Source organism: Erpetoichthys calabaricus, chromosome 13 (genome assembly GCF_900747795.2).
Source record: "Erpetoichthys calabaricus chromosome 13, fErpCal1.3, whole genome shotgun sequence".
NCBI classification, from domain to species: Eukaryota; Metazoa; Chordata; class Cladistia; order Polypteriformes; family Polypteridae; genus Erpetoichthys; species Erpetoichthys calabaricus.
The window spans coordinates 61,275,218-61,347,306 of record NC_041406.2 but is presented as its reverse complement, the minus strand read 5'-3'; the positions used below and the strand labels follow the sequence as shown (position 1 = coordinate 61,347,306).

General features: G+C 36.2%; 1 protein-coding gene and 1 long non-coding RNA gene across 2 annotated transcripts; one reads left to right on the top strand and one right to left on the bottom strand.

Annotated features, from left to right (window-relative positions):
* Positions 1-16,083: 16,083 nt before the first annotated feature.
* Positions 16,084-63,883, bottom strand: LOC114663367 (uncharacterized). Its single transcript, XR_003718121.2, has 2 exons — positions 63,392-63,883; positions 16,084-16,247 (listed from the first exon to the last, which is right to left on the bottom strand). It is a non-coding gene; the product is annotated as an uncharacterized LOC114663367 (long non-coding RNA).
* Positions 63,884-64,174: 291 nt separating this feature from the next.
* dlx6a (distal-less homeobox 6a) lies at positions 64,175-69,444 on the top strand. Its single transcript, XM_028817051.2, has 3 exons — positions 64,175-65,406; positions 66,232-66,425; positions 68,504-69,444. The coding sequence occupies exons 1-3, from the start codon at positions 65,094-65,096 to the stop codon at positions 68,753-68,755; spliced, it is 759 nt and encodes a 252-aa protein (XP_028672884.1). The 5' UTR covers positions 64,175-65,093; the 3' UTR covers positions 68,756-69,444.
* Positions 69,445-72,089: the final 2,645 nt, after the last annotated feature.

Below are 72,089 nucleotides of genomic sequence, written 5' to 3'. Positions count from 1 at the left end.
ATATTTATAGTCTGAGGTGTATTAAGTGAAGTTCAGAATGTCCCATAGTACCACAATCTACTATACTACTTGATAACTTATTCTATGTTCCTAGAGTTCTCTGTGTTAACATAATGTTCTAACATTCTAATATATTACTTAACATTTGTGGTTCCTTGTCTGTTTGGTGCATTTTGCTACTAGCACTAGTCTGTGGGAGAAATGTGAGCAGGTGTGGACTGGCCATTAGGGCATTTGGGCAATGCCTGGTGGGCCACGGACTCTGGTCTGGTCATGTACCGGCCGTTTCATGAAATAAATTTTATGTACTGGTTACTGTTTGACATTTGTGGGATATGGCCGGCCATTCATCCCGGACAATGCCCCCAGGCCGCTCGATGGAGCCCTCCTTGCAACGTGGAGATGCCCCGAATTCCAGCAGGGCATCATAGACTATGGAGTTTTAATACACAGCCCTGTTGGATAATGTCGGTGCTGCCAGAGGCCACTGCAGGGAGACACAGAGACGTTTATTTTCCATACAGCCCAGAAGTAAATTCCAGTCACATGGTTGGAAGAAATAAAGTACTTGATGAAGAAGAGGACTTTTGATCTCACCCAGAAGTGATAGGAGGTCTCGTGGACTGAAAGATCGGAAACACTTCCGGGTCAGGAAATATAAAAGGACTGTGGGAGATCCCAGTCATTGAGCTGAGCTGGGTGGAAGGGTGGGAACGTGTCTGGGAGAGTGGAGGATTGTTTGATTATTGATGATTGTAATATTGTGTATTTATATGAGTATTGTGGAGAGGAGGGTGCTTTGTGCACTGTATAGTTCAAATAAATATCATATTTGGACTTTTATCTGGTGTCTGGCTTATGATCCGAGGGTTCAAGGGAGCGAGAGCGCACCCTATCTGTCACAGTTGGCGTAGTCGGCAGGATTCTCTGGCCGTCGGTTTGGCAGAGGACCTGTATTTAAAAATTTACTGTGGACAGAACCTTAAAAAGGCAGCGTCACGACACGGGCGAAAAAATCGCCAAAAACCCAAATTACCGAGTCAGTCATGGGCAAAAAGAAGGCCAAGCAAAACTGCAGTACCAGCGGAAGTCCAGCACCTAATATTGTCGGCGCTCAAGACGAGCTATGGAGCGGCTATGCGCTTCGGGAGAAGCATCTGGAAGAGGACGATTGCAATGAGGTATGTGCCGGGAGCGAACTTATTTAAAATGACGCATTTTGTCCCATGCACATACCTTCCAGGGGTCCATCCGGAGGTTCTGCGGGAGGCAGGAGAGAATCCCGAAGACGGTGGTGCATTCACAACCATGGAGCTGACGAGCGAGAAAGACTTCCGTATGTTGGGTGCCGGCGATGGACACGTGACCCACCCCAAAGGATTGTGGGAAGAAGAAGGTCCATGTCCAGCTGTTTGTGGCTTTATCCAGGAAAAGACGGACTTGGTTTTTCCGAAGGGGGAGGCGAGCGAAGCACCACTCTCCCTATAAAAAGGTAAGGAGGTCCGGGAAATGACTGATCAGTCCGTCGATAAATTGAGACAAACGGATCGCAGTCAGCCAAAAGCGGCACCGCAGACCTCCGAAAAGAACTCCAAATCCCAGGCTCCCTTGCGGAACCTGTCAGAGCACGTGCCAGGAGCGGGCGTGCTCATTGGCTCCCAGCCGGAGGGTAAGGCTAGTGATCTACTAAGCATACCTCCGGCTGAATTAAATAACTTTTTGGACGTGCGCGAGCTGGAGAAGTTGCTTCAGCCCGTGCACAGTTTCTTGCAGATTGTGGCAACAATAAAGAAGATTGTTGGAGAGCTGGGAGCAGCGGCTGAAGCGCCATTAAGAAAGGTAGACGAGTACCTATGGCGATTTGGTCGGGAGCCTCCCGTCATGATAAATGTGGTGGTACAGGTAAGTGAGACCCATTCCGTATATCATAGAGGGACGCAGTGTGAACCGGGCCCGCGATTAATTAGTAGCGGGTGCCAAATCACCCTACAAGGGAGTTGCAAACCATGACCGAGTGGGCGGGGGAAGAACCGATCAAGCCGGAGCAGCTAGATAGTGCTGTCTCCCGGAGCAATGCGGATCTAAAGATGCCGCCACCGGTCAATTATAAATCGAAGGGGATGCAGTACAGTAAAAGGGCTCTCTTGTTCCCACAGAGAGACCCAAACTGTGGACAAGCCCCAGATTAAACAGGAGATCCCAAAAATAAAGTGGGGGTCTCCTGACAAAATAGAAAAGGGCGTTAAAACTACAGAGGCGGCTGTGGAACCCTCCTCAGCGAGAAAAGGGACGGAGCCTGAGTTCCCCGAATGTTTCCAGCATCGCAGAGGGAGAATTCTGGGAGGACAGAGGCGGTGTTATGGATGCCGACGGCCGGGCCACATTTGGCGAAACTGTCCCCGGAGAGCAGGGGATAAAGTGGATCACTGTTATGATATTCCCCCTAGGTTCTCCAGGGAATACTTCAACAGGAACAGCCAAGGTCCAACCAGCAGTCCCTCCTGGAGGAAGACATCCCTCGCGGGGCTGGCTGCTCCGAATCATAATTCTTCACTGGGGGGGGGAGTACTGTGAGATATGGCCGGCCATTCATCCTGGCCAACACCCCTAGGCCGCCAGATGGAGCCCTCCTTGCAGCATGGAGATGCCCCGAATGCCAGCAGGGAATTATAGACAGTGGACTTCTAGTGCACAGCCCTGCTGGATACCATGGGGGCCACCAGGAGTCGCTGCAGGGAGGCCCAGGGACTATTATGTGCCCTATAACCCGGAAGTGCATCTTAGTCACAGCAACAGGGGAATGACGTACTTCCAGGATGAAAAAGAAGAGTTTTTGATCTGACCCGGAGGTGCTAGGAAGTCACATGGACTGAGGGTTCAGAAGCATTTCCGGGTCAAGGACTATAAAGGACTCTGGGAAATCCCAGACGGACGAGCTGAGTTGGGAGGCAGGGTGGCTAAGCATCTGGGAGTGGAGGATTATTGATTGTGTATTGTTTATTGGAGATTTGTGGAGTAGTGGTGCTTTGTGCACATTTATTATTATTAATAAAGTCATTTTGGACTTTTATCTGGTGTCTGACGAATGGTCTGAGGGATCAAGGGGATGACAGTGCCCCAAACTGTCACACATTAAAATGAATTTTCTAAACTACTAAACATTATCTGTCCGGTACTGCGATTTATATTGTCCTATATAAAATTACGTCATCAATTTGTTTTAGTTGTCAGTACACAACATTGCAGCAAAAAATTTGGTCAAAACTGCCTTTTGCCGATTTCTGTTTCGATACTGCTACAGTACTAATAATTAGTTTAGATTACGTATTATGCATTTTATTCTTTTCTGGTCATCGGTGTGAATGATAATTAGTTGTTTTCAGCTGCGATTATTAGTATGATGAAATAAAGTTATAAAGCACATGATAGGAATTTTTCATATTAAGACGGAACATTTATAGTTTATCGTTAAGTTAATGGAACATTTCAATCATATGAGGTTTTCATTTTAACCTTGGTTATAATTTATTCCATTGTAAATGAGCAGCTACTAGCCTACTAGGGTACTGGCACTTGGACATGACATTGACATTTGACATGTACTCTAATAACGTGTAAGCCGTGTTACTAAATTTTTATTTTTCATTAAATTTTATTTCTAAGCATGTCGTCAAATTTTAAGTTGTGTCTAAACAACAGTGTACAGATTAAGTATGGCAACAGTTTAGATAGAGTTCATATCATAGGCTCATATCAAGTAGCGAGCCGCGTTCTCATCACAAATTTTAAGAAAATTACAATGAAAAATGGGCTGAGTGGGTCGACCTCGTCACCTCACTTGATGAAGGATGCCCGGGCCGGTTTTAAGGCCCAGTCTGCTCCTGAATGTGAGTATGAGTGTCATTGTATTATGTATTTGAGAAAAAAGCTTGACTTGATAAAGAGGATAATAATGTCAATATGTTTCATTTATTAACCTGTATTAATTCATACAGTATAAGAAGTGACTTGTAAATACTGTATTTTTGACGATGAAGATCATACTTTATGGAAACTGATATACAGACTGAAAACAAAGTGCTTGCATTGGGTCAAATCAAGCATGTACACAGCTGCACCAAATGTTTAAGCTCTGTCCCAAAGAACACAATATGCAGCTCAGAAGAGACTAGTCGTTTGACCCCATCTTTAAAACTCAGACTATCCATGTTCAAAATGAAGCCGATTATCCAGTTCAGAGAGATGGGAAAGTTGGGAGAGTACTGACAGTACCAAGACCTCTGACTGGTGGATTGCTATGGCCATTGACCAACTGGGGTATACCTGAAGCAGTCTGGTGACCACTTTCTTACTCTGCACAGAAGAGTATAGTGAAGTAAGACAGCAGGTGCTGAACGGTTAGCATTCCCCACATGATTTGAAGTCTGCATTTAAATATTGGTTTTGCCAGTTTACATATGTAAGGTGACCAGATTCATATTTTATGATTCCCTCTTACAGTTTTTGTTATTTTAATTTTGGAGCATTCACACTTATCTTTCATGCACTTTGCCATTACTCCCAGTTTTTTTAGCCCTGTACAATTTTGCAGATTTCTTTTTCACATTGGAAATGTATTGGTTTCTTGCATTATTGAGTTAAGATTAATTTTCTTTTTTTCTCTTAGGTTGGTGTCAGGAAACCCATAAATGCCCGGTTGGATGCCCTTGCATTCCAGTTGCATTCCAAGTCTTCATACCTTGAAGGTGGCAGTAATTCTACATTTTCCTATTTCACATGATATCTCCTTTCTGTCAGGTTCACCAAGCTCAGGTAGACACCAGTCAAGCTCCATAGACACCAATCTGTTTTCCCAGCATAACCACCAGTTTTGCTACAGAGTCCGTTTGTAAAAAGAGCAAGGCTGTGCTCCATTTTAATTAGAGGCTAGTTAAATAAATAAGTTATTACAAAGTAATGAACTAATCAACAAAGAAAAGGTTGGCAAGTTAATCAGACTGAAACAAATTAAACAAAACAAATTAAAAGTCTAAAGCAAAAATGGAAGACAAACCTCAAAGCTATGACCTGTTGCATTTAGTCAAGACTATAGTTTAGTCTCATACTTATGGTGTAGTTCTGTTTGCATTATTGATGTTATTACTATTTTATTGGCTTTACTATTATGTTATTGTTATTTTATTGTGAGCTGTCAGTAAAACTCCTTGACATCACTTATTGTATTATATCTATTATATTCTCTGTTTCACAACATGTGTGATGTTTTAATTCTATTAAGAACTGTGTTCCCTGCCACTGTGTACAGCCTGCGGGCAATTCCCTTCACATTGTTTAACTTGCTGTCATCTGGTAGTTTCCTTTAGCGACTCCTCATATGATATTGGTGTCTAATATATTCCCTTTCTTTAGACAAGCAGTCAGTACTTGTCTCCATAATATGCAATAAATTATGATTTAATGTTAGTTGTAAAGTGTGTGATTAATTTTCCAGACCACAGAATTATGACTAAACCCACCAGGAAGTTAAACAGGCCCATCCACTTTGCAGTCTTCAGCCGTGCCTGTGATTTGTTTCCCAATCAGTTGTACTACAGTTTATAAAAGCAGAATTTAGAATTGTTCTTTAATGCTGGATACTGGTCATTTTCTGTTTTAGGGCTGTATTGTTCACTTGAAGTGATTTTTTACAAGGAGCAAATATGACTGAAGCAAATTATCGGAACATCAAGTGTGAGTTTTTCAATCATAGATTTCACTTGTGATTAAATATAGTGCACCATTTTACCCACAAGGCCTTGTGTGCAAATCATAGTTCTATATTTGTTTTCTTTACTTCATTAAAAAATGATTTGTATATTAAAAACAAAACACATAAAGACATATATGAAATAAATCAAGACATCTAAATTAGAGCTCATTGAAAGGACTGTCCCATTGTTCTGTATATACTGTATTGAGACTGACAGCAAGACTTGGAGGTATAATGTAGGGGTTTATTCCTCCTTCCAGGTGTTGGTACTACCTTGTCCCGGAAAAGAGGCATCATAGACTGTGCCTTCCAGGTGGATGGCCACTGCCCTGTAAGTTATTCAGGCTCATTCTTTATCAGAGATTCTTGGAACCCTCAGCCAGATGAGCTTGTAGTCAGGAGAAAAGGAGTATTTCGAGGTCTGGAGTGAGGAAAGTGGCAGGAAGGCGATTCGTTGCATAGGTCACCCCATGAGGGGCATAGTTTTGTGGTTTTTGTTTGTATAATTTGTGTTGTTTAGTATATACCCTGTGTTTACACTCTATCCTCAATGAAACTCTCAACTATTAATAAATCGCTATTTTAGGATTGTATTTTATTGTGTGAGGGCAGCTCGAGCCTACATATATATATATATATACTGTATATATATATATACTAGGACGCATGCCCCCTGCTCGCTTCACTCACCAACCCCCTTGGCCTGTGCTACGCGCCAGCCTCTTCGCGTCTCTGCCACTAGTGTTGTGAAGGGGGGGCTGAATGCACCCTAAGGAGATGCGGTCGCTCCTCCAAAACCCCCTCTTAAATGGTGATACATTGGGAAACAAATACAGTTTTTTCTTACCTTCTATTTGCTCGATCAGCTGCTGGCTTGCTGCTGCTGCCATGCCACGTGATCTGCATCTCATGTGGCGCTTCGAACATTTAATATTCTGTACAGCAACTGTCTTTGTCATCTACTCTTTGTCTTTTATTTCCAGCCCTGGGTATGGTTAAATCTGTTGGAACAAAGTCTCGTCTTGCAGGACATGAGTTCTTGATATTTTAGTTTATAATATAAAAATAGATTAAGAATCTGAAAATCTAACAAACATCACATTAAAGTTCGATAAATTCTGAAAAGAATGATACCAAACATATATATGTAGGTTTTAAAATAATCCAAATTTAAATCGTGAGAACAAACATGACATAAAAACGTCACCTAAAATCGTTGCACTTTTAGGCTTAGGATTTTATACAGTCATATAAAAACGTTTGGGAACCCCTCTCAGCCTGCATAATAATTTACTCTACTTTCAACAAAAAAGATAACAGTGATATGTCTTTCATTTCCTAGGAACATTTGAGTATTGGGGTGTTTTTCGAACAAAAATTTTTAGTGAAGCAGTATTTAGTTGTATGAAATTAAATCAAATGTGAAAAACTGGCTGTGCAAAAATGTGGGTCCCCTTGTAATTTTGATGATCAATACTGATTACTTGCAACACCAAATTGGTTGGATTAGCTTGTTAAGCCTTGAACTTCATAGACAGGTGTGTCCAATCATGAGAAAAGGTATTTAAGGTGGTCAATTGCAAGTTGTGCTTCCCTTTGACTCTCCTCTGAAGAGTGACAGAGTGGGACCCTCAAAGCAACTCTCAAAGATCTGAAAACAAAGTTTGTTCGGTATCATGGCTTTAGGGAAGGCTACAAAAAGCTATCTCAGAGGTTTAAACTGTCAGTTTCAACTGTAAGGAATGTAATCAGGAAATGGAAGGCCACAGGCACAGTTGCTGTTAAACCCAGATCTGGCAGGCCAAGAAAAATACAGGAGTGGCATATGCGCAGGATTGTGAGAATGTTTACAGACAACCCACAGATCACCTCCAAAGACCTGCAAGAACATCTTGCTGCAGATGGTGTATCTGTACATCATTCTACAATTCAGGCCAATTTGCACAAAGAACATCTGTATGGCAGTGTGATGAGAAAGAAGCCCTTTCTGCACTCATGCCACAAACAGAGACGCTTGTTGTATGCAAATGCTCATTTAGACAAGCCAGATTAATTTTGGAACAAAGTGCTTTGGACTGATGAGACAAAAATTTTAGTTATTTGGTAACAAAAACCGCTTTGCATGGTGAAAGAAGAACACCGCATTCCAAGAAAAACACCTGCTACCTACTGTCAAATTTGGAGGAGGTTCCATCATGAGGTGGGGCTGTGTGGCTAGTTCAGGGACTTGGCCCTTGTTAAAGTCGAGTGTCGGATGAATTCAACCCAATATCAATAAATTCTTCAGGATAATGTTCAAGCATCAGTCACAAAGTTGAAGTTACACAGGGGTTGGATATTCTAACAAGACAATGACCCAAAACACAGTTCGAAATCTACAAAGGCATTCATGAAGAGGGAGAAGTACAATGTTCTGGAATGGCCATCACAGTCATATCATCGGAAATCTATGGGATGATTTGAAGCAGGCTGTCCATGCTCAGCAGACATCAAATTTAACTGAACTGGAGAGATTTTGTATGGAAGAATGGTCAAAAATACCTCCATCCAGAATCCAGACACTCATCAAAGGCTATAGGAGATGTCTAGAGGCTGTTATATTTGCAAAAGGAGACTCAACTAAGTATTGATGTAATATCTCTGTTGGGGTGTCCAAATTTATGCACCTGTCTAATTTTGTTATGATGTATATTGCATATTTTCTGTTAATCCAATAAACTTAATGTCACTGCTGAAATACTACTGTTTCCATAAGGCATGTCATATATTAAAAGGAAGTTGCGACTTTGAAAGCTCAGCTAATGATAAACAAAAATCCAAAGAATTAAGAAGGGTTCCCAAACTTTTTCATATGACTGTATATATAGAGTAGATATATTGTCATGGACGGTCAGTTCCCTTGCCCGGCCAGGATGCCTCCACGACAGAAGGACCAGGGTAGAACATTACATCCCCCAGAGCGCTACCTGGTAACTGCCCTGGCTGACAGAGGTTCCTTAGACTCCCACAGGTCTCCATGGGAGTTGGAGTTTGATACTGCCAGGGGCCAGCAGACACTACTCACGGAGCCAGAGTCGGGAGAAGGAGGACAATGCCTGAGAAGGAGTGGAGGTGGATGGACTGGCAGCAAGAAGGAACTCTATGGTACTGTGTGGTGATTTGTGCACTGTCTGTGAAACTGTACATAAACCATGTGCTGGGTGCAAAACATGTCTCTCTGCCTGTCTGTGTCGGGTTTAGGGCGGCTGTATGCGCCCTGGCTCCACATTATATATGTCAAATACAATTTATATATTGTAAGAAAGAAAGCAAGCACAGAAAACCCCATATAATGAAGGTAAATGAAAGCAAAATGATATTTTTACGTTGTTACAATAACAATAACAACATTTATTTATATAACACATTTTCATAGAAACAATATAGTTCAAAGTGCTTTACACGAAGTTAAAGAGAAAGTTACATAAAAACAATTAAGATTAGGCCATAATATTAAAAAGTAAGTAACAAAAGAATAAGGTAAAGTCAGATGGCTGGAAGGACAGCAAAACAAAAAAAAAAACTCCATTTAAGCTAGAGAAAAAATAAAATCTGCAGCATTTCCGAGGCTAAAGGACTGCACAGCTCCCACAGGGCATTCTACCTAACATAAACATTCTCAAATCAATACTCTTTGTTTTCAGGTATCACATGATAGGATTTGATGAAGTTGGTCTCGTGGACAGCTGACACACCTGCCTTCATTCCTTCATCTCAGGGGGCTGCAGAATGCCTTAATCAGGTGGTGGTGGTGCAGATCACCACCAGAGAAAACCAGAAAAGACAGCAGAGGACAGTAGAGTTTAGTAAAAAATTGAGGATCCCTGAAGAATTTGATAATTCCATGGCCACAAAGTCTGCTAGGAATACTACTAAAATGTAGCTGTGAAAAAGCCAAATAAAAATAATGGGCTTTAAGCATTTTTTTAAATGTCCTACAACATTAGCCTGGCAAATTTCTATAGGTAAAGTATTCCATATTTTAGGTACATAACAGCAAAAGCCCATTTCACCACTTCTCTTAAGCTTGCTCTTCGAATTATAAGCAAACCTTCATTTGAAGATCTAAGCTTTGACTTGGAATGTAGGGGGACAGGCATTCAAAAATATAGGAAGGGGCAAGATCGTTTAAGGCTTTATAAACCATTAGTAGCATTTTGAAGTCTATTCTTAATGACACACGTAACCAATGTAATGATGCTAAAACTGGTGAGATGTGCTCAAATTTTTTTATTCTTGTTAAGATTCTGGCTGCTGCATTCTGCACTAATTGCAAGCGATTGATTTCTTTCTTAGGTAGTCATGTTAGGAGTACATTATAGTAATTTAGTCAAATAAAAAGAAGCGTGAATTAATTTTTCAGCAACTTGTAAATTTATAAGAGCGCTAACATTTGCTATATTCCTTAAGTAAAAAAATGCAGTCCTAGTATCTGATTAATATGTGATTTAAAGTTTAGGCTAGAATCAATGATTACACCAAAATTCCTTATGTTTTAAATGTAAGGAATCAAGTTTACTTCTAATACCCTTGCTATTTCCATGTTTGCCAATCACTAAGATTTCTGTTTTTGCCTTATTTAAGTTGATAAAGTTTCTACTCATCCAATCGGAAATACTGCTAAGACATTGGATTAGAGAGCCAAGAGCATCAGGGTCATCAGTCGCTATAGATAAATACAGTTGTGTATCGTGCTTTGAGATAATCTGACCTAATGGAAACATGTAGATTGAAAAAGGCAGCAGACACAGAATAGATCATATACAATACCACGGTTCTCCGAAGTATAATCCCCACAACTAACAAAGTATTTTCCACCTGTTAAGTAAGACTGAAACCAATCTAACACACTGCCGGAGAAGCCAATCCATTGTCTAAAGCGATTTATAAGAATACTGTGGTCTATGGTATCAAATGCTGCACTCAAGTCTAAGAGAGCTAGAATAGTTATATGGCCTCTGTCTGCATTAACCTGCAAATCATTTACTACTTTAACCAGTGCAGTTTCTGTACTATACTTTGTTCTTAAACCTGACTGAAACTTGTCAAGAATAAAATGGTTATTTATTAAATCATTTAGCTGCTTAAAAACTGCCTTTTCTAGAATTTTACTTAAGAAAGGCAGGTTACAAATTGGTCTACAGTTATTGAAGACAGACGGTCAATATTATTTTTCTTGAGTAGGGGTTAAACACCTGCAGTCTTTAGACAGTCAGGGAAGACCCCAGTATCCAATGATGAGTTCACTATGTCAAGTACACTATCAATTAGGACACCATAGACTTCTTTGAAAAAGCCTGTTGGTACTGGGTCAAGAACACAGGTGGAGGCTTTGAGCTGAGAAACAATTCTCTTTAGTTTGGGTGGATCTATTCCAGTGAAAAACATTTAACTCATTTAAATGGTTATGCTGGGGTTCAATGGGATTAACTTTGGGTGGATGTACTATATTAGTTCTGATACAGAACTGACAAAAATATGACCGTACTTCTGGTCATATGTGCTCCAAACAGGAAGGGGTGGGTCTAAGAGGGCGGACAACGGAGTTTTCACTTGAGCTCCATCCATCAGATCACTTTGATCATAAGAGCCAGGTTTCTAGTGAACAAAATGACCTTACTAGGTAGTTTCTTGGTGTTGCAGGGAGAGAAGGAGAAAAAAAATGTTAGCAACAGCACCCCCTATCTCACAGGCGGGCTATCACATACATCAATCAAGCCATTGAGGAGATCCTCTGACGGGCATGCATGACAATATATATAGAGCAAATAGAGTAGTAGCCAGCATTGTCACTCTAGAGATGGGTGGATTCTGGACAGATGTTTGACAGCAGGGTATTCACAGGTGTGTAGAGCTCTGCGTTCCAGGAACCCCTGGAACTTTTTCATTATACCTTTCAAGTCTGACAAGGCTCGGGAAAGCAGATGGAGACTCCCATGAGATTATAAATAGAGCTTTGCAGATGATAAAGGGAGTAACTAGGAAAAGAGACACAACACAAAACACTGGACAACGATCAGGAATACTGCGAGAGTGGAACAGACTGCCTAGTGAAATGACAGTTATTTTTACAGGGTGTTTGTGAGTTTGTTTCTGATAGGAGACTGCTGTAAATTATCAAAATCTTTGGGCATAACTTCACTCGATGTATGTCTTGGTGTTTACATCTCTGTGTTCGTTACAGTATATACAATTTATGATGTGTTAGTTGGTGTCAAGTCTCAGCAGCAGCATTTATAAAAAGCTACAATTTAGTTGTCTAAAAAGGCAGGTTTGAAATGTCTAGTACTTTCTCTTAGGATAGGCCTAAAGCAAATTCAGAAAACCTTTAATTAAAAAGTTAGTGGCATTGTTCTCATAGTGAGAACGCTAAAGATTTGAGGACCGACACAGTTAAGACAAGCAGTGTGCTTGGCCATAGTTAAGGTACATTCGGGTAATTGAGCTAGCACTATATTTATTCAAACAAAAAATGTTATTTTAATTTCAAACACTGTTGCAAAAGAGTGATAACATTCAGAACAGGGTGTAAGCAAATGACATTTAAGATGAAATCATGGCCTTACCTGCCCCTTCTCCTCTTGTCTGAATTACGAATAAAAATGCCTGAGGAAAACTCACATTTATCCCAATTGTTCTCCTCCTCTACTGTGCTCTACTTTAGCTGGCAAAGTAGATTTGTACTTTTAAAGATCACCACTTATAATATTTAAGAAAGAACAGTTTACTTTCTTTGATGTTTTTGTATATATGTATACAATATATATATACATAATCTCTTCATAAAGAAAGTGATGGCAATATGAATGGAGGATACTATTTCACTGTTAATAGATGACAATAAGATGCCTGGAATACACAGGAGTGGAGAACATACATATTTTTAAGACATTATTTGGGAACTCTGCCATACACAATTCAGTTAATTTCTTGCCAAGAATTTATTATGGGGATGTGTTAAAACAGAGCCTACTGCTTGAGTGTTGTGCAGCAACTCACTGTCTGAAACAAAGCTATCTCTGTGTAACTTCAAAAGCAACTTTTAACATAGATAGATAGATAGATAGATAGATAGATAGATAGATAGATAGATAGATAGATAGATAGATAGATAGATAGATAGATAGATAGATAGATAGATAGATAGATAGATAGATAGATAGATAGATAGGGTAGGTTATTCCATTTTGATTGCTTCTGCAGAATATGCAAGTTTTACGTTACTCATCTATAACCTTGATCAGGATATCAACATTAGAAATAAGTTAAAGGATTGTGTCTATCTGGGTTTCATTTAAATTCACAGCTTGCTAAACCTCTTTAGAATATTTTACTAAGAGTACGGAAAATTTCAAGATTGATTTCTAAGTACATTAAACAGATGAAGGCAAATATTTTTTTAGCCATCCAGTAATCCAATTTTAAGATTACACTGAGACCAAAGATTTAAGGCAGAAAATAACCCTGAAAGGATAACAAGTCTAATGAAGTGTGATCAGTTTTATATGTTTAAATGTAGGAAAAAAAGTCCTGTGGACATGGAAAAAAATGTAAATTGCAGAAAGATACTGTCCTAGTTGGGATTAAAATACAGTCTCCTGTTGCATGGCGGGACAGTGGATTTAGAAAGCATTCAGACCTTTTCACTTTCTTTATTGTGTTGCAGATTAAATTTTAAATGGATAAATTTGACTCTGTTGCCCATCAGTCTATACTCAGTAGGCCAGAATGGCAAAGTAAAAGCATTTTTTCTATAACACTTGCAAATTTATTAAAAATCAAAAACTGAAATCACTCATTCATATATTGTAAGTATTCAGACTGTTAATTCAGTACTTTGTAGAAGCCCCTTTGGCAGCCATTACAGCTTTAAATCTTCTTAGGTAAGTCTCTACAAGTTTTACACACCAAGATTTGGGCAGTTATTCTATTCTTCCTGGCAGATCCTCTCAAGCTCCATTAGACTAGATAAGAAGCAACAACACTAGCCACTCTGCACCATGCTGCCTTGTGTTCAGTTAATATTTTAGCATCAGATTTCTGTTTGCAAACCTAGAATGCTTTACATATTGAGAGATATACTGGAGTTCCTGTAAATCTCCAAAAATACCACATCAAGGACAAAACACTATGACTGCAGTTTGTGGTGAGTTGCATTCTGTTTGCCTTAATTGTTCTTGAGATGTGCCTAGAACTTGATTGGTGTCCACCTGTGGCAAACTGACATGATTGGACATTGTTTAAAAAAGCTAACACCTGTGTATCTATGTAAGGTCCCATAATCCACACTGCATATCAGGATACCCAACCCATGAAATCAAAGAAACTCTCAGTAGATCACCGCAAGGGCATTTCTATGGCATTCCCAGGAGGTCAGTGGCCTCAATGATTGTGAAATAAAAGAGGTTTGGAAACACCTGGATTTCTTCTGGACTTGGCCAGCTGGCCAGACTTTGTAACTGGACAAGAAAGGCCTTGATGAGGGAGGTGACCAAGAACCCAATGGTCACTCTAATAGAGCTTTAGAAGTCCTTTACTGAGGTGGGTGAACCCATTGGAAGGATGACCATCTCAGCAGCACTCTTCAGTAAAAGAAACAAGGACAACCTGTTTGGAGTATGCCAGATGGTATTTAAAGGACTCGGAGAGCATGAAGAAAATATTTGCTGGTCTGATGAGGCAAAAATTAACTACCTAGGGAAGAACTTGATTATGCCAAATACTATCCCTTATGGTGGAGCATGGTGGTGGCAGCATCATGACATGGAGGTATCTCTCAGTGACAGGGAGGCTGGTCAGAATTAAGGAAAGGATGAATGCAGCCAAGTACGGAGAGGTCCTCAAAGAAAATATACCCCAGAGTGCATGTGATCTCAGACTAGGGCAGCAGTTCACCTTTCAGGACTACAATGACCCAAGGCATACAGTCAAGACAACGCTAGAGTCGCTTCCTAACTCTCCTATAGTGGCCCAGTGGATAGGCTAAAACTCAAAACTTTCCTCTGTTTGGGAGGAAAAGCAGAGTAGCTAGAAGAAGACCCACAAAGACACGTGGAAAATATTGAGTCTCCATGTACACAACAACTATAGTAGGTATGGCATTTGAACCTAGGATGCTACATTTGTTAGGCTATCCCTATATTTGCTTTTTGCTTTTTATAATTTAGCATGTTAAGAATGAAAACTAAGCTGCATCCTAATCACTTCATGAAATACTATGGGGAATTACAAAATAAAAGTAGAGCAGCGACTTTGCATTTCAATGTTTCAGTTAAGAGAGAGCTAGGACTAATTTACATAGACTATTTTATCCAATCTTTATGGAGTCAGAGGGTCAAGTGATGGTTTAATAGTTCATATGAATAATAGTCATATATTGTTAATAAATGATAATTGCCCATTTTTTATGATTTAGGAAAGACTTAACAAACCTATCAGCTGTAGTTGAAAAAGGTATAATATAAATAGAGTGGGCTGCAATTACAGCGTAAATGAGCACAATACCTGCAACGGCATTTGTCTGCTACATTGAAATCATTACTGACAAAAAATCATGTTTTGATGGCAAGCCAGAAGTTATATTAAAAGAAAAAGAATTCACAAGCAGTGCTCCACATGTATGCTGATCCCAGCTTTTTTTTTACTGCAAGTGTTTCATCACAATAGAACACTTTGAGAGGGGCTTTCTATGACCTAAAGGTTTGTCTTTATCCTCAAATTAGAACATGTATACATACCAAAAATATAATTAATTTAACAAAAAAATGTTTATTTATTTATAGTGCAAATTGATTGATTCCTGCAAAAATATTCCACACCTTACTATATATGGTACAGTAGGCCAATCAGCCATCTAATTAATGCAAGTCTTCTGGGGTTGGTTTGACTTGGATCTCCTACTTGATTTTATATAAAACCATTTAAAACAATTGCATTCTTGATTTATCACACAAGCTTGGATCAAGTTACTCCAGCAGTGTAATAATCTTTTTTTTGGTGAGGGATACTCATGTCATTCAAATCTGGTAAACTATTTCAGAAATACAACACACAGTTCCTGTGAAGGTCATCTCTAGCCATGTACAGTTAACTAGTATATAATCTTCTCTTTCCTTTGAAAACTTACTTTGAAATCTTTTTAAATGCAACAAAATTTTGTCTTTGCCTGCAAGCCTTTTCCATACACCATTGTCATGATCTCAAAAGTTTGAGTCATTCTGCCTTCAAAGAGAATTGTTATGAGTAAATTATTCTGTAACATCTGATAGCACAGAAATGACCAGGCTCACATCACGTCATGTCCATTTGTTTATTTTTGTAAAATTATCACATGATGAGAATTCCAACAAAGTTCACTGTAGTGCTCATTGCTTTAAGATAAGTTGTCATTTTCTTTTGTCTTGATTATTTCCTTTTGTTTTATTGCAGTGACTCTCCTGTTTCTTTGAAACGTTGGTTCCTAAAAAAAAAAAGAAACATTTAAATCTTACGTTATATATTATATTATATTACTGCTACATGCACACTACTACATACCATTTGTCTGATGTAAATTAAGTGCTAAAATGCTAACAGTTCTCTTCAACAAAATATAATTGAAATTTTTATTATAGTTATTTTCTAAATTGTGACTTCAGAATTCTTAAGATTGCAACTATGCATAGTAGTTAGTTAAAACAGTCCAATAATGTCTTATAGTTCTTCAAATTCAAGATAAAGATTTAATTTCCATTTTGCAGTCATCTAATCATACGTTCTGTCTATGAAATAACTTCAGGGCTTGTCATTTTGTAATTCCACCCCGAACTAGAGGTGGGCACTGTCTTACAATGCTTCTCCTCAACATCCCTCTTCCAATCCAGAAACCAACAAATCACCAGCATATGACATCACTTCCGGTTTCCTGGACTCACCCCTTCCACCTCACCAACTTAATTACCAGAACCGCCATCTTTCTCCAGTCTGATTGGAGGCTCTGTCGGGACAGAAGTGTCACACACGACATGTTAACTTGAAATTATTATTTTGGCGTTGTAATATATGAATTTGTGAATTTCCCCTTGGGATTAATAAAGTATCTATCTATCTATCTATCTATCTATCTATCTATCTATCTATCTATCTATCTATCTATCTATCTATCTATCTATCTATCTATCTATCTATCTATTTATATGGGGTTTGCCTGAGGGTGCCCCAATGATTTATCTGTGTTTCTGTGCTTTATTTATATTAATTTTCTGAACTGTTCCATTTCAAAGCACTAAAGCCACCCCTGAACAGTAAGCAGTATATCGCAGAGTACACCTGCATGCATTCTTACACTATCTCATAAGCTTTTATAAGTTTCTATAACTGAATACAAGTCACATCTTATATTTTTTATGCATAATTTTGGTGAAGTGCATTAGGGGTCTATGGTAGTGCAAGGTTTTTAGTAAAAACAATAGAAGCTGTGCGGCCATGGGGTGTATGGTGGAGAAATAGGCTACCGTATATACTCGCGTATAAGTCAGGTCTTGAAACCTGAAAAATCGATCATAAAATCAGACCCCGACTTATACACTCGTTCAAAAATACAACACTTTTTTTATATCTTCTTGCCTCCTCCAATCTCACACTAGTTTCTCAGACACATCGAATTTTGTTGCAGCAGCACAGTTACCAATTTCATTCACCACTGCAACTACTTTTAATTTAAAACCAGCTTCATATTTTCTTCTGATCGAACACTCCATTGTAGATAAGGGATGCTCTTACGATAAAGGTGTATGAGGGTGTGATATACAAAAAACACAAAACAGTGCAAACGTCGGAATAGTTCGGGTATTACTGTGTGGTCACGTAGGCACAACACACAGAAAAAAAGGCAATGTGCTCCATGGTTACTCTCTCAGGTGGGCGTTAGCATATCATAATCTCTTGGACCAATAGCATGAGTTTTCCGCACTCGACTTATATAACTGACATTATAAAATACCAGAAATTATACAGTAAAATCAAGCCCCGATATATCTGCGGGAGAACTTAAATGTGATTATATACGGTAATAGCTTGTAAATGTGCAAATGCGAATTGCTCAGCTGTTTTTTTGATTGACACTTAGTCATCAAGTAAAGCACCTGCATCCACAAACATATAGAGATTCTGAGTAGCACAGAAGGAGGTCAGGAATGTAATCGAATGAAAGCAAGAAAGATTTAATTGAAAAGGACAAAGAGTAAGATTGAGAGTGAAAACCTGTGCAATAGACAGGAGGCAAAGTGGACAGGAGGCTCTGCGGTGAGCGAGAGGATCCTGATTGGCTTCATTGATCATCTTAAGGATTCCTGAGATGGTGGTAGGATGATGGAGCCAGGTTTTGTATGTCCCATTAGTGATTGGCTGAGGTAGCTGGGATGAAAGCCATTTGATGGATGACCACACTTGCCAGTGTCTCAGCCCCACTGGAAGACCTAATGGATGAGTGGCTGGATGCAAGGAGAATAGAGGAAAGCTACACAATTTTACTCTCTGTGTCTTAATGTTTGATCTTATTGATTACTTGAATTTATTTATTGAATGATTTTAACTCACACTTAAAATACTGACTTTATTGAATACTTATTATATTATTTATTTATTGAAGACCAACAAGGCACTTTTTCAATTAATTTTGATTTGTTTGTAATAAAAGCGCACTATGCACTTTTTTGAACCATTCTTGTTATTTTTTATCCTCACTGCACTAGTCAATCCTTGGTGCATGACTACCAATGGCTTAGGAAATGGGTAATACCAAGACTCATCATAATATTGTCAAATACCACACTTTGATGTTATGACACTTTCTCAACATTAACTCTGTCAGTAGTGGTAGCTGGTTAACACAGGACAACAATAGGTTATAACACTGAAAAGGGAGAGGGAAAAGGGCCAGAGTCATGATAATTCCTTTTCAAATGGAGCAGGCTACCTGGAAGATGGATCAATATGGATTCCTGCAGATCTCAGGGGATGCCAGAAACCACTTTGGATGGGATACTAAAAAATAATCCAGACAAGAGGTGAGCAAAATGATTTCCACTAAATTGAATTTGCTACGAAACCCAGTGTTTCATGTCTCAAAAAAATTTGCAAAATAAGGTTTTGCTTCCAACACAAGAAAAAGGGCATATGGTTCCTGTTTGGAAGCATTTTCCATGTATTAGTACTGCATACATCTGCATGTTATTTAGTATTTAAATTAAGATTCATAGTGAAAAAAAAATCATTGTAAATGTGCATATCCTTAGCTAGGATAAGGCGATTGCCAAGTAAGTGGAGTGTTGGTCAGCAGCGACTTTCTGTTTAAGGATTTAGCATATGAGAAAAATACAGTAACATACACAGTGGTGTTTTATAGTGTTTTATTTGTGGAAAATACACAGCTTGTCACTGCACTCCTCCATGGCAATATGAACGAGAGGCATAAATATACTTGATTTTATCTGTATTGTATGGATTACATACTTTACACAGCAGCAGAAAAGAACATGTTGCCACACATGTGCAATTGGGAGGCAGCTAAAGGGCTCTGAGTAATAGTAATTCCATGCCAGACCAGGGGGCAGCGAGGTGCACTGACTTTCTGTCTCAATCCCTTGCAGACCATCTACGGGAAATCCTGCATGGTTCTGGCACCTCTGATGACACCACTTCTGGCGCCTCTGATGACACCAATTCTGGCACCTCTGATGATGTCACTTCTGGTTCCGGTGCCTCTGATGAAGTCACCTCTGGTTCTGGTATCTCTGAATACGCCACTTCCGGTTCCAGCCCCGATGACGTCATTTCCTCTCCCGGCAAATAAAGCCGACATCTTTGACAACCTACCTCAGTTCTGTTTTGGACTCAGACTTTTAAACAACTCCTAAAAATTACCTATTTGCAGCCAGGGAATATTATATGGGTGAATGCCCCAAACCTTCCTTGATGTCTTTGGCTCATTCTTGTGACAATGTATAAAAATGAAAGTGTGAACAAGGCTTAACAAAGTAATACACCTTGTTTTAAACCTCCAAAACAAAACTTTAAAACCACTAAAAAATCATTAGTGAGTTTCATGTTTTGCAATTGCAAAATTATCTGAAGACTTAATTTTAATGTCAGTTTTGTGAAACTATGAGAATTGGAACATGCCTGTTTTGCTCATCACATCTATAGGCCCACCTATGACCAAAGAAGGCATATTGAAGCTCGATTCAGAAGTGAATATCTTGCCAAGTTTAAAGCCCTTTCTCCCTCACTCGTTCTCACTCACACTCACTCTGTGTGAAATACTGAGTCTCAAGGTGTTTTTTAATGCGCTTAAGGGAGAAAAACAGAATAGCTAGTGGTTGGTAGTGTTTACCTTGAGATTTGTTTGCTCTAATACTTTTTCTTAAGATAACATCATTCCATGTACCTGGACTTACACATACACACATATATAATTTTGGGGGAGTAACATTTGTTTGTTATATTTAGCTGAAGAACTGTCTAGGTAACAATCTTATATCATAATGTGTGTACTCAGTAGAAACAAATACTGTAGTCCAACTCAATGGACAGACTATATGTATTTTTTGAACCAATAGCCAAAAACAGAAAGAAATAAAAAATGTATCCAAAGCATTTAAAGGGGTTGAAGTAGAAGACTTAGAATGCCTTAAAGGGGATCTGCAGTGAGAGTCTAAGATTGGAACACTCTGTCTGAAAGGAAGAAAGTGGAGCAAGAACAAACTCAGGAGAAAGCGTGAAGCCTGCTAGTAATCTCTGACTCTTTTGTATTGTTCACTCCAGTTTTTTCCCCTCTCCTTATACTTCTTACTCTAATAATTGTGCCATCACCATTGGAATTTAAATTTGTTTTCTTGGATCATTTTTAAGCTTCTCATTTGTTCTACAATTTTGTTTTCCTTTAGAATGAACCTTTTGTGAAAGTGTTCAGATGAAATATCCTACTGAGGAGATGCTCAAGTAGCTAGGTATCCAAACATTGAGATGCAGGGTTGCTTTATGTATATTAATCTTTTGGTAATGTTCAGGACCAAGGCAGGTCTTTGTCACGTCCATTACCTTATTCCTGTATGCCACAATACCATTGGTGCTGATTGGCCTGGTCACTGGAGTATCATCAGCTAATTTGCTGGTGTGGTAGGGCTTAGACATTGCTGGTCTTTTCAAATTTTTCAAAAGAATTATGTGAATGTGTCCTTAAAACATAAATATGTTCACTGAAAAAGCAGAAGATCATGTGATAGGTGATAACTGTATAGATATTAAATGTTCAGTTTTAACACCTTAAATAATAGTTTGACTAATTCTGATGAAGATTAACTTAACCTTTAATAGTCACATTTCCAAATTAACACTTGTTTTCTCAGTTGTTGAAATATTGACAATTAAAGGTGGTCTCTTAACATGTAGGAAACAAGAAGGCATTTTTCTTGTTCATCTGTTTTAGCAAACAGTACTGGTCTGTTTGCATTTGCGCCACTAGACTAAGAAAGTTTTTATCCTTAGGACATAAAGTTACTCAACAGCTAGTTTTACTGACAGCTGCAAAAAGCATACCTCATGTGTGTTTCTTATACTTATCATCTGATATTTATTGAATACATGGTGTTGTGTTCATTGTCTGTTGTTGGCATTATTCTATTGTCACTTTGCTGTGGGAGAGATGTACATAAGAATCTCAGTGTGCTATGTGCACATGACAGTACACTTGAATTTAATTCATTCATTTGTGTCAAGCAGAGCTGGCTACTGTTTTACTGTCAGGCTATTGGAAATAGTCTATTGTGATCATAAGAAATACTTATGAACGCTTTGAAATCACTTCAAGTTTTTTTTGTCTGGTGACACCTGACTCACCGGGATGATACAACCCCCACATTTGATACACTGTTTGACTTATCTTCATGTCTAGTTATGTAAGAAATCAAGCAGTTTGGAATTCCCTCCATTTTTGGCCCTTTACACCCAAACAATCCTCATTTTAAGCCATTTTTGGACCATATATTGTGCTAGAAATTACACCTAAATGATAAACAGAAAACCAAAAAGTGTCTTCAGCAAAAATGACCAGAATTACTTGAAGTTGCACATGCCCCATCAGCTGACGTTATTTGATCACAACTAATAGGATATGATGGATAAAAACTACTCCTTTTTAGAAAACTTTGAAAAAATGAGGATCAGTAATATAGGCATGTGGAGTGTCATTATATACTGTTTTGCAGTTGCTGGTCATGAATAATTTTTTTGATTTTAGATTCTTTGCTGGTTGTCCTAGTCCTCTAAGAGCCATTCCCAGAAGGTCAAAAATGACATTTCTCAAACATAAGCATTTGAGGCATCATTATAGACTATGTCAAAATCAGTGATTACGAATTTGATGTTAGTTTTAGCCCTCTGTGAATCTTTAGCAGAGGACCAAAGCTGACAAATTACTATTACAATGAAGAATATTTAGACTTTAAATATTCAAATTGAAGTACACATTTTAGTATTTCAAATATTTGACAAAACTATTCTTGTTTCTTTGTACTTCTACCTCATGAAGTAAATCATTACATTTCTTTTGAACACCCCCTACTCTGAATTAGATTTGATTTGACAGGAACTTGACTTAAGAAGTTGCTCAGTTGCCTTGACAGCTTGCATACTGTAATCGGTTCAGTTAGCCAATAAAAGGTGTCATTTTGCTTGACTTCTCACTGCATCCATAATAGCTAACATGATACAACTCCCTACTACTACAGAGAGATGCATGTAAAACAATGTATTATGTATCAGAATAATTTTTGTTAGTAATTTTAGAATAAGATGATAAAAGAGCAGCTTCCATATCCTACTGGAAGACTGTCTAGGAAAATTATTTACCATCTTTGCTCTGTTTTGTTGAAATCATCATGCCGTCCTGCCTTTGCATCCTTAATATCAACCTAGACAGTGTGGGGCTAATTAAAATGCCAGTGTTTCTAGGACTAGACAACTCTATTATTCTGATGACAAGTAACACTCAGACCTCTGGTCCTTGAAGAAAGGTTGTGCATGCACCTCTCATGAAATGCAGCACTCCAGGTCACTCTGTGAAAGTTACTGTGATGTCCTTCAGTTCCAGCTGACGCTGCTGCAGCTCTTTTCCTGGTAGATATGACACATACTCACGTGGCTGTTGTTTTCTTGTCAGCTATTGTATGTTGCATGGCTGCACTTCTGCTCAGTGAGTGAAGGACCTGAAGCCCTATAAGGTGACAGAGGAAGCCTGCACCTCCTATTCTTTGGCTGTAAATAACTTTCTGTAGCACTTCGAGTGTATGACTGGCACTTGCATTGAAAATGTTTAGTTGACATGTGCAATGTGTTTCACTCTCAGCAGAGCTCACCATTGTTCTTTTCCTGTCAGCAATGCCATGCCCCTGTGGCTCTGTGCTTTTCCTGTCACCCACGGCACATAGCCGCTTCACCGCTTGCCACGAACAGGACCCGTAGCCCAGTTTCATGGCCGAGGCTGGCCACATGTCCAATTCATTGGTTACGTTATATGTATCATGGCATAAGCACTCGACTGAGACCTAAATCTATGCTCAAGGCCCAAGGGTTTCCAAACCTTTTTATGTCAGGCAGACAACCCTTAGCATTTTATTTATATATATAGATATTGATATCCTGCTTTCCCATGTTTTATTGCTTTCAGTTAAGTCAGTATGACAAGTGGCAAGCTAAGTGGTTTTTTTTCTCTTATGCTATGTTATGTTTGCTATTTTTCTATATTGTGCGTGTGGAAAGTTTAAGTCATTAGCTATAATTGGGAGGTTAAAGAACCACATTTTTAGGAAACAATTATTACATAATACACATACAATCTCTGAAGTGATTTGTCTTCCAGTGCTGAAGACACTTCATCATTTTCAATATTTAAACCCATCATAAAGACCACTCAATTTAGCATAATATACAACATTCTCATTAGAACTGCTGATGAGGCTATATATTGTTTGTAATGATTGTGCCAGTCATGGTGATCATCAATTGATTTATCTTTCCCATTATATTTATGTTCATGGTGGCATTTTAATTAGGCTATCCTTCCTAATCTTGGGGCACAACCACAAAATTTCTGTCACATTAGAACTGACTAGTCCAACATCAGACATTTGTAATAATACAAAAAACCATTGATATCAACTGCACTATAACAAATTGTGGCATGCCTGGTCGGCCCTCTGACAAGATCACAAAGGTGTTTTTCCACCACAACACCATAATGTTTAGTAGAATAAAATAAAGTAAGTAAGTTTTTTCTAGTGACCATGGTTGCCATGAAGTTCATTTTCTCTGGAACCTGCATAGATAAGAGTTTTTTTTTTTTTCATCTTTGGTCTGAAATGGTCTTATTTTCAAGTGTGTGTGTGTGATGGGCAGTAGGAGGAATGCAGAGTTCTGGTGAATGAGTGCTTTCAATGTTATAATTGGAACCATTGCAGCTAGGGTAAAGAAAAATGTGATTTAATCTCTAGTTGTTGGAGAGCAACTTAAAGCCTATTCGTAACAGAAAGAAAGAAAGAAAGAAAGAAAGAAAGAAAGAAAGAAAGAAAGAAAGAAAGAAAGAAAGAAAGAAAGAAAGAAAGAAAGAAAGAAAGAAAGAAAGAAAGAAGTCTGGAGGGCTGTATTATTAATGTGGAAAACAAAGACACTTTTTAAAATGTATACCTAATGTCACAAAATTAAGAATATCAAAATTCATTCATAGATGTATGTTTGAATGGTAGTGTGTAAACAAATTGAACAGGTTAATCAGGATGGCTTACTCTGTTCTGGATACTTTAGCTCACTAAGAGTAAGCTGATAGCATTTTTGAGTATCAGGAAGGCAGTATATAAACAAAAATTATCATTATGATGTACATTATCCACAGCATGGCACTCTGGGTAATTTCTGCAGAAATCAACACAATTGTACCATGATAGCGGCTACTGGAGGACTATTTACCAGATGCAATTAAATGTTAAAACATTGGCTAGCATTAGTTTACATTGTTTTCCATCTTGGTCTTAAAGTAGCCATCTATCTACCCACCCTGTATATTAGTAATAGTGTCTCAAAAAGACACAATGAGTGCAGAGTAATCTCAAAAGACTGAGTCCAAGACGGGACTAGCTGGCGACTCATGTGATTGGCTTTATAGGCAGTGGAAAAGAACAGAAGGGTCCAACGGGGAACAGACGGAAGTGAGGTCAGTAGGAGGGTGTGGTCTGGACATGGAAGTGGAACCTGGTTGAGGTTTAAGTGGTCTTTCCTTCTGGTGATCTGCAGAGCAGACATTAGTGCAATTTGTCAACTCCCACCCTGCGTTTTACCATTAGTTAAGCCCATTGACTACCTCCCATGTGCAAGTTTGAAACTATCTATCTATCTATCTATCTATCTATCTATCTATCTATCTATCTATCTATCTATCTATCTATCTATCTATCTATCTATCTATCTATCTATCTATCTATCTATCTATCTATCTATCTATCTATCTATCTATCTATCATATTCTTTTATGCTTGGTGTGATACTTCTCAATGTGCAGAGCATTCTGGGTTTGTAAATAGAAATCTACTACTTAAAGATTAATTAAACACAGGTCAACATGGCGTAGAGTGATCAGTGTTGTGCTTTGTAGTTTGAGAGACCTGGAATTATATCCCCGTCTGGCCAATGCTTGCATGGAGACTGCACATTCTTTGTACGTAGGTGTGGATTTTGTTTTGGGTATTACAGTTTCCCTCTATATCCCACCACATACATGTTAGACTGATTGCTACATTTAAACTGGTGTGTGTGGTTCTGTGAGTGACTGTGTCATGTGCTGGCTTCCCCGTCCATGTTTGGTTTATGCTGTGTTTTTGATGCTGCTAAGATTTGTTCTTTGACCTCATGACCCTGAAATACTAAGATGTTTATTGAAAACAAGTAGGTTGATGACAATGTGATAAAGAATTGTAAATGTGAATGAAGACTAATATTAGTAACATTAATTATTAATTGTAAGTCTCTATGTAACTAACATAACTACAGTATTTTTAAGTTAGTATTTTATTTTAGTTGATGTGATAAAGGTTAACCAATTTTCCATCAGTATGGCAATTAGTTTCTTAAAAAATACTATTAACTATTCGATAGAAATCTCAAAATGGACAAAAGCACGGTGTCATAGTGAGTGGTGTGATTCCCAGCTAAAGTGCTCTCCAAATGAAGTTTGCATGTTGTCACTATCTTCCCATTATGTTTTGGATCCCCGCACAGTTCAAAAACATCCTTTCAAGTGTATAAAGAAATTTGAAATTGGCATGATGTGGATGAATAGGCCTTACAATGTTTTTGGTGTCTTGTTCTATGCCCATGTTGCTGGTTGAGCAGACATACAGTAGTGCTATAAATAAATGTAAAGTGTAACATAACATTAAACTTGTCTTCATCACAATGAGTATGAATTTGGTAAATACAACACTGGCATGTGTTACTTGGGAAAAGCTAATCTCACGCTGAAAAGGAACACCAGCCTGGTTTCCAACTTTCATGCCAAGAGGAGAAAGGAAGTGATTCAGTTTTCTTTATAATGTGCCTATAGAAGGTGAAGTATAAAGGGAAACATATTCCTGGCTTAATCCTATAGTAAAATAAATATATTACTTTTTAAAAGGATTGCCTGCTAAGGGTAAAATGCTGACATTCTTGCATTCTAGTTGATTATCCTTTTTTGTTCTGTCAGCATTTTTAGTTATTTTAGCTTCATGTTTTTTAAAATCCCTACATCCTTCTGTAAAAATAGAAAAATACAATTTTAAGAGGCACATGTAAATCATTGCCCATTCCACTTTTTATTTGTTACAATGGAAAAATGTGGTAAAGTACTAAATATTATACGGTGTTTACTTGTTATAAATGTGCAGCACACATTTTGATGATCAAGTGACTTTGTCATAAATACATTAATGCCCCTCAGATGTATAATAAGTATAAGTATAATAAGTTCATATATGATATGGCAAGGAGCTAGAGAATTGTGTAATTTTTTCAACTTTTCTCATTATTGAGTCAAGATGGAAGGTCACAGCTATATGGAATTTATTGTGTGTGGAAGCTGGATAAACATATTGAAAATTGAATCTGAAAAATTGCTGCAAGACATGGGTTCATTTTGATTTCACAGGCTACAGGCAGCTTTTTATTTAGCATGTCTGCCTATGAAGGAAAAAAAACTGTTACGAGTAATAGCATTATGGTAAAAAAAGAAGAAAATTAAAAAATGTTGGCAGTAATTTTCACTGTGTAGTGAAAAAGATATTTCTGACCACAGCTCATAAACTGTGCTTTATTTACACTGGCAAATTTCCATTATTTGTTCATAGGCGTTCTGTCTCTGCTAAATGTGTTCCAAGGTTTTGGGGTTAAATTGTTGCCAGTATTCTTCATGACATTCCACAAGGCAAAGCAATATTGCTGCCATCAGTATTCACACAGGGGAGAATAGCTGGAAATCATAAGTGTCTACTATATAGTTTCACTCTCTCTTTCTGCAATAGGTGCAGGATCATTAAGCTAATAAGTAGTAGTCAACAAATAATGGGTTTCATTTCACTACATGATTTAATTCAAACTGATTATTGCTCATTTGATGGGACTCTATGTCACTACCCTGCTTACCCAGTTAAAAGCAAACATACTAGACTGAGGGAAGGGATGTTATATGTAACACGGTACTTTATTTTTTCATTTTTTTATTTTATTTGAAGAAAATAACATTGTATACAATCAAGTGAAACTTATACATGAAATAACTTCATAATGAACACACAAACACAAGGTAGCTATAATACTTTAAGAGGAACGTAATACAATCAGGAACAGGATGAAGCTGGAAAACAAAGAGCAATACTCTTCAACAGGACTATTTATAGGTAATTAAAGGTGAGACACACTAAGACTTAGAATTCTACTTTTCTGTTTTGTTTTTCAGAGTGTACTTGCCCAAAGTGAACCTGTATGGACCAACAACAAAGGAAGCTTTATCATCTGAAATTTTGTATTTTTATGAATGTAACAGTAAACTAAAACCAAAGAATCTGCTTCTTACAATACAATACAATACAATACAATACAATACAGTTTATTTTTGTATAGCCCAAAATCACTCAAGAAGTGCCGCAATGGGCTTTAACAGGTCCTGCCTTTTGACAGCCCCCCAGCCTTGACTCTCTAAGAAGACAAGGAAACACTCCCCCAAAAAAAACCCTTGTAGGGATAAAAATGGAAAAACCTTGAGAATGGCAGTTCAAAGACAGACCCCTTTCCAGGTAGGTTGGGTGTGCAGTGGATGACAAAAAGGGAGTAAATACAATACAACACACAGAACAGAACACAAGTAATCCTCAATACAATATACAGGGCGCAATAGAAATATTACAAGTACAGAGCAGAATTCAACAGTAGATGATATTGCATAATGCAATTTCTTCTTCTTCTTCTTCTTCTTCTTCTTCTTCTTCTTCTTCTTCTTCTTCTTTCTCTTCATCTTTTCCCACTTCCAAAGAGGGTTGATGTGCTTGGTCAAACTTCTTCAAACAGCTTGGTCCTGCACCTCCTTGCCAGACAAGCCCTTTTCCATCACATCTTCTTTTACTTCATCCATCCACCTCTGCTTTGCCCACCCTCACTTTCTCTTCCCCTGTACTCTTTTCCCCACATATTCAATATCTCTCCTTATCACATGACCATGCCACTTCATCCTACTTCCTGTACTTTCTTGATAATTTCTCTCACTTTTGTTATATCTCTGATTGTCTTATTTCTTATTCTGTCCTTTTTAGTAACTCCACACAACCATCACAGCATTCTCACGTCTGCCATATCTGACTTCTTCTACTGCGCTCCCTTAACTGCCCATGTGACTGCTCCATACATTACCACTGTCTTAAAAACCTTACTTTTAAACTTTACTTTACATTTTCGATCACACAATACTCCTGATACCTTCTTCCAATTGTTTTATCTACACTGCACTATATGGGTTATCTTCCATCTAGTTTTCCATCTTGGGCTAGTGTTGATCCTAGATATTTAAGTTTATCCACTCTTTTCAATAGCTCTCCATGCAGGCTAACTTCTGAATTCTGATCATCATTAAACTTCATATATTCTTTCATCTTCCTATTTTTCTTCAACCCTCCATTCTTCTAACTTCCTATCCACTTACTCTTTACTGGTGTTACACAACACATTGTCATCAGCAAAATGCATGCACCAGAAGGACTGGTGCTTAATCCCATGACTCAACACATCCATAACCTGATCAAAAAGGTGAGGACTTAAAGAAGACTTAAAGCTGAACCCTGGTGCAGATCTACTCTAACTGAAGCCAAGGAATACTTACCTGAAAGATGTATTTAGTACATTTGAATATAGTGATTTTTCCTAAGGATAGCCCCTAGTTTGGACAGAATTATAGCAAAAGGTTCTTACACCTGAGGTGTTCTATCAGGTATACAACAGATCTCAATGGCACCCCTCAGCCTACAGCTTCCTTCATTTAATTTTCAGTATTTCAATCAGGCTACAAATGTAAAGCTGTCACAGAGTATATTTAGGGAAAATTCTGGAGAATTACCAGAGTAAACTGTGTACTAAACTAAAGGAATTCAAAAAGCATCCATCTGTATTTTGGAAAGAATAAAATACGCCTAATATTTTCATTTTTATGCAATTTAACTGACTATCTTGTATTGTTTATAGGTAGGCTGAATATCATGACATCATAGGATTGGTCAGTGGTGAGTGACAGTGTTGCTAGGCCACATAGAACTTCATCAAGTCTTTAAAGGCTGCATAAAAAGCCTCCAACATAGTTTATCAATAACAGGTTTTAAGAGAGTGTAGTAAGACTGACAGACAAAGCACTACATAATATTTATGTTGGTAAATTTGCTTTCAGGTAAAATCTTCATGTCATAAAAATAACAGATACAACATCAGTTTTGGATGGACCGCATTGATAAAGCCATCCAGATTTGAACAGACTTGATAAGACTACACTTTAGGCCCAGGATTGAGAGAGTGCATTATCAGCAACAATGGACTGCACCAAGTAGCCATTTAGCTAACTAAAACTCCAACCATACAGCATTATCTAGAGAGAAAAAAATAGAAACTACTTGCAATAAAAATGTTTTTTGGTAATCTGTCTTTGTTTCACTTTTAATGGATGGAACAGTAAGGGATTTAATTGGATTCCATTGGCAAATGTTTTTGAAGCTGATCCTGGATGACTTAATATATACAACTTGTTGTGGCATGTGTGGGACAAGACCCTCAACTTCCTCTAAGGTGGCACAGAACTATTTTTAACACCTTGAATGTAGGATTGGCTCTGCATTTGCCGTGGCCTTTCTTCACTCACAGATGATAATGTAGTGCCGATTCTTGGAAATGAAAGCCTTTTTCAGTAAAATAACCTGCTAGTTATACTTTTCCATCATATCCTTTTTTCTAATTTCTAATTCACATGATTACACTCTGTTATGTCATTATGTGGAAGCCATCTTTAACCTTGGGAACAATTTAAGTACAATAGCCAAACATACAAAATCAAAAATCAACACAAATAAGTGACACCAAGGGGCAATTTGATGAATTATGAATGCATTTTGCTACAAAGGTTTAAAACTTTTCTGGTTCAGCTGTCAGAATCACAGCTGATGATACTAAATGGACAACAAGAGGAAATCTCTTTAAAACCAGAGACACCTTGCAAGATATGACTAAAGAATAACAGTTCAGATAACCTTTTGCAAGCTAAGTTAAAGATCATGGACAGAACAATCTTGTTTTTTTGTTTTTAAAAATCAGACAAACAGATGAACCTATAGGGATGACCTTCTATTTTCCTTCAAACAGATGACCAAAAGGAATGATCTCCTATTCACCTTGATGGAAGAAACGTCAAAATTATTTTCCCTCCACTGCAGTAAAAAGTTGTCAATTGTCCAAAATCAGATTGATCAGAATTAAGTTGCTGAGGGAAGACACAGAAGAAGTACCCCATAACTTTTACCATTTGCACTGCATAGACTCCCAACAGGTCAGATCACAAGGTCTTAGAATAAACACGCATTGCCAAACAACATTATATAACTGGATTAGTGATCCCCAAAGGAGAATGAAAGATCCATGAAAAACAATTTCCTATAACCAATGATTCCTTCTGATGACTGAGTCAACCAGTACTTTTGTTCAGCTAAATAACCCAGGCCATTAATCATTAACAAGAAACTTTATGATACACATATGTCAGGTGCAAGTGACTTTTTCGTGCGTTTCCCATAACCCCTCTTCATCAGCCACTTTATGAGTAAGCATAAAGGATTACATTCTTAACCCCACAACTAAAGTTACATACAAATAAAAGCATCATAAGTTGATTGGTAAACAATCAATAGACAATATTGTCATTATAAAGTGACATTTTTAGTCCTTGGGTGGGATGGAATAAATTTGTGATATTATGAAGTAAGCATAACAGGACAAAGAGAATAAATAAGCACAAAATTGGACACATTGTTTCTAGGATAAATGTAGAAAAAATGACAGGCACCCACCGTAAAACAAAACCCTGCTTTTCTAAAGGAGAGTTTGTTCTTTTAGATGACAGCACAGTGTTGTTGTTTACTAAGGCCTGTGGCAGCTTTTTCAAAAGTGAGAAAAAACAAAAGCGGGATGAGACAGTGAAGAGAATAAGCAGTAGCACATTGCAAATTACCTTTGCTTTCTTTCTGCCACACAGATAGTACCTGGACAGCTTAGCAATTTTTAAATTGTTTGTGTATATATTTAATTTATATAATCTGTTATTTTTCCACAATCCTTATATGAAGAGGAGTAAATACATTTCCCGTATGTATTAAAAATTCACACACTCCCTTGGAAGGTTCACGCTGTGATTATTTTTCAAACATATAATAACTCGAGTATCTTGAAATGCAAAGTGTCTTAATTACAATCTGGAGAAAAGAATTATTTTAAAATAATAGTGATTGTGACCTGCCTAACCTCCACACCAGCTTGGTACACACCCTCTACTCTAAGATCAGGAATTACAACATTTTCAGCCACTACCTCACTTTCCTCTCCTTCACTGGGCAGGGATACACCTGCTTTAATAACAACGCTGTACAGAATAACACATAAAACAGTAACAATGAAGCTCAAAATGGTGAAAATCAGATAACACTTGACGATTTATGAAGACAGTGGAAGCACATTTCCATATAGCTGTACCTTTATGCAAACATTGCATCCCATCAGGCTGTGGGCTTTCTGCTGTGCCACATTGTGCTGTTCTTTGGCCGTTGTATGAGAGTTACTTACGTGTGTCAATAAATATGCCCAAAGGAGATAACTAATATCACCCAGTAGCCGTCCATCGCTAAATTTGTTGTTTCATGCCTTTTGGTGAGGGCGGCATGGTGGCGCAGTGGTAGCATTGCTGCCTTGCAGTAAAGAGACCTGGGTTTGCTTCCCAGGTCCTCCCTGCGTGGAGTTTGCATGTTCTCCCTGCGTCTGTGTTGGTTTCCTCCGGGTGCTCCGGTTTCCTTCCCACAGTCCAAAGACATGCAGGTTAGGTGCATTGGCGATCCTAAATTATGCTTGGTGTCTGTGTGTGTCCTGCGGTGGGCTGGTGCCCTGCCTGGGATTGGTTCCTGCCTTGCATCCTGTGTTGGCTGGGATTGGCTCCAGCGGACCCCGTGACCCTGTGTTAGGATATAGCGGGTTGGACAATGACTGACTGATGCCTTTTGGCACACTGTTGAATTGGCTCAGATAAAGGCCTCATGGGTACTCCCCAGCCACTGTGTCATAAAATCTATGAAAAGACATCAGTGATTGCAAAATCTCCTGTACTTTTAATGGGTATAACTGGAGGCAGAATTATGAACAGGTATCAGTTACAACATATCAAATTAATTTAAATAATGTAGACATGTTGTGTTTGTGAGGTGGTGGTTTGAGACTAAGGCACAGAATTGAACTGACATTTTTCTTGGCAGGTTTTCTTTATTACAGTCATACTATATGTAGTCAAACATATAAACCCACTATTCACATCCTTCCCTTTTCTTTTTTTCTCTATTCTCCCAAAAGCCAATTGTAATTCAGAAATTGTCTCTATCAAAGTAAAGCTAGCAACAAACTTAGAAAATAGGTTCTTCAAAATATTTAAAGAACATAGAAATATTAACTTATAAATTTGCAGATATTAACAATTTAAATTATGTAAATTAGCATAATTTATCTATAAAATATAATCCTACAAATGCATGAATGCATTTCATCATGAAAACGATATCACAAATATAAATCTTAGCATTCTAATGTTCACTGTCTCAGTGTTAATTCTGCTGGTAGCCAATTCAAGAAGATTTTAGCAATTTAAAAGTGGGCCGAGGAGCACATAGGTAATGAAAGATTTAATGTGCTACATTAGTTACGAAAAACACTCGTAATTAACAATTGATCTTAAGATGGAGTTTACAGTGTTCTTGCTTTTGCGAAACACTCTCAGATTCTCACTGGCATGTCTTCCACAGACTAGCACAACAACAACAGCAGACAATTAAGACAAAATCAAACATTAAAAATAACCTCACACTACCTATTAAAAAAAGGACAACCACAGTAGTTTTCCTCATACAAACGTCAGTACATTTGTGGTATTAATGAGCAGCTTTTGAGGGGGCCTGATGTTTTACACTATCTCCAAAACTAGTGGTGCAAGTATTAATTGTCCAGTGCTATTTCCCAGAAAAATGGAGGAAGATGAATGTGGATGATGACTGAGGCATTTAGTAATAATGTTTGCCTTTCTATGGCAGTGCATATTATATATTTCCTGAACAAAAGGGACCTTTGTAACCAGTAATATTGTGAGATGACTTCACCACCCTCTACACTGCTTTGTGGTTATAAACTGAAAGGGTGTCGTATTGTGGTGTTATTATACAGCCAGTAAGTATGGACTCCACAGTGGACCTATAGAGGCAGGTGTATGCAAAGTCGTGTAGATGGTAGTGTTATTGACCAATTCCTTGGTTTTGCTCACATTAAAAAAGAGACTATTTTCTGTAAGCTCTCTCATCATTTTTGGTGGTCATTTCTGTTATGGTGGCATCATCAGCAGATACATAATAATGACAATGAAGCTGGAGCCTTCCAGGATATCAAGGGGTTCAGTACAATATTCTTTGGGGTTTCTGTGCAGAGAAAGAGAAGCTGCCCATCCTCACATGCTAAAGTCTGCTAATTGTGAAATCCAACATCCAGAGGCACTGGGAGGCAATAAGTGCCAACTCTAGGAGCTTGATAATCAGTTTAACATGAATTATTTTTAATATTATGAATTAATTCATATTTCATACAAATTTTCATGGTATTCACTTAGCATTTTCATTTAATTAGTTCATTATACTATAAGCTTGGTGGTCAGTTGGGCTACATTTACTAGGCTCTAACTTTACTTATTATAAAGAACCATATTATTCACCAAGGCTTAAATTTTCTAGGAATGTTGTTAGATGGACTTTTTATTTTCCTCTCTTCCAATTCCAGCTGTACATATTTTTTCTTAGCTATATCTTCTGTTAACTTGATTTCCTAAGTTTAGATTATTTCAATAAGATTATGTTTTAGAAGTAAATTAGATTGAAATGATTAGCAGAAAATGTTATTACATTTTTCAGTTTTTTTCACATATGTTACCAATTTCAGAAAACTTTGCTCCTTAAAATGTTTTTGTTTGTTTTTGTTGTCTCCTTTCCTTTATTTTTATTTATTTAATTTTAGCTGCTTTTTTGTCTTAAGGGGTTTATTTTATTAGAGGAGAATATGCAACACAACTTAAATTTAGTTCATGTTTTTACTTGCTTCATAGTTGTAATTTTATTTTGGATCCATCCACACATTGCTTTTCTGAACCTGTTTTTTTCTTTTGAGGATTGTTAAGGCACAATGCAACTCTGATTTGGGACTCCAGTCCATCTTAGAGCACACTGTGACCAGTGGAGAATGTTGCAGCACCTCAAAACCAAGACACAACCACCATGACGGAAGTCTCGGGTGTAAATACAAGTTTAATTTATACCAATACCTTACATAGGGCTTTTTTTGTAATAGTGGCACAACATAATTCTTTTTCTCTCTCTCTTTGTTCACCTCTACTCCTTCCAGGAGAGCTTTGTCCTCATTCACCTGACTCAATTTGAGTGGATGAGGCAGAGCAGCTCCTTTTATCTCAGACCTAGGAGTACTTCTGGTGCCAGGACATTACGCATAGAAAGCACTTCTGGGTCAGATGGAAGCTTTGCAAAGTAGGGATCATGAATTCCTGCAGTACCCCCTAGCAGTACCCATGTAGCCCAACAGTGCTGCTCTGTGGGACTACAGCTCCCAGCAAGCCCTACAGGTGTCCATATAGTTACCGTAGCCCAGGGATGCTGTCACCTAGCGTGTCAGGGGGCCAATAATTCAAATAAGTTGTCTCCATTTCCTAGATATCATCTGCCAATCTTCTGGCTGAGGTAGGGAATACCCTACCATCCTACTTGGCTATTCAGTAGGGTGCCCCCCTGGCCAACGTACAATGGATCAGTGTTGATTTGCTATGTCATCAAACAGATGTTTTGAGATATGGAATAAAATTATACAAAATGCAATTAGTTACAAGGACAGTAGGCAAACTATACCTGGACAGCATCCCAGCTAGGAACTGAGACCAGGTCACAGGAGCTGTGAGAAACTGCACTGAACACTGCATTAGTGCTGCTCATTAATTTTAATATTCAATTCAAAAAAGAATTGAACTGTAAAATTCACATAAGAGTTTTTTAAACAAGTGAACTGAGCTACAGATTATAATCAAACAAAGCACTAGAAACATTTTTCTTAGTGTCCCAATTCAAAATACATGGAAAGTCTTGCATTTTTATGTAGTAATTATGGTAACTTTTAATCAAGTTCAAGATATATATTTATTATCATATGTATTGGGCATCATGAAATTGTTAGTTGAACATATGACCAATATACAAGATTTTGCCATTCTGCAGCCCAACGATTACCAATTTTATTAGTCAAATGTGGACTTTACTTTGAAAAATCAGAATCCTTCCTTTTACAAATGTTTTTACACTATCAATGGCATCTTTTTGCCCCACCTTACCAACAGACCCCAGATAAGACAACACATAGCCACCTTGAATTCTCTTTCCAGAGTCCAATTAATTGATATGCTGCACATTGTTGCCACTTAAGTTTTTCAGAGAGTTCATAAAATTGGCTGAGGCTTCCCACAGTTTCAGCTTTTAATATTCCCCAGCCAAGGAATGGAGAACAGCCTGGGCTCTCCATATCCCATATGTTACCTCTGTTACCTATATGGCTTCCTTCTGCAAAATTTAAAAAAAAAACATATGCAGCATATATAGTAATAATACGGTATATATAGTAATCAATACCATAAATATATCCTGTGGATTTTGCTGGGGAATATGCTTGCTCTACCAACATACTGGGTTATAAAAGTTCACTTGTCTTTTCAATTTAAATAGTGCATGCCCACACTGCATGGGTTTTTTATAGACCATTAACAAAAGCATTGCTTCCTTAGGCCGGGAATATACTTAACACTACATGACGCGTGAGCTTGAGGACGCTGCTGTTATGCAAGCAGTGCACTGACTATACTTTGCGTGCATACTTTAAGTAAATCTGGAGGATTCCACCAGGTGGCAGTGTGAGAAATCATTATGGTGAGAAAACAACAATGTTTCACTTTGTTTTGAGTTGAGGAAGTAAAAATGTTAAAAATAAACATTTTTTGCCTCCTGATGGTAACAGCGACACAGAAGATGGTATGTGAGACCTTTAAATGTATCGCGTCATCACGATAGGGAATTTACAACATTTGTATTGCCTATGTGAGAAATGGAGGAAGAAAAGCACCATGAAGGCATTCGCATGTCAGCATTTAAGTTTGATGATTTGCTTCACCGCATTGAATTTACAGTACATGTGTTAAGTGTGTAGCTCTTGCATGATTGAATTAGAGAAGCTGAGACCTTTCCCTTTATGCTCTTCTGAAAGGCTCTAGCTGCCTGAGTATCATTGGAACTGAAGTCAGCATGGCACATTTTTAGCTGTGGCTGAATTTACACCACAAGTTTGGAATTCTCACATTTTTTTTTTTTAATTTAAAAAATTAAGTGTTGTCATAATTTACAATGAAACTGATTTAACTGCTACATAAATAATGCCATGTTGATAGTCTGTGCAACGTGCATGCACTGATATAATAATCTTCAGGGCAATTACAGAAGACAAGATTATTTGTTTTTAAAAATGATTCTCTATACCAAATCCATCAGCATTATGTCACAAATGGTTGCTTATAAGACAGCGGGGAACTAGTTGAACATTTAGATCATGCTGTATTTTAATAGCACACGTTCAAATGAACATAAAAGAAGTTCACTTAGCTGTGAATATTAGATCATTTTCATTGTTCATTATATTTTCTAAAAATTGCTACTAAAATACCCAAATCCAAATGTCTTTCGATGCATTTAGCTTTTAAACACTCCATTAAATCCCTCCGAGTTCACTGTATGCTGTATATTTAAACTTAATTTCAATGTATTATACCCTAATGTTTTACATTTAGGCAGATGTTAATATGTCAGTATGGCATGCTTTTAAAAATGATTTGTATCACACACTGCATTTTCAAAGAGTATTGAATTTCTTCAATACAGATTGATACATTATAGCACCTTTTAGACTATGGGAACATCACTGAACTCACAGAATAAAGTACCATCCAAAATAATACTCAACAATTGCATTACGTGGCTGTTAAAGTAAAATGAACATAAGCTTTACCGTATAATAGCTTATTTGAAGGAAATAACACTAATTACCATAACACTATTTTTAAGTCATTTCTTTAAATTATGCACTCATAATAATCTAATATCATTTGAAGAAAGTTCTGTTATGTATTCCCAATTTTAGAAAAATATAATAATAATGCTGCTAGATTAACAATTTCTTATTGCAATCCATGGCACAGTTAAAGGTTAAGAAATAAACAAGTCAACAGGCAAAATGTACATATGACATGTTACGAGTGCAAGGACATCACCATCGGACCAGGCAGAAAATCTTTGAAAAGCACCAGTCACCTTTCATACATGTGACCTGGGAAATGCCAAATGAACCATTCCCTGAATTTACTGGGACTTGAACATTCTTTTATGAAGCTCTCGTCCCATATAAGTGTTGTGATTCTTCCCAAACAGGAAGCTGAAAACCACAAAAACTCTCCCAAAAACCACTAATAAAACTAAGTTAAATGTGCTATTCACATTTAATCAAAAGAGAACTCTCATTTAAACTAAATTAACAAGGGCAGAGAAAGAGAGCTGAAAATAATGTACAATTAAAAAATAGAGGGACAGGAGAAACACAAAAAGGCAAAACCTGATGATATGGTGGTGGACTAATAGAAGGATGTGCAATAAGCTAGCAACTGCCAACTACAGGTAATTTTATTTAATTTTTATATATTTTCCTGTAGCCAGAAAGGGTCACCCCAGCCCCAAAAGCCCAGTCTTGAAGTGGGTTCAGGACTTCTTTATAAGTCACACTATTCCAAACTTACATTTAAGTCTACAGTAATGAAGTGATATTGGGCAAAAGCTTACTGTTGTGAAAAATAAGAAAAGAAATTGACAGGAACATGAATAAATGGTCAAGGACTCAATCCAGTCAAAAACTGTCTCAGAAAGTTATTACCCCTTTTTAAAATTATTTCCTTTGTTACATTTAGTATCCTGTTGCTTTCTAGTCTCTTCTTAAATACCTTTTTTTAAAAGAACTACTTTGTTTTGGCACTATTTTCGGTATGGAGAGATGCTAGAGGATGCTGTCCTTATTACACCTTCTTCTGTTTTGGGTAACATGTCAATTGTTTGCTAGATAAATAGATCAGTCGATATGTACTTTTGTTTGTTCTGAAAGGGAAATTACAGTATTCTGGTAGCCTACATATTAAATGTTGTATACACAAAAATTACACTGAAAATGTTGAGGTCTCAACATTAAAATAAAATAGAATGCAAATGTTGTCCAAAAAGTTCAAATTGAAATCACTGTGTAGATTTTGCACATTTTCTGTCCCTGTCTGTATAGGTTTTCTGGGCACCCCATTCTTCCTTCCAAAGACATGCATTCTAAGTTACCTGCCATGTCTACCTTAGCCCTATGCATGCATGAGTGGGCCTTGTGATAGACAAAGAACCTCATCCAGGGTTGGTTCATACCTTGAGCCTGCTGTTACCAGGATAGACCCCTGCCCTTTATCACTTTGATTTGGATTCAGAGTGTTTGAGCATTTTATGACTTATAAAGTTATGATGATGAACATGAGCTTTGTGAGCAACACATATATAACATTTTAATAACATTAGGTGACAAGGGTAAGAAGATGGCTTAATTGATATATAATAAGTAGACAAGCTTCATTAGAAATTGTTCATGTTACTACACAAACTCAGATTCATTACTGTTGTTAGTTGGATTCTCCTCCATTTCATTTCTTTTGCCCTGTTATCACTACCAGTGGTGATCAATTCCTTCACACGTTTTACTTTGCCTCCCATCAGAACGACTTTATTTCAGCTGGCTGTTTATTATTCCAAAACACAGAGCAGTGCTCTTGGGGCGACCAAGTGGTTGTGGGTTGTCATCTTTATTACATTTTTTAATTGGAGACCAATATGAGCTGTTAATTGAACTTATTTAAACAAATCCTTTTTTTTCCTTTTTTTTTTGCATCACTTTACAAAGTGGGGTGTGGAGTTTAACAGGTTGGAAAAATTACACGTAAACAGTTGTACTGTGGTTGGTTACTCATAAAGGGCCCTGAAATGGTATTCACTGTGGAAGAATTGTTTCCTTGTTTTAATGTCAAATTGGAATATAATTTAAGCAAAACTGTATTGTGTCCTCAGTTTTGTGTAAACAGGTCTATTCATTTTTATTTGCCTTCATTATCATACTATTGTAGTTAAGGCTTCAACTATGCTGATTGCTCCAAAAATCAAAGTGAAGACAAAGATACAAAGAACCAGGTAGTCTACAGTGGAACAAAGCAATCAGTGTAAAGGAAGCCTGTGCGTCCTCATCAGGACAGCCTCTGTAAAATAATCTTAGCAAAAACTCTTAATCGGAAAGCTTCAAAGAATTGTGTGAGTTCTTTGCACAAAGCAAACAGATATCAGTCTTTTGTTTCTTACAAATTAAATACACTCTGTCATACATCTATGATAATAATGAGAAGAAGCAAACAAGATATTTGTATTTATATAATATCATTATAACAGAAATTAACATTTGGTTAAGTAATTGACTGAAACATACCCCAGCAGTAACAGTAAAGATAACTCATTTAGAATATAACTTGCTTTTTTCCATTTTTATAATATATGTTCCTCCATTTTCTACATATTAAAAGTAATTTATGAGTCTCTCACACACCAGCATCCATCTATCCATCCATTTTCTGAAACCACTTGGCCCATTATGTGGAACGTATCCTGGTATCAACCAGTGTGACAGGGCATTCAATTCAAGTGCACATATACCAACAAACCTACACTCCCTCACATGTGGTCAATAAATTCCAAAGTAAGTTTGGGCACAGTGTTTGGGATGAATGTCTATTGAAGAGAAATACTGTAACAAACTTGCTCCTCCATTGTTTGTATCAAAAAACAGTGAAGCAACATATCATTCTCAAACCTGCTTTATTAAATTCATGGTCATAGCATGATTGCAACCAAGGCAGGAACCATCACTGGATAGGACACTTGTCTATTGACCATGATGACATGTAGCCAAAATAAGCTAAGTAGCGCTCTTTATTTGGACTGTGACCAGTGATTTGGAAATATATGAGTTGCAAACACTAACATAAAACACTAAATATATTTATTCATTCATTATTGGGCCTTTGGTTCCAAGGTCCTCCTTGTGTGGAGTGACTGCATGGGTTTCCTCCCACTGTCCAACGACATCCAGATCAGGTGAACTGGCAACACCAGACTGGCCCTTCTGTATGCTTTGTGTGTGTGTGGTTGCCCTGTGATGGTCTACTGCCTTCCCCATGGTTTGTTCACACCCTGCAACCTTTTCAGCACACCCCCCCACCCCCCTTCACTCTGGTCTGGATTAAGTAAGTTAAAAAATAATGTGACATGATATTCATTATTTGGCAATGTTTAATTCAGTTTTAGGGTCACAAGGATGCTATCAGGATTGGTCCCACTAATTAACCCTGAACAGGAGACAGCAGTTCATCACAGGGTGCAGTTCTGAATGACCCAGATACCTACTGTTACAGGGCTAACTAAACATACATATCCATATACATACACATATATATTTATATATATATATATATATATAAATAAACAAACATCTCCCACCTGAAAATGGTTTATTCCTCTCTTGAACATTACTATTAATATTTGTCAGACAGGCATTTAGATCTGATTTGTGCTAAATAAAATTCAATCCAATGATAAAAGAGTGCTTCCACTGACGGTGAGGTGCACCTAACCAGAAGTCTGAAAGATTACATTTTCTATTTATCATGAATGTCAAAAGTGGCTTCAGTTTGTAGTATACAGCTTTAACCATACAACATAACATTCATCTGCCAATATTGCTTATCTATGAGATTATTTTGGGGCATAGTGCTGCTAACCAAGAGCAGCATTTGGGGGGGGCAAGTGGGGCGACCGCCCCAGCCCCCACACTTAAGAAGGCCCCGCTTTTGAGGTCCGAGTGTCCCATTCGAGTGGATTTGTCAAATTATATTCTCCATTATATATATATATATTTGAGATGCTTCAAAGAGGAACCCTTTTAAAATCCCTCTTCAAGGTCAAATTCCGTACAAGCACATCTCTGAAAACAATTCCATAGTCCACCTTCATCTCCCAAAATGGGTCGCCAGTATAATCCCTTCCTAAAATAGGTATAGCCCATTAGTTGTTGAGTTGGCTTCTCCAATCTATAGAAAAAGACATTGCATCCTGATTAGACTACAAAGATGTCATCAATGACTTTTCCAATCGGAAGTCAAGAAAAGTGGATTTTCGTCTCTGAACCTGGAAACCGGTAAGAGATTTCATGATGATACCTCTATGTTAATTTCACACTTCCTGTCGAAACACTGAAACTCACATTTTATTTGTAGGCCATATACATGTCCTAATATTAATGCACTAAAACATGTATTGCTAATGATAACTGGCTGACATTACATCAACGTGAGTTATGACTATGACATTCTGCATATCGAGACTCAGAGTATACTTGCAATTTGGGTACTTTTCTAGAAGAGGCTCTGCTAAATTCCGCATGACACCGCATAGCATTTCGCACTGTTGTGGTATCATTATGAATTATGAATTGCACTTTTTAATAGATTATATTGTTATATTTAGATAAAGTCCGCGTGTTATCTTGCAAAAATTTAGCTGAATACTTTAAGGAGAAAATCCGGTGTATGTTAACATTATTTTTATTAAATTCGCATGCAAGTTTATACAGTCCACACATACCGGTAACAGCGTTTGACATAACTGGCTCTGTGTGGGGTTGGTCAGCCCTTGGCCCCCCACACCCCTAAGACCGCCTCTGCTATTAACAACCATATGCACACAGACTTAAGGAAACTAAAAATAAGTGATACAAATGGATTTTTGTCAACATTAAGACAACAATTCAGAAGTGATGAACATTATTTTGCCCTTTTGATTTCTCACTATTTTTTGATATGGTTTACCTGCTAGTTAAATAAATAAAAAAATAAATAATAAAAAAGAAACAGAAAGAATCATTTACATTTTCTACTTATATGTATGTGTTGCCAAGGTCCCAGCGCATAACATGTGCATTAATGTGCAGAAAAGGGCATGTAGGTATCCCAAGAAAATAAAAATAGTTTCAGAAGAATATAAATGGAAACCATTTATTTTTAAACGCATTACGTAAAACCCAGCAGGTCTTTTCTAGCCCTTAATGATAAGGTTTTGGATTTGGTTGAATGCACTCCACTGACCTTCCTTCATCCTGAAACTTAAAATACGATAAATTTTCACATCTTCATTAAAATGTAATAATAAAAATTGCAACAGTAGGCATCTACAACAACAACCTTATCTTCCAATGACTTTTTAGACAAACTCACAACACCGTAGCTCTGCATGACCATAGGATGAATGTCTAACACCAGTCTGACTTTCTCATTGCTCCTGAATAACAGAAGCACAGAAGGTGTGAATCCCCAGCTATATTTTTGAACCATTCCTTACAAGTTTAAACAAGTTATTCAGCAAAACCAAGCTCATTTGTTATATGCTTAGCTTGGTTTGCTGCAGACATAAATAGAGAGTCAGCAAATAATGTAGAGATCTTGCTACATTTCATGAAAAGGGACACATTGAACACTGGAAGCCCTAGGATACAGGATAACCCAATGTTTTCAGTGTTTTACATTAACATCTCACTCTAAAGCAACTCTTTTGACAAAAGGTGCCTTTCAGGAGCAGCTCAGTAACCTTGGAGTAGAAACCAATAGAAAAAGGTTTTCCATTCTCTCCCTCTTTCTCCTTCTCTAACTATCTCTCTGTCTTAAACTTGTCTGTTCTTTCTTCTGCCAGTGAGCACAAATTCTCCTGACCTCAAAGGAGCTTTGGCTATTGCATAGATTTAAACCCCATCCTGGGTCATTCTGGCCAATCTCTGCTCTGTTCCTAGAATCAGAAGCAGTCCTGTGTTTGTTACAGAGATACAATATCAGGCTAGAGTACCCTCTTGGAGCCGTCAAAGGCTCTGTCTTCAAGTCATCCTTTTACTGCCTTTCCTCCTAAATGGTCCATCTACTTCCTATTCTTTTAGCCCTGGTACTCTGGACTGCCATATATTGGTCTTGAGGTTTTTCATCTTCCTTTGTACACTTTTAACCAAAGTTCCGACATCTGTATTATTTACTAGGTTACATGATTTCTAATATCCTGAGGTAATGATTAGACTCAAGCCACATTTCACTGTTTACTTCCCAAAAGTCACTGTTTGGCACATTTACAAGACCCATCAATGCCCTTCTGTACTAGCAGAAGGACTTGCGTTATCACCATCAGTGGATGCTTCCTTCTGTCATCTAAGATAGTGCTTGGCCCTAATCCTACCCCGGACACCCTTTTATTCATGGGAACCACTGAACCATTCACAACAGAATTTTGATACAGTGATAGACTGAGTCCTGACTCCTTATATAGTCAAGTCTTAACCTATTTTAAATTTATATTTCACCACTAGTGGATTAGCATAGCCTCTCATACACCAAAGCAAAATGAAAAGCAGTGATTTAATTTTTTATGTTAAAGGTGTAAGAGGCACAGATCCTGGTAAAAACCATCCTCAAAATTGTGAGTGTTTTGAAACATCAAAGTGTCCATAAATGAATTGCCGTGTTCAATAAGGGTCAAATATATGCCACTGATGAAACATAATCAGAGCACCCATCTACATTTACCAGTTAAGAGAAAGCAGCACTCCCATTCATTTTCACCTACAGTAGAGGAACTGTCAATAAATCAAAAAGTCAGTTACATACTAGACACTGGTATGCCTAAGATATCAGCCATCATAGCTTTTACTTCTGGAAAGTTTAGGCAGGGCAGATTTGCAAACAACTCGCCAAACAAAATGGAAACGATCTTTGAGGCATCTGGAGCTACATTTTGCACTGGTCTTACTTGTATTGTCACTTACGAATGTGGATCGAACATTACGAGATAAAATAGAGCAAAATAATAATAATAATAATAATAATAATAATAATAATAATAATAATAATAATAATAATAATAAACAAGGAAATCAATCAGCATTGCTTGAAAACCAATTTAAAAAAAATAAGTTTAAAGAAATGGTGCCTGAGCTAAGTTTGTGGGAAATCACCTGCCAAAATAACACATTTTAAGCTTTTAATTGCTGTTGCGTTAAATACAATAAATATTGTGAGGTTATTTATTTATTTATTTATTTATTTATGTGTGCATGTTCTTGGATAAACACTTGCGTAAATTAATTAATTAATTAATTAATACTGATGTCTGCATTGGTATTTCTCCTGGTACTTCAGTTGACTCCAGTATCCCTAAGACGTTCAGATTAGACTGACTGGTAACTTTAAATTGTTTGTCTATAAGTGTGTGTGTGAAGAGAACTTGCGATGGCTTTGTTCTCCATCCAAGTTTGGCACCAGCCTTGAGTTTAATAATACTGGGATATAAACCAGGTCCCCATACTCCTGCTTTGGATAAGGCAGATTACTAAATTGAAGAAATGTATATGCAAATGTGTGTGTGTGTGTGTGTAACTAACCTAAATTATATACTGAATTAAATTTGCCAGCTGTTAATAGTTAGGAAGCAATTATTTTCCTTCTTTGTCTTCATTTTTGTGGAAGGTTAGTGTACCATAACAATAATGTAAAAGTAATTGGACTAAATAAAGTAATGCTTCTGTATGAGTAAGCTAGCCAAGCTGAAAGAAAATAAAAAATCTTAGAAATGCAGTGTTTTATATCTTTACAAGAGTTCAACTCAAAAGGTTGTTGCTTCTTGTACTGTCCTACTTTGAAAGGCGTTCCTCGCTGTCTTTTATATTTTCATTATGATTGCTTCTCAGTGTTAGGTTGCACTTATAATGAAAGGAAACAGAAAACTGAAATACCCATTGAAGCACACAATCTGCACTTCATTTTTGACAAAATAGCTTCTGGATGGCATTACCACGTTTTTGGCAGCCATTTCTGCATTGCTGTGACATGATAGAAGTTTGCATCTGTAGGTTGCTTTAAGAGTGGAGCAGATGCTATTCATTAAATTTGTTTGCAATCATGGAATTTGAATACCTTTCTGGAAATAAGAGTTTTTCTTTCCCGAGGAATCGTAGAGCTACTAAGGTAGCGCTTTAAAGCCACTCGCCATTACAGTAATATATTCCGTTCAGCTCAGTGGGAGGCAGGCATGAAGGTAGAGGTGGACAAGGGCACGAGAAACAGTAAAATGAACAAAATACATACATTAAGGCTGTTTGTATTCAACTAGCAAAATCTATTTCAATTTAAATGGGTGCAAAGAAACATTTTTACATGTGTGAGACTCACTGCAAATAATAAAAATGCTGAAATAGATATCCATGCCTCATTTTTGTAGTCTTATATGAATATTTTAGAGTATGAGCCTCAACATTTATAATGCAAACATCTCATATATGAAATCATTTTCTTTCAGAGGTTACAAAGCGTATATATCTGTTTTGAACCTCTGGAAGGTATCATTCTTTAAAATGTATCACTGGATTTACTCTTTAGAATTTCTTTGAATATTTAAAAGAGACATCATGAGAATAAATAGAAAAGCCATAGAAGAAAATGAAAAATAGGATCAATATATGTTTATATACTTCTGATAGATAGATAGATAGATAGATAGATAGATAGATAGATAGATAGATAGATAGATAGATAGATAGATAGATAGATAGATAGATAGATAGATAGATAGATAGATAGATAAGTGAACCTAAAATGTTACTTTCTTTCACACACAGACTATTAGCATCTGCTTGCAATTATGCAGAAAGAGAACTGTTTGAAAGAACAATAGAGATTAATTATACATCACAGTTCATGGTGAATGTTGTACATATAGTTACATTTTTCATGTTGGAATTCTTCCTGTGTGTTTTATTTTGTGCTGATGTCCTCAAATTAAACATTAATAGCCATTTCCATATGTTAAGATAATCGTTGCTACATTCTGTACTCTCCTGAACCAAATTACTTTCAATGCCAATGAAAAAAAAAACCTCAAAACTAGTAGTAGAATTAATTTTTTAATATTTGTTTGAAGAAGTTAAAAACAAAAAGGTACATGTGAAAAGGTGTACAAATTTCAAAACCAGAACATTCATTACACAGTAATTACTTTCTACTTGCTATTTGATTACACTTGATGACTTTTATTATAGGCAATTGCTAACAAGTCATGTACCCAAAATAATAACTACACCATGTAATTATAACAAAACTGAATTATAACACGAGAACTTTCTGGAACTGCACTTTATTTCAGTCTTAAATACCAGAATCTCTAAATGTTCATTAATTCCTCCAACCATTTAATCATTTCAAAGCAATACAATTCAGATTTACTAGAAAGATGTGTAAACAGCAGCAGTTAAATTTATTTAGCAGTATATCCAATAAATGGAAAACCTCCAAGATGTGCATAAGGCATACAGAACTAGAAGTTGGCAGCCCCAAAGACAGAGCTGTGACACTGTCCACTTTTAGTCTTCAAGTAAAGTAGTCTTAAATGGACAGCAGCATACTGCAGCTGCAGAGGTGCAAATACCTATTTCAGATTATTACTAATATTCCTGTGATCCTTTCTTTATGAATTGATGTCTGAATGTTGCATTTGTTCTTCCTAAATATTGATTTATTTTTTTTATTTTATGGGAGGCTTGCATGTACTCTCTCTGGCATTTCATATTCATAAAAAAATAAGAAACAGATGTTGCTAGTTTAAAAGCTAACATTAAATTAATCCAATGTTTGTGAGAGCAGGTGTGTGCTTAAGTGTGCCCAGTGGTGGACTGGCATCACTTTTAGGACTGACTCCTGCATTCCATCAATCGCTTCCAGATTGATATTGGCCTTCCCAGTAATCCTGCACTAGAGATTACTGGTTTGGAAAATAATTGTATATGTGGATGGAACTTTCTGCTAATGTTAGTTTGTTTATAGAGTATTTTAAATTTACCAGTCAATGATTTTGGCAATTGGCAAGTCATTTGTAGTAGATTTAAAAATATTTTCATTTTCTTAATGTAAAATGCAAAAAGATATTACATTAAGGAAAAGTATTTTATTAAATTTTGTACCAGATAGATAGATAGATAGATAGATAGATAGATAGATAGATAGATAGATAGATAGATAGATAGATAGATAGATAGATAGATAGATAGGTAAATGTAAATATATGTGTGTGTTTGGTTCCAGAAATCAAGTATTAGTACAAGTGCTAAGATAGCCCCTTTCTTCATATTTTCTAAGATATTTTGAAGAATTATTGTTATTTTATTCTATTGAAGTATTAAATTTTTAAAATATTTGTCTTGTTTTTATGTTATAAAAATGGTGCATGTATGAGTATGCTTTACACATATTGGTTTGTATTTTATCTTTGAGCAAAAAATAAAAATAAAAACGCATAACATGAAATAATAGCAAAATTATTGTACACCTATGTATACTTTACATATACTACAGTTGATTATTGATTTCATGGTTTTTGCAATATATGTGTAGAATATTTAACTTGATTACCTTTTAAAATTGTTGTTATATATAAAAATCAGAAGCTCTAAATCATGGACCTGCCTCTAAACAATGTTTTCCTTGGTTTCTTTATTATCTTAGTATTGTTGGACTCTCTCTTTTGAATGATGAACAAGAAAACAAAAACTTTTAATAAGGACAAGGTCACCACAAAAAGAATATCACTCTGTATTTTGCAATATATATATATATATATATATATATATATATATATATATATATATATATATATATATATATATATATATATATATATATATATATATATATACATACAGCAACAAAAAGCTACAAGAAGACAAAAATCAAATTTGGAGTTTCTGAAAAACATTATTGAATAATTAGATAAGACCTTAAATTTACAAAGATGCTAGTATAAGTTTGTAAAAGATTAGAAACAACACTGAAGCTGTGGGTTCCTTTTCAACCTTTACCTTTTCTTTTCTTTTTTCTTGTGCACAGAGCGTACAAAAACACTTTTTTCTTTTATGTATTTTTTCCTCCTCGCTTTCTCTGTCCAGACCTAACTAATACATTTACCTTATCGAAGGAGAAAGCAATCAATTAAGAGATCACAAACAACTGGACTGAACTATATACAATAACAAAATTATTTGTGTCTATACTTTAAAGTTATTACATTGAACTATTATCTATTTTATCTAAAATATATCTTACACTAGTACTCATACTTAACAATGCTGCTTCAGATAAACACATTTTCTTACAATAATGGTGTGTGGTTGAGCCTGTAGAGGGCAGGCAAGCAGGATGTCAGTAAATCTAAGTCTATTGGAGGTGAATGTGTTGGTTGCACTTCAGATGGCCAGAAGTTAAGAAAGTATATACACTGAAGAATATCTCTATGAAGGTTGAGTGTTATTACATTTATCTGATTGGACTTTTCTTTTTCCATAATTGTTTTATTGGTTTAAAAATTCCTAGAATGAAATTAGGGTGTCTATTTCTGTTACGAAATGACAGCAACTATGAGACTAACTCACTTTCAAAACTACAAAAGTAATACATCGATAAAAATCTGACTTCAACTATTGTACTTCTGTTGATCATAATGTAGGCTATAATATAACAAGTTTTTCTGTGTCTGTTTTTAAATAGTCTAGGAATAGTGTGGATCTTTTGGTTCCATGTTTGTGTAGTTGGTCTCCATAAAGATGTTAAGTTGCTGTGTTTTCTTTTTGCAGTGGTAAGACATTTTTTCAATTTTAACTTTACATAAACAAAATCAAAATTACATTTCAGACAGTTCTGTGCATAATTGTTGCAAACCATAGATACGTTTAAAAGGAACTCAAACAATTTATCTTAAAAAATAAGACTTCAGTGCAATTCACACAAAACCTAGCATCATATCATATATCATATATTAACTAAACTAGTAAAGGAATTATTTTTTTAAATTCTCTTTCACTCAAAATCCATCTGTACATTTTGTGAACTAGCTTTGTGCAGGTTTCTAGACAAACCCAACAACTGCAGAGTTTTTCATTTGAATGATCATATTTGACCTAGAGTACAGTAACCATCCTATTGCCACTTTGAAATTCCACTTCTTTTTCACCAACCATGGCAAAAACAATTGGATGAAATTTCTAAAAAAAGTGAAAGATTGGTTTTGAAACAACAAGTGAAAATGGAAGGTGCCCTTCTGACCTGTTACCTGCCTTAATGTAAGTTCATATAAGGTGTAGCAGATGGCTGTGCTTGATGTGCTTGTCAGAAGAGCAAAGCAAAAGGAACAAGGAATTAAATTAACTGCTGACAAGTCCATGAACACTCGTTATACAGTATTTTCTATACGTTATGGACATTTTAATAACTGTAAGTGTTTGTGGCACTTGCTCAAGCAATAGTTGTGGCTCTTCCCTTTAGTTTACAGACACTGTTGACAATACTGAGCTAGATAGGTTGACTAAAAAGATATGGGACGCCTTTGCTAATTTCACTGCGGCTAATGCTGTGCCTGACATTATTCAGTGCAACACTAAAACACATACATGCAACATGTATTTTTGAGATACTCCTTAAGCATGCAGAAATTTGTTTTAGCATATACTTTTTAGGAATCACACCGACTTCGCCTTAATGTTACTGCAGTCATGTGGGTTTTCCTCTGAGTAACAGAATTACTCCTCTTTTTCATCATATTAGAATCAAACCACATTCACATATAGTCTTAATGGCTTTTGTACCACATTACCTTTTATGAAATGCTTTAGAAAAACCACATGGCAAATGAGTAAGTGTTTTTAAAACTGATTAATAATTTTGAGGAAAAAATGTAATAATGTTAGGATAAAAGAATTCTTTCTATTAAGAATTTTGTTTACATCTGACATTGTTTTGTCAATTTTTTTAGTCCTTCTTTACACAGAATTATTGTGGTGAAAATGTTGAACATGTAGTTCTGGATCACCTTATGCCAGGATGTTTTCTTTCAAACTGGAGCATAGTGTCTGTAGGCCCATAACTGCAACATAATTTATATAAACTTCTAAAGTCAGGAATATATACAACAAGTTGTTTTTACTTACATCTCAGTTAAATTCTAGGTTTTTTTTGGTTTGTACATTTCTTGTGTTGTTTCTTTTTTTTTTATTAATTTACAGGTAAGTAGCCCCTGATCTTTTATAATACCGTGTGCCTGCTGTTCTTGAGCCGCCTCTAAACACAGTAACAATTTATGACTGTAATTCAAAATAATTAAACTTTAAGACAGAGGGCAGACCCCAGGCTCCCTCTTTAGTCTCTACAGGGATAATAGAGTTTCAGAGTTGGCGTAAGCCAGTGATAGATAGATAGATAGATAGATAGATAGATAGATAGATAGATAGATAGATAGATAGATAGATAGATAGATAGATAGATAGATAGATAGATAGATATTTACAGTCAAACCTGCAGGCTTTTTATCTTTTACAATTTTTTTTATTTTGCTTGATCACAAAATTATATTGAATAAAAAAATGCAGGAGCAGTGTTGCTAATTTTAATCATGATAATAATTACATAATCAGCATGGTTGTGGCATACAGCTGTACAAGCAACACTTTAATGATAGTATGGGGTTGCATTTTGACATTTGTAATTCTCTCAGATTTTTGTAAGCATACAAGTGCCAAAAAATGGCTTTGTTATTACCTATTTAGTGAAAACTGAGTTTGTAAATGGGAATAGGAAGGAAATAAAAAAAAAATCATGTTTTCAAAACTAAGCCGAAGACGCATTTCAGGCATGAGGAATTATTGTTGTAATAATAGCTTTACTTTCTTTTTTAACACACTAATGTCCACACTTTACCAATACGCTAATAAAACACATTACTAAAAGCTTGTACAAATATTTCCTAAATATTCAATGTGTTCTAATTCTGTACATGCCATTTTCAAAATGTCTGTCAGTATACTTAAATGAAATACCTATCTACAACTGTTGTAACTTCACTCAAGCACTTAAAACAAACATGCTCACTTTATGAATGAATGTACATTTGATAATGTATAATGCAGAGTTCAGAGTCTGTAGACAGAAAAAAAAGTATTTTCATAAAATTCTTGAGCACCTTAGAAAGCACAGTGCTTTCATCATTGCTTTTGCCAGTGACCTGCAGTATTAAAATTTTTTTTTCATTATTCTAGGCTGTATTTGTTTGGAGAAGTTTGGGAGCCACATAATTCTTTCTAACCACAAAGGGTTCGGTGCTCTTTAAGCAGAAAAATAATACAATGTTGTTGCTGCTGTTTTCTACATTTTTTCAAATTAGAGCACATTAACTGATTATGCCAAGCCATCCAGATCCAAAGGTCTTGGTTGAGTGGTTAGTAAAGACTGCAAATATGATGCGGTATAATGTGGCGTTGCCACTTGAATACTCATTTTATTCTCATGGACACTATGGTTTCACAGACAATTATTTATCATGCAGTATTTCTTACCTTAATTACAAAATTATTGGTGAAGTTAACAAATTGTGTTTCACTTCATCTCACTTATTTCAGTGTTTCTGTTTCTTTCTGCTTTACCCGGTTATCATTGACAAGTAGATCCACAGTTAAACATCATTATGAAATGCGTTTTCTTCCAAATTATAAACGTTTTATTAAATTGAATGTGGATGTTGTAACAGTTTTGAACCACCACCACCACCTCCTCATGTATATCTCATGTCATTACACATTACACTACGGTATCCAGTTAGTCTTCAGCTGATAGGGTGGTGTTTTGCACCCCCAGAATATCAGGGATCAATTTCGTTGATTGTCCTTTTTTCTACTATAGTGCCACACATGATGAGCAATCTGAAAGCCAATCAAATTGAAAGATGTTGTTGATATTCAGATTAGAAAGGATTAAGTGACTAACATGTTAAAATCAGAGGGAAAACGTGCTTATTTAAATCCTCACTCATTCAAATTACTAAAGCACAATGAAGAGTTACTTGTGTTTTTTGTGGGGGTAATCCAGGAGTTTCAGATTTAAGTACAATATGATATTTGATTGGGTTCTTTGTTGTACTTCTTTAATTCTTCTACATTTTTCTTATGCATTGGTTAATTTCCTGTATGGCTGTTACTGAGTGGCACTGCAACTGACTTCTAAGTCTGCTAATTAGGTTGCCTTGCATCTCTTTCATGCTTAATTTTAGTTTTTGCTTAGCATTAGACATTTTTTTTTTCATCAGCTGGAGGTTTGGTCATTCTTGGGGTTTGCATACCAGTTTCATTTATACTTCTAGTACATTGTGCAATATATACAGTATTCTTTAAAATTCTCTCATTTACTTAATTGATTGTGTTTGCTCAATGGAAACAAACGGAAGGATGTGAATTGTACCAACAAGTACAAACGAGCGGCCAATCTAACTATGATGCCATTAATACACTTGAGAGATGATAGGTAGTATGTGTTGTGTTGGCTCCGTTTTAATTTGCAACAAAATCAAATTATTTTATTTGAAATATAAGGTATAAAAAAAATTTAAAGAGAAACACAGCTTGTAACAAATTTAAAGACTTTATTGCCTCAACTGAATGGAGATCTATGGGGAAATCTTTTAGCAGCCCATTGACACATACATGAAGTAAGTGGACAACCAATTTCTAAGCTATGCAGCTAAAAGAGGAAGGTAATTTGATCCATTGAGACAGATGTGGATCCAGAGCCATTCCTTGGAAAATGCCCCCACGATTCCCCATGATTGATCTTCCTGGAGCTGAAACACCTATTATTAGCAACAAGTCTAATAGCATCAGGATGGTTCTGTTTGTACTGAATGTGACTTTTCTGAACATCTTTTCCTGCAGCTGTGCAAAGCAGAACAAAAAACAAAGCAGGGGAAAAAGAAAATAATAAAGTTTAATAACTCCATATCAAATGCTGGGACTTAAATGTATATTCAAGTTTATATTCTATCCAGTTTTATACAAAAAGCAGCCTTTTCTGTCCTTGTATTTATGTACAGTATAGATAAACTTACGTTAGTATTCTTCTTATTAGTAGTATGCGTAGCACTATGGGAATTATTCTATACAAATGAACTGAACAATTTTAATAATTACTCGATATATATTGCTTTAAAAGAACGGAAAATATTGAAAGTGTAGTCATAAAATACAATACGATCTCCTCCCATATATTTCAAATTCTGCTTTGAGCAAAACCGGATATAAAATATGCCTTCAAATTGACACGCGTGCTTTAATGCAGATAAATCGCCTGTTCCTTTCATATAGACTCTCGAACTATTTACTTCATGTGCACACAGTATTATTTAGTTCCCTGATCTTTAATTTAAGTTATTGATAATAACGAGCGAGTAACGCATGTAGTTCCCTTTAATCAGCTGACTTTTTAGCTTTTAGGGACGCGGGCGTTGCGGAAATATTTTAATGTGCAGTCCTTTCTGTTTGATGCTTTGCAGCCGTGCTCACTTACACGGGCGCTATATAAAAAACTAACTGGTTTATTCCTTGAAGCGTGCAGACTTTCTCTAAAATGCAGCAAAAAACGGCTGTACACCTGCTGCGGATCCATCACTGGCACCAGCTTAGAGTTTTATTCCGGCTGAACTAATTTCTCTAGCGTACTTCTGGAAAACAGTGTCCTCGGCTGTATCTGCAACATATGTCTGCCTTCAAACATTCAGCATTTTTAAACATTAGGTCATGTGTTTTCCCTGAGTGTTTTTGATTTATATTTCCAACCATCCACCCCACAATTTTCAAACGCTCGCGAGACAGGAACAATCCCTGGACGGGGCGCCCGTTCATAAATAAAAACGCTTCTATTGTAATGGAAAGGTATGGGTTTACGTATTTTTAACAACTGAACAAAATATCATAAATAATCATGTGTGGACAGGGCACCTTGGCATTAGCAAATCGGTAAACGCGACTTAATCCGTTGATCACGACACCGTTACTTTCACGACTCGCATTTCCCCAACAATCCGTTCAGTTCGGCCATTTCTGTCAAAGTTGTAATTATTCTCATCGGGTAATCGCTGCCATTATAGATTAGTAAAGACAAAACAGCAGATAGTGTACAGGAAAACTGTGTTAATATGTTATATTAGAATGAACTCCGACCACAGTCCGAATTTATTTTATGTTTTGTTCTATCGCGAATAAACTGATTGTGAGGTCAGGAAAGAACTTTTAAGTGTAGATTCAAAAATTCATATCGTGCTTCAAAATTAACATATTTCATAGAAGAGTCCTTCTTCTTAATATAAGGCGATAAGTTTAAAATGGAATCAATGCTAGATCCATATTTACAGTTTATGTATTTATTTTTAACACGGTAACCTTTGATTAAAATAAATTCAGTTATGTATTTCTTGATTTTACATATTAGTTCCTTCCTGGGTACAGAGAAACGTGTATTTTGAATGCAAGGACATCTACGTAATTTTATCTGAAACAGCGGGAAAATTATTTGAATTTCAGTAGATAATCCAAGCATATATTGTTTATGCATGGTTTTTCAATATATTTATTAAAATTACTTAACATCGACTACATTAATGTCTTCATTAATATAATAGTAACATTAGCATCCGATATTTTAATGGAACCAATAACGCAGACTTGCGTCTTCTTAAATACAAAATTAGTAAGAGAGACATTACCTACTTCCAAAATAAAGAGGGGGGGGGGGGGGGGGGGGAGGGTGTAAATAAAACGACAGGTAGTGTCAGTAATACAAATTGGTCATTTGAACAAAGCCCGTTTGTCCAAATACGATATACAGTACAAGATGATTAAATTAAAGAGAAATATTCCTTAAGGCATATAGCGGAGGAATATAGCAAGACAGCTAAGATACATTTTTACTTGGAAATCTGTTTTGTTTTTTCTTTCCCTACAATGGAAATTGCATTTTTTATAAAAAGGATAGGAACAAAATAGAAACTGTACATGTCGATAAGATGAACCGGGGACACTGGACTTCATTTGACAAACGTCCTAATACATAATGTGTTAATTGAGCAGCTGCTTCTCTCTCCGGTCTTTGACACGAACGTGGCAAAAAGCACCAGGAAATCATCGCACGTACTCTCTCATCCTGTGCGTTACTTAGGTCTGTGATTTAGAAGTCACAGGCGTATGCTGGTGACAAAGCAGCAGTGCAAGATCAGATAAGCAGAGGCGCTTTAACGGCATTTCTTTCATGACAAACTTAACCAAAACATTCCTCATCAATACAGGTGCCGGTGAGAAGCTTTTATTGGTTGATCTCTGATTTTCTTTCAGTTTTGTTATATTACATAGCCATACATTTCTTCGTACATTATTGCAGAATCTGAAAAAAAGATGAAGAAAATGCATCTCTTCTACATAATGTTTAGAAATCATTGCACTGCGAGCATAGAGGGAGCACATCTTGGTTTGTTTGAAAAGACGAAAAAGTGTGAGAGGCCTGTAATCGGTGCGTGGCTATTGCCATTTCACTTAACATAGTGCGTCATTTAACAGTTGAATTCCTAGCCTATAGTGTGACAGTTTTTTTTTTGTTAAATGGTAGGCTTTCCTGTACACAGGTAGACGTGCTTTCAATCTTAATGCCTAAACTGGAAGCCTCGTTTATAGTCACCTAAACTGCTCGACCGGGTGTTTGTTGGTGTGTTGTGAGGGAGGAAGCGTGCGGACTGCTCGCAGGTGAATGGGATACGCGGGCGCGTTTCTTGTTTAGAATCAAGTCATGCCTTTGTTTAAGATCTTCAGTTACTCAAGTTTCTTTTTGTAATACTGACTACATTAATGTTTGCTGCAGTAAACGTACTTCCCAGAGTATGCATAGGGAAGCATCACCTGTGCCTTTAAACCATATACAGTAAAAAAGGAAATACTGTAAACTATGCTTCCTCCTATTAGTCTGTCAAATCTAATCTTGGTTTGGCTTCGGTTAAATGTGAATGCGGCTTTTGCATTTGTCACTGCCACCCTGTATGCCAATCTTAAATTTCAGTTCAAAGCAAATAAGACAACGGAATCCATTATTTCCCGCAACGACGTCTTCAGTAAAAAAAGCAAGTATTAAGCGCATTAAACGTGTGCATTAACCATGCATTAAATCCATCACCCAGTGAATCCCCAAAACAAAAGCACTGCCTAACATATGGTAAAACAATTGCTATTATTTGAGTAAAAACCCAAAGAGCATGAAACGCATGTTTTAATTGCTCCTTTTTCCAAATTTCAGAGATGGTTTGTGCTTTAAGTGTGAAATTGGAATACATCTAACGGACTGTCTTTCTTTGAAGTGTCACACTCTCAGACTTGTGATATAAAAGTGAAGACCAGAAACCCATTACATTACTAGGGTAAAATGATGAAATGAAAAAAGTGCATTACAAGAAAAGATATCTATTTTGTGCTCTTTGTTTACCGCTGTATTTTTCATTATCCTAATTCATTTGAATGGCTTTCAAACTGGAAAATGGAAATGTTGCTCTTGCCCCTATTTCAGCAGCAGCGTCCTGGCAACAGAGCAATTTTCTATCATCAGGGATAAATGGCATCGAACAGAACATTCTGATAAAAAAGAAAGAAAGAAAAAAAGCTTTAGCCCAAGAAGCCCATGATTGCTGCCCTTCCTGTCTGTCATCTCTTTACAAAATCCTCTCTTCAAAACCTAAGCTGCATGCTGTCAGAGCTAATAATGTCTCATAAAGCTAAGAAAAAGAACTAAAAATCTATACACAATGTTCTCATTTGTTGAACTTGTTCGATGTGCTGGAAGTTTTAATACGGTAAATATCTTATTTTACTTTGCTGTGTATTAAAGCAAAAGCAGCACCCATAACCAAGCATGTCATTTATTTAAGGGTGCATTTCTAGAAGCATCAAGAATGAGAACCAATTACGAGCACACCTTCCAAACATGCGCTGCTTTATATTTTTTACTTTTAGTATTACATACACATGACGTACTTGTTGCCTTTAGAATAAAGACATTTAAAGTCTGTCTGCAGCATTCAGTCTTTCTTTATTATAATATCTTAAATGAACTTGACACTGAAAAGGTTGTTTGTCCGGAATAAGGGAACAAGATAGAGGAAAATTCAGTTCACCCGAACGACATAAAATAAAATGAAAGAAAAATAAATAATAAATAAAAAAATGTGGAATATGGTCAGGTTTCTATTGTTTTGGAATAGGAAATGCAAAGATGAGAATTACACTTGACGCCTTCACTGCTTGGAGTGCTTGGAGTGACACACTCAGGGCTAGGCCTGTTGCTAGTATCTGTACAAGTAATAATAATAATCATCATAATAATAATAAAATAGCTTGGTTAATGATTTTTTTCAAAATTCGTTCCTGAACTATTATGACTAAAAGAAGATACGTCATGTATTCACGTCCATTTTATCAAACCACCTCATGGTCTCGAGAAGCCGAAACCACTACACATTTGTGTAGTGTTTTTATGTATTAATGTAATAATTTATTAAAATACTTTTCCTATAACTGCTCTAAAAATTAAGAAAGAAGCACGTCAGCTATATTTTCCTGAAAGTCACGATAACAATTAATAAAGATGTCACGATAAATTAATAGAGGTGTCACGATAGCTCATAGTCAGCAATGCACTTATCTATCTATCTATCTATCTATCTATCTATCTATCTATCTATCTATCTATCTATCTATCTATACAGTAATATTTTTCAGTCAAAACCAATGGAAACCTTTATGTTTTATCATTTATGCTAATCTGCAAAGGTATACAGAAAAAGGCCAAAGTAAATAATAGTTCACACACGTGATTTCCCCAATAATTTATTAAAGTGTTTATGTGGAGCAACATACAGGATTAATTTTCTTATTATAGTGTCAGTCCAACTATGAATCTGTTTTCTATTTTCACTTGCTTAATCTTCAGACTCTGCTAATCAATTACGGGGAAGGAAGAAGGAGCCTATCCAAACAGCAAGCTTACCACCAGCTCTGGATGAAGTGCCATAATAATAATAATAATAATAATAATAATAATAATAATAATAATAATAATAATAATAATAATAATAACTAAACGTATAAAGGTATCATGCTTACTGAGATCGCTTACAAAAAAACGGACTTCTCTACGTATGGCTCGTAAATACGGCATTCCTTTTCCTTGAAATGATATTTGAAAACGTGCACTTTTTTCAAAAAGAAAAAGCATTTTAAAAAATCTGAGACTTTCGTGTTTTATTGTTTTAGTTACCGGAAATTATTTATTGGGTTTCTTTTCCATTCGAATTTTAAAATGACATACATATTTGAAAATATCCGTTTTTAAAAAATTCACCAGGCGTAAAATTGATGCAGCATTACTGAGTGCACCTGTACAGATGTCAGCATTGGAAAAATGAAAAAATAATACTTTTAGCCGATTAACTGTTGTAAAGAAAGAAAGAAATATATCGGCTCTAAGCTAATTTTATATTTGAAATGGTGTGTGTCGGTGAAAAGTTTGTCTTTCATTCCTCAGGGGTTGCTTCTAATATATTCATCATACAATCATAACGAAAATCAGTTAAATCAACATAAAGCATATATAAATGACATTTTTTGTTAATTTATATTATATTATATTATATTACATTATATTATATTATATTATATATTATTGCTAACAAGGGGGTGGCGTTGTAAAAACCATACCGGCTTACAAATGTGTGGCTTCTTATTTACCCGTTTTGTTTTAATATCGATTTTGTTTAAAATACAAATAATTTCTAAATAAAATTGATGCTGAATTGTATTACTACAGAAAAAAGGTTCAGAATGTTCAAGACATGATCCTTCTGTTCAAGAAAACAAAACACAATTGCAGTTTTGCCTATAAGGTTTTACCAGAACGCGCACTATATGCAGCAGACAGCGGCCAGCCCTTGTAGTGTGTGCGATCCTGATTCTTGCTGCATTACTGGGAGCAGCGTGTGTGATCCATCTGAAGTCATTTTTGCTTCTCGCCACTTCCTTCGCACCATGAGATTTAAAGCCATCGACGCCTGCAAGTCTGTCACGGAGTTCGTGGGTTGCAAATCCAAAAAAAAAAAAAAAGTTTCACTTTTTCCCTGTATTGGACTAGCTTGCTTAACGCCCCACTAGATTCCCGAAATAGAGACTAGGATTATGGTAGGTGGCTTACCGTGCAATACAGTCAATAACTGCTAAAACACTGACCACAAAATCTTAAACTCTTGGAAAATACATATGCGCAAATGTGTTTTGCATAAAGCGTCATGTCAACTTTCAAACGTGATTAACAGATGTTGAAAATCGTAAAATTGTGTACCCATTGCACAGTCTGCTAAGCAAATGTTTAAATCTGACCAAAAATTGTGTTGCCCCGGATTTAAATGCCGTATGGTTGTTTGTGCTGTTCAACATGACATCATGAAAAAGGCCTGCAGTGACAAGATGATAGTGAAAGCTTTTGACTACATTTATATTTCAATAAAACATGTGGATGTTTTGTTAAAAACCTTGCAGGATTTGTTAAAAAATGTTGCTGAATATAACATTAATGCTCTTGTGATTCAATCATTCAAGCGTGCATGGCAAGATAAAAGCAATATTTACCCTCCCCCTATATAAAAACAAAATGATTGGGCAAAAAGGTCATAAAACATAAAATTATTTTTTTTTAATAAATGAAAGGTTTGAAAATATTTTGGTGCATGTATCTGAGTGTCAAAAAATTGACAAGGACTGGCCACAAATATAAGTCCACGTGTTCTTTTTATAAAAAATACAACAGAACAGTATTTGTGGCATCTTAATCCGAGATATAAAAAGAAGCAAAAATCTTGAAATATGTATTAGTAATATTTTTGATAGAAAAGGCCCGTAGAAAACATACCTACTATGATTAAACCTTTGAGGTAAAGCCTCTTATCTGTGAAACAACACTGTATAGGACGGGATATACCAAGAGACAAAAACTGGGGTTGAGGTCAACAGTTCCTTCAATAGAGAGGCACGCTAGCTGTTATTAATATTGTGCACAAATAAAAAATAAAATATAATAACAAGAAATAATAATAATATAAGAAGAAAAAGATAATACTAACAATGATCGTAAAATTTGAATTTCTGCCGCTTGATTTCCACCGGCACCACGTCTACCTTTTTAACTGCTTTCATAAACGCTCGGTTTCATTTTAGTTGCTTTTCAGCAGCCCGGTTTCACATACTTTCTGTCTTCGGAAGGGAAAGTGTTTCAGACATCACAGCTGCCTTTCAGGCATTTCCAGCTAGACCCTCTGCTCCATCTATAAATAGGCCAGCAATGTATTTAAGTATACTGCACAAATAAGCTTCAGGTAGATATAAGAGTAATTGTTATTCAAAATAAAATGTCAAAAAAAGTTGCCTAAGAAGATCGCAAGGTTTGCCTTTGTAAATGGTTAACATTTCACATCCTTAAACATCTCTCATCATGATGCCATTCGTGATGTAAGATAAACCAGACTCTAATTGTGGTCTAATAAAATAGTTCGAGAAATTTGACATACAATTTTGCTTAAAATATAATTAAAAAATAATCAAAAACAATATATTGCATTTAAAATGGAAACTTTGTATTGATTTCTATGTACTTTATATGTATATTTATTATAGCAATTTCAATAATAACGCCAAAGCATACTGACAAATCATTTATTTAATAATAATCATCATCATAATAATGTATTTATAAAGGCCTCGACAAATAAGCATCTTTTTTATTATTTTTATATTACACGTGTATTTATTTGGCTGGCCATATCCTCTTCTTCGTACGTCGTACATTTTCAATTTTATCCCGTTGTTTTTAGCATTTTTTTAGTTGTAGGATTAAAGCAAAACATTTTTTACGTAATATAACCGATTTATAATCTTTACCCTATAGCAAAATAAAAGGAAGAGGGACAGAAAGAAAACCAAATGATTCTTCTAACTCTGTTATATAATAATGCACTGTTTCCTACTGAATAGCAAACAAATCGAGTAAAATACAATTTTAACAATGATACACCGCCGCACCCACATGCGATGACACCTGTCATCCCAAAGTAGGCTAGCACTCAAATCACAGTTTAAAATGGGAAAAGCCAATCAAAACCAGCTACTTGACAGGAATCGCTTTTCCCAGCGGGAGAAATACAACAACAATAATAAAATTTATATTGATAGAAGATGCTCTCTATGGCATGAAATACATTTATAACTGGACAGTCATTAACCTAAAATGTGATCTTGGCATTTTTTGAAAGAGTCAGATGATTTAAAGAATTTACACCTGCTTGTTTATTTATTTATTTATTTATTTATTTATTTATTTATTGGGCAAGTCAATAATACACACTCTGGATGTATATAATCCCACTACGTTTTAATTTTTTGATCTGAAATGTTTAAGGTGTGTTTATTTTAAATAAAACACAGTTGAGCAAATCATTCGTTTTAGATTTTAAGAAGCAGAGCTTGTCCCTTAATATGGTTTATTTCTGATAGGTGATTTAATTCCCTTGTTGCCTGAAAAGATGATCTCCGCCGCCTAAAGGAGAACCTGTTTTTATAATACACCTAAAACCTCATGTTCAAAGGCAATAAAACTGTCACAAGGCTGTAGATTAAGGTGAGTTGTTTGAAAATTACAATTAACCGCTGCCAATGATTTCTCAACCAAGCGAGCATTAAAATAAAAGCAGGGCTGCGCAGAAGCTGAAGGTATTGTCTGTTTCGTTCAAAGTCGATTAGTAAAAGTATGGATCTGGTTTCTGTCTCGCGTGTTAAAGTGGAACTAAAGTTAAAGAAAAGATCAAGTCTACCTCTTTAAACTCTATTCAGAGTTACTGAACCGACTCAAGAGGCTGTGGTATAGGGAAGAATGCAACCGGAACACTTTTAAAAACATGATAACGCTAAGTACACGTCAACAAATCTATCTACGGACTCTTTAAAAAATACATACGTACGTCTTAAGTGTGCTTTTTAAAGGTTCTTAAGATCGATAAAAAGAACATTTTACAGCACGCATACAAAAAGTATATATATTTTAAATGTACACCAGACAGCCAGACAGACAGCCAGACAGACAGCCAGATAGATAGATAGATAGATAGATAGATAGATAGATAGATAGATAGATAGATAGATAGATAGATAGATAGATTTAATAAACTGCCTCATAAATGTTTCGCTGGGAAACAAACGAAATTTTACGTATTCGTTCAAACCTCTATTTTCACTCTTTTTCCTGGCAACATAAATGCATGGTAAGAGCGCATATACAAGACCGAGGGTCTGTGTGCTCATTTTGAAATTTGCATCTGCTCAATGTTTAAATTAACTTCGAAAGCTCTCTTTTGTTGTGCGATTCTCTGAAAAATGCCCCTGGTGATAAAACAAGACTCCTGCTAAGTTCATACACACGACTTGTACGTATAAATCAATTTGTATGAGGAGAAGAAAAACAAAACGCAGGTAACGCAATCCTACCTTTGTCGTGACAAAGCGCAACCAACACAGTCGTCTTCTGTAATGTATTGGTTGCAAAAATATCGGGACAGCGTTAAGAAGATGCAGCCTCAGGTCTATGTTGAGCCTTGCAGCCTGCTTTTGCCTTGGTCCTCTTTGAAAAATGGTTATCCTGGCTAGCTGTGCAGTTTTAAATCCCTTAGTAAATAATAACCCTAATAATAATAGCAAGGTATGAAGTTCTTGTTATAGAAATGGAGAGAACTGAAACTAAACGCTGCATTTAGACAACCATTTTTGATAAGAGGATAATTGAGGCGACACTAGTGTATAATTAGAGGATAATTTATGCTATATCCACTTTTATTCCACCTCCCAAAATAAACTCAGTCCATAATCATTACAGGCGAATTGTTCTGAATTTTATAACAGCAATTTGAATAAAGTGCTGCAGTTAATCAGAGGAGATTTGTGTATCCCTGATTACAACCATAATTACCTCTTCCCACCATTTAAAATTAAATGAAAACCGCATTTTTTTTTAATAATTGTGTTGACAATAAAATAAAATCATCTGAAATGTGAATTAAGAGACTATTAAAGGGCGAAGGTACTTTGCATTGATCGTTTATATTGTGATCAAGATTTGCCAAACCGCTAACCGCACGTATAATTTGCATATATTTGAAAGTATAACACACGCTTCTGTTTTCAATAGGGAAAACGCGATGCTGACAGTTCTCCAAGGATTCATTCTGGTGACACGTAGTCGATTCATTTAGACCATGCACAATATGAATTAAATGTATTTCATATGAAGGGGATTCCTGATTGCCCGTCATTGTTGTCTACATATGAATCTACGCATTTTGGATACTACACTTAAAATACAGAAACAAATATTGTATGCGATTACGTTATCGGGATGTATTTTTATTCTGCGACTATAATACACCTTAAAGTATCCCAAATAACTAAATAACATTTATTTCTTTTAATAAACGATTATTCGAAGTCCAGAAATATGACCTTAATCAACGCAGTTAGTTTCAATGTTAAGGTTCGTCATTTATTGCAGAAGAGTTTCGATCGGTTTATGTTTACATAACATAACATTTTTTGGGGAACACAACATCCACAGCCTTCACAGTTATCAATCATGTTGTCGCCGTAAGCGCATGAGTAAAATTAGTTTACTTAAAACCTGATAGCAATTCGTCCGTTTAAGCATTTTAGTTCAAGTCACCGTAGACCTTATATCTAATGCTTCAGACAGTCGGAATCATATTTTTTTCTCTTAAATCCCGTTTAGCTGCTTCGCAATGTGAGCTTGTTAGGTGGGTTAACTCACTATGGAGTCTCCGGCAGAAGCCGAGAGTGGATGACGTCAGGGGTTGACTGACCAATCGGAAGGCGCTGCCCTTTGGAGACAAACCATTCGACTTGTGGCGTCTGCATCAAGTCTGAAAGCAGAGGCTCAATTTTAACAGAATCTACCTTAAAATCTCTGCCTTAACTCCAACCTATCTTCTGCCAAAACAAGTTGGAATCTGAGAAGCAAAAACAGAAAGCTTTTTTTTTTTTTTTTTTTTGTTTACTGGAGTTATTACGACTATAGTATTTCTTCTGCAAAAGAAAGAAAACTCAGTTTAAATAGAGAGGAGAAATACATAACCTTCTTGGAACTGAGTGAGGGGTAAGTGCTCTCCAAGCAGAAAATTTGATGATGACCATGACTACGATGGCTGACGGTCTGGAAACCCAGGACTCGTCCAAATCTGCTTTCATGGAGTTTGGTCAGCAGACACACTCCCAGCAGAGCTCCCCGTCCATGGCAGGCAGCCACTACCCGCTCCATTGCCTTCATTCCGGCTCTCATTCCCACCACCATCAGCACGACGGGTCCCCGTACTCCGGTACCAATTCGTACAACAGATCGCTGCCTTACCCCTACGTGAGCCATTCCCACCACAGCCCCTATCTACCGTCTTACCACAGTAACAGTACGGCAAGTCAGACACGGTTAGACGACACAGGTAAGCACTTGCATTTCAATTCTTTTCGTTCTTTATTTTTGATATTTTACTGTGAGTTACAGCGATATCTATGCAGTTCATCATTTGTGTCTCGTTTCTCGTGGGGAATTAAAGACTACTGACCATGTTTTATATTATGCAGTGCTACAACGTTCGTTTGTAATGATCAGCGTAACAAGATGGTTAACATTAATGCGCTGATTCTGCATATCTTGGTCATCGTATTTCTCCCCATAACAGTATTTTACTTTTTTTTTTTTTTGTCTCACGCACGAGTTTTATCAATGGTTTCCAATTTTTATGTTTTTGACTTGTTGCCTTCCCCTCCTCTTCATAATTTCCATTTGCTCACGTACCTGCCTTAATGTGTGACCCAATGACAGTTATGAAATTTTACTATAACAATTACGTATTACGCTGTTCTTTTAAAATATGTAATTAGCATTTAATTGACCTACTTTGAGCTCTGTCATTTCATTTGATTTAACAAAACATTGGAGGACATCCATTTTGCTTATAATATCGCAAAGGTTCTTTCTTTCTTTCTTTCTTTCTTTCTTTCTTTCTTTCTTTCTTTCTTTCTTTCTTTCGCAGTCTGTGTCAATGGCATTTAACAACTCACATTCTACAAAACATGATATTATTTATAGTCAGTTTTTAGCGGCTTAGTGAAATGATATTTTTTGAAATAATTCAAGTATTCATAATCATAATCCTAAATTTAAAATTAGCTGTTTCCTTCTTTTTTAAATTTAACGCGCAGTTTATCATTTGTTATACTTTCTACTATGTTGGTAAATGTTTAACCTTGTTGATACTTTATAGAGCAGCAGAAAACAACAGTGATTGAAAACGGCGAAATACGTTTTAACGGAAAAGGAAAGAAGATTCGCAAACCTCGGACAATCTATTCAAGTCTACAGCTGCAGGCTTTAAATCACCGATTTCAACAGACGCAGTATTTAGCCCTGCCGGAAAGAGCGGAGTTAGCAGCGTCACTGGGACTTACTCAAACTCAGGTAAAGAAGGACCAGACACAATTAAGCTGGATGGTTACTACAATAACGACCGTCAGGGTGATGATCTTTTTAGTTGTGTATTCTTGCAGAATAAAGTATAGCTGTAGGCCTGCATCTCGGATTCCATAATAGCAATAATTTCCTTTTCAAACGCCTGCACATTTTTGAGTGTAAAATTTATAGTAATGCACTTAAAGCAGATAAACTACTCATAGAAAAATAAAATAAAAATGTCACAACAGTAGGATGAAGTGTTAACATAGATTATTTTCTTTTACTATATCAGACAAAATGATGGGCATGTGTAATGTAAAATAAAAGGAAATAGTCTCCATAAAAGACAAACACAGGTCGACCATTTTGATCTCTTTAGAATTACCTGCCCTTCTGCAATTATTGGGCCTAATCTGAAAAGTGATCATCATCTAAATTGTAGTAATAGGTAAAGAAAATCCTCTAAATCGTACAATAGACATGTTTTTGTTCCCCTTATTAAACATATTGATCTAATATTGACTGGAACTGTTGGAAAAAGTATGAGAACTTCAAGCCCTTAGTAGCATTGGCTTCATCCAAGAATATTTATTGTATCTGTTGATCAATAGCATACATCAGCCTGAAGGTATTTTGGCCCATTTCTATTTACTGACATAATTCAAAAAATTGTTATTTTGGGGATGCCTTGGATGAACGTTTTTCTTCAGGTCGTACATCAAAATTTCAAATAAGGGGATTTCAAAATTCCTTCCATTTTTTTTTTTTTCTAAAAACATTTTTCTGTGTTTAGGATTGTTGTGCCACATGACCCATATTCCTTTGTGCTTTTGCTCATGGACATAATCCTTGACATTCTTCTGTAGAATTTTTTTGGTACTTTTTAAGAATTCATTATTAATGAATTCTGCCTGACCAGTCCCAAAACACTTTAATCTTACGGCAGCACTTCATAGTTTGAATTATGGCTCTTCATTGAAATGCAGTATCTAAGTGTATCCTTGATCATGCCAAAAGGTCAACATTTATCCAATGAAAATACATCCATTTACACCCTGAATCATAAATGAACTCTATACCAAACTTGCAGTGAGTTGCAATCAATGTTCTTTCTCCAAGCTGTGGTTTCCTCTGTGGTATCATCCCATGTATACATCTTGTGGGCAGAGTTTTCTTTATGGAGCACTCATGCATATACACATTCGCCGTTTCAAGAAAGACTTAGCCATTACCTTAGGTCTGTCTGTGACTTTCTGGTTTGTTGTAGACATTGTTCTTACAGTAGATTTTTTAAAACACTCACCCCTAGGAATAACAGGAAAGGCTTTGCATTGACTTCATTTGTACACTACCTCTTTTACCATGGCCAAAGTCTTTAGCAATGGTTTTGCAACCCTTTCTGGGTTTGTGAACACCAATAAATCTTTTTCAGAAATCTGCAGGAATTTCTTTAGATAACTGCCTTTTTTCAACACCTGCTTCTGGTTTTGTTGATTGTGGTCTCTAAATCGGGCCATTTATCTCAGAAGTTCACATACTTTTTCTAGCAAAGATAATGAATAATGAATGGGTTTATGTATTCAATAAAGACATGAAACACCTTTTGCTGTATGTTATTTGTTTACAAATCCTTCACAGATAATGTGTTGTGTTTCTAACCTTCTTTTCCATCTTTCTTCAGCAAGAAAATAATCTTTACCTCTAATCTATTTGGTCAGATCACTTTTGTCTGTTATTAAAACTTGCATGAAGGCTGAATGATGTTTTAAGTTGAATTCATTGAAGAACAGAGTAAACTGTAAAGCATCTTATTTTTATTTTTTTTTATCCCTGCTTATTGGTTAGTTGTTTATTACTGACTAAGGTGTACAGGTTGTTGCTACTATTGGTTATTTCAAATTGACAGAAAGGCTTGTAAAATCTTTGTCCTCAGATTCTACTACTGTATGGTTATTGCTAGACAATCTTCTGTCAAAAACAATCATCAAAAGCTTTGAAGTTTCCTCATTTCTACCAGCCCATACCCTTTTATCATCTTGTGTGATTTGCTTTTCTTTTACATGTTGTATTGGTGTTTGTTGCAGGTGAAGATCTGGTTCCAAAACAAGCGTTCAAAATTTAAGAAGTTGTTGAAGCAGGGCGGGAATCCACATGAAACTGATCCTTTGCCAGGGACTGCTGCCCTGTCACCCCGTTCACCCACCATACCACCCATCTGGGACGTTTCTGCCACTGCCAAAGGGGTTAATATGCCTGCAAACAGCTATATGCCGGGGTATTCTCACTGGTACACTACGCCACATCAGGACACAATGCAGCGACCGCAAATGATGTGAAGACTGTTGGGTTCAGAACTGCATTTAATGAGTTTAATTGATGGCCAACACTTTCCCAAGGGACAAGGCAATTCTGAGTAACAAAACCTAAAGAATTCTGTAACAGCCGAATGTCTAAAACAGTCATCTATGACCAGGCCATTTTCTGGCTTAAGGACAACGCTGACAATTTAAAACGGGTTTGTTCAGGTGGACCTAAAAGATGCAATTCAGACAGCATGAGGGATCACATGAACGGTTCTGATATAACAACAAATCCAACAGGAACACGTTTGGTGACAGGATAACTACTATTTTGTTCAGGAAGGTGCACGTCTGCTGCAAGAACTTGGGATAGATGAACATACACCAATGCCTATCTGAGAAGAGGAATGAAACGTGGATCTACTGTGATAAACATCACAAGCAGTCATGATGAATATTCCTCCATAGGAGAGGATATACACAATATAAGTTATGCGCATGACTGGCTATTATAGGCATATAACAAAATCATGCATTTTAAGGACACTGTATGTATATATTGACTAATTTCAGTTGTATATACTTTATATGTTTTATGTCCCTTTCATATATTGAGTAAAAATCACAAAACGTCAAGTTGTCTTGTATTTTGCTACCCACTCACTGAAAGATGCATTGTAAATGTCAAAGCTCTTTTATACAATTTAATTCATTTCAACAGCTTACATCTTGGCTCTTGTCTACTCATTTATATATTGCCCCATACAGCTGTAAATTAGTGTGCCTAGATCTACTTTATTTTTCTATCTTTTTTTGCACGTATAGCAGCAGTTCCGATCATCAGATACCAAAAAAGCGAAACAGCTATAGCAGTTTAATATTTAATATACTGAAATGTCCCTTTGCTTGTACACAGGCGAGGGAAGCTGCTGTGTCGCAGTGAGAGTCTGCGTGATCGACCGAATTCAGAACATACTGTACCTCAGGCAGATTGCAATAGATCACTGGCCTTTAATGCTCAGTCTCCTAAAGACGAAGGTATAGAGAGCACTTTCTTTTGCCATATGCACTGAAGGCGTGCTCGGTTTTAAGCTTCTGATTACTATTGGCTTAACGATCATTTTGAAAATGACAATCATACTAATTAGGGGCAAAAAAAAAAAAAAAAGTGAGCGAGCGAGAGAGAGAGATTACTTACCCAAAGCTATAGCTGCTGCTCCCTGTCTATATTAATCGAGTGCTCTGGTTCTGCTGCTCCGTGGCCAGTCAATCTTGTCATTTTCTAGTACACTCATTGCAGTATTGACAAAATGTTTTTCTTTTCTCTTTTTCCCCCTCTCAGTGTGAAACAGTGAATGCCAAGCTCCCCAGGATCAATGCTGAACAAAGCATACAGCTGCAGTCCCGTCCAATCTGAAGCAGATATTTGGGACAATTTATGTTTTTTATCCGCAAGAAGAGGTTTTTTTTCACTCTCATAAATGCAGGCATAATTAGGGTAATTTTTGATGTAGCCTGCTGATTACAGCGTTTTTACCGTCAAAGATAATTACCTGTAATTTTCCTCCACTTTTAATACTAAAAGCCATCTTTATTTGGATCCGAGGTAGCAAAGACGAAACAAAAGAGAAAAATTATTCTGTTATTCATACACAAATTGCAGAGACGAAGGCCTTACAATTGTTAAGGGAATTATCTGAAATTACAATGCTGAAATGGGAAAAAATGGAATAGCCTTTTAAGACTGCAGCTGCCACTGAAGTTTAATGTAGTAATAAGCCGACTTTATTTATTAAATATCACTCTGCAACTGCATAGAGGAAGGAAGGTAACCAATATGAATAAATACGCATAATCAGGTGTTTATGCATTTCATATGTATTGCTAAGCGCTATATCTCCGACTTTACACACAAAGACAAGATGTCTTTATCTTGTTTTGACTACTCTTATCTTATGATTGCAAAATATAATCTATTGATACAATCATGCTTTTGCAAGACTATTTCTAATAAAATAACATAAATAACCCACAATCTAAGCTATATTTGAAATGAGACGTCATTTCCAGGTTAGATGAGTTGTATGTCCATTTCCGTTCAATTCTACCTTCTCTCATTCACTTTGCAGTCATTTTGTAAATGAAATACATAATTAATATGCCATTCTTGTTGTTCTCTTCTTAATATTTTCTAAATAAATTATTAACCACATTATAACTAACACCAGCTGAAACATTATTTACATCTATATATCTATGGTATATATACATACATATATATATATATATATATATATATATCACAATTTTCTTATATATTATGCAAAATGTTGTTTATAAAGCTGTCGAGCAGAGGTGTCAAAAGGAGACCTGCATTAACGCTATTTACCTGTCACTGCGGTAAAAGGAAAGCAGTTATTAAGTCACAGCGTCATCTATGGAAAGGCAAATGAATCTCTTAAGAGCATTTGAAAACACACTTAACAGAAATTTCGGAGGGTGCAGTGACAGCTAGACTTGTATATCAATAGTCGATCTCGACTTTGGCTGTAGCTATGTTGCACTTATGATTTACGTATGCACTTTCCGTATGAAAGGATTTACAATGACAGATTTTTCTATCTATCTATCTATCTATCTATCTATCTATCTATCTATCTATCTATCTATCTATCTATCTATCTATCTATCTATCTATCTATCTATCTATCTATCTATCTATCTATCTATCTATCTCGCTTGCATGCTACATTTTATACTTACTATTAGGCATTATATTTTCTTAATGTGAACCATGCAACAGTGATTGAAAATCTTCCACATTCGTCAAAAACTGCTTTAACAAAGATAGAAATTTCTATGTCGAAGTATAGATAGATAGATAGATAGATAGATAGATAGATAGATAGATAGATAGATAGATAGATAGATAGATAGATAGATTGTGCAGCAATTTTCGGCAAAAAAAAACAAAATAATTGTCCACTTACAAAAAACAAACAAAAAGCTACAGAGAAAACTAAAGCACTCAAAATCGTCTTTATTTTATATAAGTTAATATTTTGATGAATTCTTCCATCTGTTACATCGATCTACATTTTTTTACAAACACGCACATTAATGACCTGTTATGCAAAGTAATATATATATATATATATATATATATATATATATATATATATATATATATATATATAGTTCCTTTCCGCATCAGCTATTTAAGCTATTCCTTAAAGTTTAAAGGCTATAGACATATATACATGAACAATATATAGTAATAAACAAATCATTTTTAAAAGCAGAATAAAATCGGAAGTTCGTAAACTTACCATAATTCAGTCTCTTTACATATATGTTTTAATGCACTAAC

Bases quoted from the DNA above. Each gene is read 5' to 3' on its own strand.
- dlx6a (XM_028817051.2), top strand. From the start codon at position 65,094: ATGATGACCATGACTACGATGGCTGACGGTCTGGAAACCCAGGACTCG. The intron at 65,407-66,231 runs GTAAGCACTTGC...GATACTTTATAG, and splicing joins GACACGGTTAGACGACACAG to AGCAGCAGAAAACAACAGTG. The intron at 66,426-68,503 runs GTAAAGAAGGAC...TGTTTGTTGCAG, and splicing joins TGGGACTTACTCAAACTCAG to GTGAAGATCTGGTTCCAAAA.